This window comes from Dermacentor variabilis, chromosome 5, assembly GCF_050947875.1.
Source record: "Dermacentor variabilis isolate Ectoservices chromosome 5, ASM5094787v1, whole genome shotgun sequence".
NCBI lineage: Eukaryota > Metazoa > Arthropoda > Arachnida > Ixodida > Ixodidae > Dermacentor > Dermacentor variabilis.
Window position 1 is genome coordinate 133,683,548 of NC_134572.1, and position 72,089 is coordinate 133,755,636.

General features: G+C 49.2%; 1 long non-coding RNA gene across 1 annotated transcript; it reads right to left on the bottom strand.

Annotated features, from left to right (window-relative positions):
* Nucleotides 1-980: 980 nt before the first annotated feature.
* Nucleotides 981-45,634, bottom strand: LOC142583170 (uncharacterized). The gene is made up of 2 exons (XR_012828561.1): nucleotides 45,561-45,634; nucleotides 981-2,105 (listed from the first exon to the last, which is right to left on the bottom strand). It is a non-coding gene; the product is annotated as an uncharacterized LOC142583170 (long non-coding RNA).
* Nucleotides 45,635-72,089: the final 26,455 nt, after the last annotated feature.

Here is a 72,089-nt window from a genome sequence, read left to right on the forward strand (position 1 = left end):
TTTCGAATTGGGCTCTCCACGCAGGCGATGGGCGCACTGAGCTTAGGAGGCAGGCATTGTACGACCGGTTTTAGCGAAGCTCTTGGTATTTGCTTTCGCCTGATCAGAAAATCGGTGGCGCAGTTTTTTTTTTTTTTTTTTTGCACATACGAGTGCCCGCAAGTGCCACGCAAATTGGAATAATCGTGTTCATAATCCTTTATAGTAGCCAAACCAGTCTATGAAAATCGCTGATGCAGAGGCCTAAAACACCTTAAGGCAATCGTCATATAATGGAGTACTGGAATCTACCAAGTAAAACTATTTTCTTTTTTTCAGATAAACCAACTTTCCCAACTGTCAGTTCTACTTAACGTTACGAGTAGCGTTTACTGGATCGCTGTTAATTATTCGCAAATGCAACAATAACCACTGATACTAATAAGTTTATGCTGGTAAGCTATTCTTCAAGACACTATTTTCTTACATTTCGTTGAAAAAATATGTTGAATATTAGTTGATAAAATTAAAAGAGAAACTTCTTTTTTTCGCGTCGTAACCACGGAATTGAAACGTCACTGGGTCATTGATATCAAAGTATCGTTTCTGTTTGAGTGATATTGGTGAAGAAAACTTTCCCGAAATCTGCTACGTTGATTATTTAACTGCAAGTTTCTTTTACTGATGATTGGTTAACCAGACTCGAGCACACGATGCCAAATAAATGACAATACGGCGAGACGGTTCAAGAACTTCAGTGCGGCGTCACCATCTGTATATGCATTTTCTTCTGTTCTTTTTTTCTTTGTTTTTTTTTTGTATGATAGCGTATAATTTACCAATACAGTGTAACCTCATGATACTCTTTACTGTCTATTTAAGCAAGTGAGCATATAAACTGTCATTATCGTGATTACATCAAGCTCACCTGTTTGCTGCGCTATAACGAAGCGTACAAAAACCATTGCTCACGGGTAAGAACCTTTACGTGCACTTCAACAGCAGGCAAACACAGTTTCTTTATTTCCGCTGCTCGTTCCCCAGGGGGAAACGATGGAAGCAAGAAAGCAAGATGGAGAGAAAAAAAATATATTACAACTTTCTTTGTTTCTTTAACACCACCGAGACGCTTGCACTCATTAAAGGGTCTTCTCATAGAGAAAGGGACAAGGTCGGCAGCCGCATGCACACACACACACACACACACACACACACACACACACACACACACACACACACACACACACACACACACACACACACACACACACACACACACACACACACGTGCACACACGTGCACACACACGTGCACACACACGTGCACACACACATTGCCATGGTCGTCGAAGAACCGGAAAGTATGCTTCGCAGTGTGACGTTTCGTATGTACCACACAAACCTCTCTAGAACCGAATTTGTAGTCTAGTGGCAAACAAATTCGGATCTACAGGGTAGATGTAGAACACTAGAGCTCAACTTGCGCTGCTGCCGCTGCCTTGATGAGAGGCCGTCTCCCTGCAACCGCTTGTAGCAGCTGCGATGGTGGCGGCTGTCCTGTGGCGACGAATCCCTTCCTCTCCTCGACCATCCTCTCCCCTTGTGTTCCAACCTCACTCATCTCTCCTCTTACTACCACCATCCCATGTCGCCCGGTTTCGTGACTTTGATTCGATTTGATTAAGGGAGCAGAAGAAGCGTATTGAAAGGCACTGGAAAAGGGGGGAGGGGGAGTAGTACAGGGAAAGAGAGGGAGAGAGAGAGCAGCGTGTGTCTTCCCTACGAAGGCAGTCCAATCAGTAGCAGCGCGCCCCCCGCGCCTAGCCCGGCACAGGCAACGCCCTTTGTCACTCAGGGCGGACGAGCGGAGGCGAGCACAAGAGTCTGCTGGCTTTCTTGTCCGAGTCCGCCGCGGCAGTTTGTCTTCTCTAATTGGGCCCGCGGAGAAGCCGGCCGCGCTATTTTTTTTTTTTTTTTTTTTTGTCCTCCCCGGCGTGTTTCTCTCTGTCCACTTGATCAGCCGGGCCAACGACGCCGGTCCACTGCTCCTCGTCGCGGGTGTGCTCGCGCTCGAGCCCGGACCCCCGGCTTCTTGCTGCTTCCACGGGGGCGCCGCCGTGCACGGCCTGCAAAGATTGAACGCGCCAAAAGATCCTGTCAACCCATTGTTGCGTGCTTGCGAGAGTGGGAGGTGGGGGGAGGACACAATGACTTGCGAAAGTTCACTTTCGCCGAGTGAACCGCGCTTAGACTGTCTCTCTCAAGGCTCTCCTTTTCACTCTCTTTTCTTTTTTTTTTTTGTCAAGCTTGCGTGTTCGTTTTGATCAGCTGGAACCTGACGCTTTTTTGGCCCAATGAGTCCTTCTTTTCCCGCTTTCTCGTTCTCCGCGAGCCAATTCAGTTGCTTCTTTTTTTTTTTAAATGCTATATAAGCTACAGGTCCACAGCGCCTGTCGGCGGAACGTCACTTACTTAACTGGTAAAAGTGAATAACTTATAATCACGTTCTCAACAGCTGCCACAGTATATGGTTTCAAAACACGAACCTTAACCAGCAATCAGCCTCACATAACTCGCACATCTCACTATAGTGATTCCGTGCCGCTGCCAGTATACTGAAGTGTGTACCGTAACCACGTTGCGGAATCAACACAAAATTTTGTGAACAAGTAGAACTACCGAGGTGAGCAAGATCACAGTATTGACATCCCATTCTTGAAATGGTGGGCTGCGGAGTAGCGTCAATGCTAAACTTTGAAGCCTTCTTGCGAGAAAAGCAGATGAAATTTTAAACTCATGTTTTCAAAATATTTTCTTTTTGAACGAGCATCTCCGCCTGACTTCACTCGGAAATAGTACAGTGTATGCTGAAGAAAAAATTTTGCAATGCAAAGCACTTCAAAGGATACAGTCTAAAATAATTCACACCCTTAAAAGTGAAAAAGGGTGTAAATGTGTCTATAACTCACACCCTTAGGGTGTGATGTATATAGCTGACACCTTAAGGGTGTGAGTTATAGACACATTTACACCCTTTTTCACATTTAAGGGTGTAAATTACTTTACAGTGTAGTCGCTAGTATACCGCGTCGCTTTCAATGAACGGAAACAAAAAGATTAACTGATTGTCGCGCAACGATTGTGTTGTATACTTCGCATATGCTAATAATAAATAATGCTGGCGCTGCAACAACACTAACACTCTCGTAAACTTTCGGCGGCTTATACTGTTCTAAATGCAATGAAGAAGACGACGCTCACCTGCCATAACTTAGATAGCTATCTCTGACAGAAACAGACGTTTTTAAGGGAGGCTCATTTGTGAAGTAAAAGACGACAGACTTATTTATAACCTGCGCGAACAAAGCTCCCCTGTAAACAACATCCTTTCGCTTCGCTATGTTACGGCCCCCATATAAAGAAACTTGGAAACAACGAAAACGCCTCATCGCCCGTTTATAATAAATGAGCTGGCTGACGTGACCGCAGGTATCAGAGATGTCACGCGTGAGGCTCCCCTGCGCGGTTTCCTCTCCGAGCGGCAGAGCGTGACAGGCGTTTCCTAATCAGCGACGCTTATCTGATAACCAGACCACCAGCGCTGAATGCGTTTACCTCCTATACACTTCCGCAAGACTCCGGGTGAAGAAAAAAAAAAGTGGAGGAAAAAAAAAAAGAAGAGAAGTTACCAAACCGGAGCATGGAACGATATCTCATTACAACGCACATGGCGAGAGAAAGCTCCAACGAACGAAAGAAAAAAGATGGACGGGTGAGGGAACGGGACTTGTGTTTGGCCCCGTATCCTCCAGGAAATGTCAAGCAAGATTGCACCGGCAGGGATCCAGGAGCGCGCGACCCTCAAGGAAACGTGACTCGAATCCCCAGCGAGGCCAACGTGACACTGAACGACTTGTCGACAGCTCTAGATTGCCCGGACACGGCGTGCCAAACCAACTATCGTTTTTTTTTTTTCGAGAGGTTGTACCCCGTCCGGAAGGTTGCAGGCCTCCTACGTACAATCCCGTGAAGAACACAACAGCGCGTAAGTATATATACATACACAAGTCGGTGGTCAGTGCGCCATCTCTCATTCCCGATGGGAGCATGCGGTATACAGATTGGAATAAAAATAATCGAAGAAAACGCGTGTTCCTTTTTTTTTTTTTTGCGAAATGGGAATGTGATACGGTTGCCGCCTCACCCGCACGCACTGCGCACGTTTACCGACAAATGGATGAGCCGAAGAAAAAAAAAAAACGAAAGAGAGTGAATTGCTTGGGCCGCTGTATCTCGTGCCGGGACGCGAGTATATGCGAGCTCATGTGCTATGTATACCTAGCGGTAATGAGTTGGAACATATATACGCATACGCTGGCAATGATTTGTCAGGCTATTCTGCTCGAAACTTTCAGAATGAAATATTTCGCGGGTCATGTAAGTGAGCTTTCTGTCTGGGTGCGTATTTTGTAACGATCAATTCATGTTTCAGTTATTCGTCTCGTAACATCACTCGCGTCGTTTGGCTGATCTAAATGATAATGAAGGCGTCCCAGCTGAATGCTTACGACTCGGTTGCTGTTGAGATACAGTATATAATGTATAGCTAACGTTAGCCCGACTGTTATAAGAAAAAAGAAAGGAAAAACACATTGTGAGATATAAATATAGGACCTATACAGTGTTCGGTCGTCAGACCTGTGACGCTTTATAATTGTGTCTGGCACCGTGTTCTTTTCTTCACTCTAATATTTTTTCTAAAACTTGGCTAACATTAGCTGGGACGCAAGGTATACGCAAGAAGTACGACAGGCCGGTTTTCGCAAATATATTGGTCTGTCTGGTCGTGTACGCATGCACGAAAAGTGTTGCATCCGAGGGAAAGATGTTCTCCCGAAAGGATGTTTTCATTACTAAATATGTTTTGAGTTAAGAATGTAAAGGACACTGACGCAGGAAGACAGCAGAAAAGAAATGCAGGCGTTATGCGCCCATCGCACGGCGGCGACAATCGCTTCTCGATCGCGCCGAGGCCAACGAACAAATGCTTCGATTTTCCGAAACAAAGGAGCAGAGAAGAAATGACTTTGCGAATGATTATGGAAGGCAAAGTTAGGTTGAAGAAACAAGAGGGTAAGCTTTTCCCCTTTTATGGAAGAACAGAAGAGCAGAAAAAAATAAAAGAGAAAGAAATCCGGAACGCGCGCCTGCGCCGGGCGGGCCACGCACGAAGAAAAGGCGATGCCTGCCGTCGACGGGCGACTATCGGGAAAGCCGGAGCCGCCATGAATCATTTCGCTGACATGGGGCCGCCATCTTGGAAACCAGCCGAGCGACGGCTGAGGGGATGGGAGAGGAGAAAAACGCCCGAGGCTGAGGGAGAGAAGCACACAAACACAAAAGGAGGGGACGGAAACAGCGCTAGGGTGAAGCTTCGGCAGCAACACCAGAGAAGCGGTTGGGGAAAAAAAAACTAAAAGGAGAGAAAAGAAACAGGATCGACGTGGATGGAATGAAAGAAAGAGGAAGAAAACGCAGCGAATACGGCAGAATGGGGAAAGAAAGACAACGACGAAAAAGAAAAAAAAAGGGGGGGCCGAAGCGAAAAGTGGGCGGAAATAGAAGGGACAGGGGTGGAGGCAAAAAAAAGAGAGATGTACACTGTGGGAGCGCGGGGGGGGGGAAGGGGGCAGGCGAACGAAGGAGGAAGACGAGTCGCTCCGACGCGGCGCTTCTTTTTGTGAGCTCGAATCGGGCTCGCCGCGAGTCTGCCTAGCGTGCGTGCGTGAGCCACCGAGCGGGCGAGCTATATAGGAGGGCGGTGGAAGGGGGGGGGGGGAGACACTCCGTCGGAGCCCTCCCCTTTCGTGATCGCGAAACGAAACTTGCGCAGCCGAGTTCATGGAACATACGGGTGCGCCCGAGCTGACGCCGCCGCCGCCGCCAAAGAGCGCCAAAAATGCAGAGTGAAAACAAAGAGAAGCAAAGAACGGAGTTGGGGTGTAGTGAAGGGAGAGAGGGGGAAAGAAAGGGGGGGGGGCGACAGACAAAACCAGTCCGCCTTCGGTATATGCCGCCGCTCGCGAATACGCTGCGTCGCTTTTCTCTTTTTCGCCGTGTTTCGTTCGTGCTCTCTCGGAGTACTTGCTTTTCACGGATCCCACCGAGCCCGTCTCGATCTTTCTCTTATGTTTTTCTTCGCCGTTTGTGTTCGCTTTTGAGTTCGCCGCTATGCCGGTTGCTTTGGTTTTAGGATCTTCTCCGCTACACTTCCCCCACACCAACCAGACTGCGCTACCCCCTTCGAACTTTTCTCTTGCCGCTTTCATATTTGGTACACTTCTCGTAATTTCTTCCGATTATTTTCTCTTTTATTTGTTCTCTATTCTTCTCCGCTTTTCTAGAATTAGGATCGTACCCCGCAGAAAAAGCGAGAGGGAAGAAGGAGTGGTAGAAGGAGGGGTCGAAAGAGGGAGGACACCAGGCACAAGAGAGAGATAGACGGACGAAAAAAAAAAAAAAGAGTAAGAAAGGTGCCCCATCTCCAGCGCGTACACACTCACGCGCGCTCACCAGAGGAGGAACTGGTTTCTACGCGGCAGGCACTAGGACTCCGGTGGGCGGCAATAGACCGAGCAGCGGCAGAGGCGCGTTTTTCTGACTGGGCATCACGTTCAGCGCTGAAACGGCGGCGTGCCTGTCTGTTCGCCCGCCCCGTTTCTCCCGAAACGCTCTTGGGTGTGAGAGGAACGCGTGCGCGAAGCGCTGAGCCCTTATTCCGGCTGCGGGATTCCCATTTTCTTAAATATCTTTTTTTTTTATCATTTACTAACGCAACTAAATAATGCCGACACCACGAGGTGGTGCTCTGGCTCCTCCTTTGTCACGCGATAAGTGTGTAATTATATCGGAGAACATCGCAGAAGCAGAACTGCATCATTAAAGCGACACAAACGCAAGAAACGCTAGAAGCACGAGATATCACCGCTGAAAAAAATATATGTCTCAAAACGTCGCAATCTCTACAAGTTCTCATAACTCGGAATGACACAAAATGGAAAAATATGACGTATGTCTAGTTCGAAAAGGGGCATACAGAGAGTACAATGTCGCTATCGCCGAACGAAACAGTTACATTTAGCTATTTTCCTCCTTTCAACCATGCCTTATTGACGATAAGTGCATTCAAAGCGCGCAAGAAAATACCGCTGAATGGTAACAAAAATCGCGATCAATAGTTAATTAACGGACTGAATCGACTCGTGCTTAAGCGAGTGACTCGCACGGAGATTTGTAAACCAAAGTACATTTTCTCAGTAAGATTTGGCTTCGTTTAGGGCAAGGAATAGATGTCGCATATATGCACGGGGAAGGACATTGATGGCATATGATCGTCGCATCGCTTAGCTGCGGCGCGGGGCAATTGAACGCTGCGCTGCACTGAAGAACACAATGCTGGAACACTGTTCCAACTCTTACTCTTAAAAAGTCGATAAATAAAATATGTTCTCTCGCGCGTCGTGCACGAGCTTGTTTCGGCGATGGGGGATGCATTTTAGCAAAATGTCGCATCGTGAATGCCTACAACCCCGTCATTCCTGTATGCACGTGCAAACGACATGCGCGCCAGGGTGACTCACTAAGGGCAAACTGTCAGCTCCTCTGTAAGCTATATAGCGTAAATCACCGCGGAGCCAACTTTTTCTGCTATGTATACATATATGTTTGGGAACTATAGTGTTTCCCTATAGCATTTTATGTTCGGGGCCCAACGTGATCGTCGAATCACATGTGCCGTTCGAATACCTCAACTCAATCAATAACTGGTCGTGATACCAGCTGTCTAGCCTGGATGGACATACGAAATCGGTATGTACAACGCGTGCCTCGAGAAAAAAGCATACGAAATCGATATGTAGATCGCGTGCCTCGAGAAAAAAAGTTCCAGGATGTGATCTCGAGTTTCAAGCGGCGGTGCCGAAAGAGAGAGAGAGAGAGAGAGAGAAACGAAAAGCTAAAGGCAGGGAAGTTAACCAAGCACGCGCCCAGTTGGCTACCCTGCACTTGTGTAGGGGGAAAGGGAAAGAATAGATAAGGAGTGAAAAGAAAAATGATAGAGTAAATCATTCCCAGAGGCAGTCTCAGAGGAATCTCCGCTGTCACAAGCATTCGTACCATGCAGTGTCCTTCACTAAGTGCAGAAGGGCTTTTGTGGCATTTTGCATGCAAGAATGCATAGGCCATGGTCCAATGAACTTTTATTCAGAGAGCGCTGTATTATCGGGCAGGTTGAGTTTAGCTTGTTGAGTAGGTCGATGAGTGTCACAGGGTGGGCAGTGACACAGAAGGTGCGCTAGAGTCTCATCGCACCCGCACAAATTGCACGCCGCACTGTAGGCCATCCATATTTGGAATGAATAGGTATTGGTAAATGCGACACAGTAAGGTTATTTCGCGACCTAACTTAACGCGCAGATTTGGCCTGTTGCATGAGCGGCGCAGCTTTTGTTGTACACACGTTTGGCTTCGACGTCACTTGCGAGGTGACGATCGCTGTTTGGAGAGATGATTATTTTCGCGAACAGAGTGATATCGGCCTGACTGCAATAGCTTGGTAACAGGATATAATTCCCGCAACCCACCACAACGCGATGACTTAACCACTCTCCTTTCCCAGAGGAGAATTGAATGAGAAGAAGGAGAAGAAAAGAAATGAACACGCACATTCATGCGCATATCATACAGCAAGTTTCTGCACAACAAGCTACGAGTCCTAAACATCCGTACTACTGATTTCCTACGATACGTGCAAACATGCCGTCTGCCTTGTGTCAGAGTTCATGTGTCAAACGTCGACTATTTTTTTGCGCCGTTCTCTCAATGCTGAAACATTGAAATGGCGAACAGAAATCGTCCTTGTGTTCTAGGTTGAAGGTTCATGCATGTAGCACGCCGTATACACATTGCCACGCGAAGCGTCTCGGCTTAAAAATAAGGACACCGGACCACGCCTTCCTTCTCCGCACAAACAAGGTTGAGCAGGGAGCGGCGGCGGCGTCCCGATGTGAATACAGCGCTGAGCAATCCTTCAGTCAGTATACCGAATGTCGCGCTATACTCCAGTCGGAGAATCCGCGGAATGGAGCTTATAGGAGGGCGGCGGGGGAGACGAAAGCGAGAAATAAAGGGTTCGGAAGGGGGCAATCCGATTGCCTCGCTCGCGACACCAGTGGAAATTAAATGGTCTCTGGGTTCCGCTTTATACAACCCCGCCTATCTTTTTCTTTTTTTTTTTTCGGACTGGAAAACGAGCTGCGTGCAGCAGGGCACACAAAAATGCACCGACGAAGGGTGCGTGTTGCTCAGCTCAAAGCGAAACAAAAGGTAAGAAAGTAAAGAACTACATGCTTCAGCAGAAGGGGTGCCAAAATAAAAAAAAAGTAAATAAATCTCGTATACGGGAGGGGGGGGGGGGGGGTCCGCAGCAGCCCCGCCTTGCTCAACAATGCGTTCTCCTTTCTCGCTACATTTGTAAAGCGGGAGTCGGGGCTCGTTTGTCTTCATGAATTGCCTGATTTATCGCCGCATATACACACGCCGGAGACTCCAGACGCGGAAACCCTTTCCCATTCGCGCGCGCGCTCTCTCTCTTCGAAGCAGGACCGGTCGCTGGGAATGCTCAATCTGCAGTGCAAGCCCTCCGCAAGCCTCGTACACGTGTGTCTGTGTGTAGCACTGTTCTCTCCGCACATTCGGCGCAGACCGTTCGCACTTGAATTTGAAGGCAAGTGGAGGCTATACAAGGAAAAAAAAAAAAAAAAATCCAGCGACCGAGAGAGGCTGCGAGATGCGAATATAGCACAGAGTACACGCACTTCAGAGTTTGGAGCTGCGAACGGGGGAATAGAGCGAAGGCGAATACGGATTACACCGCCCTTTGCGACCCGTCATGGCAGGAGCATGCGTGCTTTAACCCTATGGAAGAACGGTTCCCCGAGAGTATATGTATAAACCTTTCTCGGTTCATGGTCCCGTTGCGGAAGAGAGCTTTTTAAGAGAACCCTCTGGGGAGCTCGTGTTGCGTGAGACATGCCTTGAGTGTATCGGATGTTTCTGGTTTATTCTTATTTCACTCGGTTTTGTATTTTATTTCTCTTGTCTTCCTTTTTTTTTCCTTTTTTTTTTCGTGGCTCAAATGTCATAAATTCCTGCTCAGACTATCTGATCTACTATGGTGTGGTTAGCCTTTTACGGGCATTCCGACATCGCTTATGAGAGAAGCTGTCAAGAAAGTTGGGCACTGCATGACCATCATATGGCACTTAGGGTTTGTGTTTTCATAAAACATTTTCTTTTAAAGCAGCGCGGAAATGGCGCGCATTATAAAACAGTTAGAGTGTCACCGCTGCACTCGAATATTACATATTACATATACATATACTACATATTACATATTACCAAATAGCGATTTAGTCGGAAAATTTGTCACTAGACCGAAAGCCATTATGTAAGATACAGAAGAAGTGACAAAAGGTGAAATAATTGGTTGTCGTTCGGCCTGCGTCGGGCAATATACCTATGCATAGTCGTAACGGCGAAGGTTCCTTTCCGAATGCTTTGTGGGAGTGCCTACACGCACTTCAGTTTATTCCAACATTGATAATGCAATGAATGCTATAAGCTACAGAAACTAAGAATTAAAGGGCCCCTGAAACGGTTCGGACAAATTTTGTAGACGCGTAGGGTTCAGCTTAAGTAGAACATTCGCACCACAATTTAAGTGAAGCGTTACGTATTAATGGAGCTACAAGCGATAAGAAGTTACCCTCGTCCCTAGCCATGCTTTTCCTCCTCAACTCGTTCGCCGAGCGAGCGGGGCTAAGCTCCGCCTTCACTGGTTCAGCGTCACGATGCGACGTCACATCGTCCACTTCCGGTGGTTTTGGAGCCCGCCCCCGCCCGTGCGAGACCTCTCCGCTAGCCGCTTGGCCGTCGACCCCAAGCGAGAGCTATCGAAGCAGCGTGCGTTGCGAGCATTCTGTCGTAGCGCCGAACATGTCTGGTATTCCGTTAACCACACACTAGCGGTAACCACAGGCAAGCTGGTCATTTCGGCAAATGACTGGAGGCATAAACTCAAGTTGATGAAGGAACTTTAGCGTAGACGTACGTGAGCGGCCTGATCGGTCTGCACGGTCCATACACTTGTTGGCGCAGCGCTTAACCAGCCAAACACAGCGCTAATATTGCTCTAACCAAGTGTAAAACATTTTTAACATTTATAAAAACAACGTGTGGATGATTACACTCCTGCGAAAAATACACACCAGCAACAAAGAAGAATACACTTCGTTGCTGCTACTATATGTGGTTGAGCTCTGTGCCACCAGGTGGCTGCACCGTGCAGACCATTCACATTTGCCCTTCTGCTCATCTCATGGGTCATCCCGTTACGGCACAGTCAAGCGGCCAAACTCTGTCCCCTTGGGCTTGCGTTTTCCCTAATACCGGACTCGGGAAACGCTATTGCGTTAGTAATCTTCCGGTGTAAAGTGGACGGCCACAAACGCGCAAATCCTGGCGCCGATCGGATAGCGGCAGTCCGATGCGCAGCAGCCAGTTCGCTCGTACGCTGCCTTGCAGAGGGACACGATGTCGCAGCTTGACACATTGCCACTCGCTACGTTTGCAGTCCACAAGGCAACAAAGTCGAATCATAGCGCTCGCGAAAAGACTGAGACCGATTCTGACCGCGGAGCTCTCGTCAAAATGGAGCACGTTGTAACACAAGCAGACGACACTTGCTGTGTGCCGGAAGTGCTCAAGTGTACTGAAAAATTATTCTTGTGCATTCTCTTTATGTTACTTTCTTTTCATAAAAACAAATGAGCTAACATTCCAACTGTTATGAAGATCATTTGTTTACCATAAAGTTGGAAAAATTATCGATCACGCGCCCTTGTCAGCCAATCGGATAGCTCGCCCCACTGACGTCGTATGGGTGATTTCGGTCATATGGTTAGGGGCGGCTTAAAATTCCGCCGAGCACTGTTCTGCGATCGGCAGCGATGTGCATTTTTAAAACCTTATAATAAATTACACGCTATACGCGGGGCACTTAGATGTGTCAATTAATGATCATAAGGACCTACTCTAACGACTCAGTACGTTTGTAGAAAATCGTCAAAAGCGTTTCAGGGTCCCTTTAACCAAATGCTTAGAGTTTACGCAACTAAAATGTGAAAATGGATCATGATGATATTGACGAAGTGCACGAAGCGTTCCGCAATTTAATGAAAAGCCCCAAATCTGTACTTTGCTCCGCAGCAGGCCAGATTGATAATTCATCGCTTGCATTCTTTTGCGTACGCAATGTACGGTATATATGGTCTAACAGACTATAGATGAAAATTTTTTTACCGAACTGGGTATTTCACTTGGATTTCTACACTTGGCAGAACTTCACCATGCACTTCATCTGAAATCCTATTCACACGGGAAAAAAAGATATTCTTCGAAACGACGGTAGATGTCAACGGAAAAAAAAAAAATTACACTAAATGGGGCAGCAAAGCGTAGAGGTAAGCAAATGGAAAACAGCAGTTACGAAGGAAAAGCTTTGGGAATTCAGCGGCTGATAGTCATAATAATTTAATCCCCATTTGATGACTAATCACTTCCTTATGCAACATTTAGACTGCCTTAAGTCAAACACGAGCATTAACGTTGGTTATGTGGTTGATCGTTGTTTATGTCCAGTATCGTTGTACGTGCCGTGCGGTTATACGTCGTTTGTACGGTATACGTGTGCTTTGAAGACAGTGAATGAAGTATTGATACTCTACAACGCGTTTAAAGAACACGAATGAGCCTTCATGAAGGCACTTTCTGTCGAGAGGCCCAAAAGGAGCTTCAACAAATGCGGCACTAGCCGCGCCGGAAACCGTTTCTCTTATCCCTTTCACTTCGCGCTCGCCAGAACACAAGCTTCTGTTTCAACTCCGCCACTCAAGCGCCGCGTCGTTTACACTGGCGACGGCGAACGCTGTGGCGAAAGCCAAGCCGCCATTCGCTGCCTCCTTTTCTTTTTATCTTCCCACCTCGGCTGTCAGGCGGAATCTTATTCCGGCATTTTTATGGCACAGAGTAACAATTACGAGCCCATAAATCGTCTGCGGCCGCCCGTGAGGACGTTTCACGCAAGCGCGTCCCGTCGTTAAACCGCGAACGCTCGTTGGCTCTAATTTATGGTCGCCGCCGCGACCCCGCCGCCACGCGAGAAGAACGCGCGCGCGCGCCGCCGACGCCGAGCTACGCGAAACACGGCGCAGCCGCGCTTCTCGCGCGCTCGTACGCACAACATATCCGCCGTCGGCGACAAACGCCGGTACGCGCGTATACTTGAAAGAAACGCTTCTGCGGAGACGTCTTCGCATGACGGGCGCCGCGGTATGTAATAAGCCTCCAAGCGGAGACCAACGTTGTTACGGTGACATCACGCTTAATGTGCTTGCTATTTAGGCCCGACCACACGGAGCACGGGATACGCGTCTCTGAGTCCCCACGCTTGTGAAGGGAATTGCGAGTGGCCACAGATACGCGCACAAGTAAGCGCTTCACTGGGCGTATAGCATAGTGCTGCTGGGGTCATCTTCGCGGGAAACGTTCGTTCTTTTTTTGTTTGTTTGAGGAATTTGAGAAGAAATTTATTCTTAAACTTTCGCAAAATAGGCCATCGCGATCGAGAAATCTGATGCCGATCGAGCCCGGTTACGGCCGAAACTACCTCGCGCATTACACCCGCATAAAATTTTGAGCGCTTGCCTGTTACGGCAGCGTTGGATATCGCATTTCTCGCCATCTCAGCCAACAAGCAAGTAGTCACGTGCTTTATTTTTATCGTGCTTGCGAATCGCAAGCGCAGAAGCAGAGAGAGAGCCTCGACGGAGGCGACCCGTGGTTCATTATTGATAGCGCCCATCGTCTTTGCGCGACGCGGAACAAGCGCGCTGACTTCCGGAGTCTCAGCGCGATCCCTAAACAATAACCTGTTTCCAAAGCCGCACCGGAAGTTTACGTGCCGGTCACGTGACGACGTCGCGCATACTGTCACTTCCGTCGCATACTCTCGCAATGACGCCCAAAGTTGAGCCTTGCCTGACGCTCGCGCGGGCTGCGTGCGCGTCTCCACGCTCAAGACGCGTATAGACGTCCAAGCGCGCACGGCCTCGCTGACGCGCGACGCGTATACAGCCATGCGCGTATGATTAGCCGCGTGTGGTTCGGTTTTAATCGGTTCGGATAACTAAAGTGTGTTTTTCATGATTATTTTGCTTATGTGCCTGTTCTGGGCTATCAGGCCATAATTAATGCCTAATTTACTGATACAGCTTTACCTAATATTGCCATTTAGTGCACGTCCCTTTCACGGCCAAACAAAAGCGGTGATAGCTTCACGTTCACATTCATGCCGGAAACTCTTTTCCTAACAACGAAAAATTCGCCGAATTCCTTCCTGCTGCAATATGTCGAAACTGTCCTAGTCTTTTGGCTCTGTTTATCCCAGTCGGTCTGGCACTATACGTGGGCTTTATTTACTTTCTTCCCAAACTACGCTCTAGATATTTCAGACCTGTGCTGTTATTTATTATTTTACGATGTTTTTCGTTACATAAAGATGAGCAGCCGTCGCTATTATGGGCCCATAACTCATATTCCTTTAATCTAAATTTAACATAAAATTGGCATGACAGTAGACGCATGTTTGCAATGATCCTCTTTCTGCTCTGTCGTATAGTCCGAGTTATACCGATGTACGGTTTTATTCCTCTACAGGGAGCCCACTCTAGTCCTCATGACGTCATTTTCTTTCAGCAAGAAGTACACACGAGAAAGCACTTGAGTGGGTGTCCAGACATAAACCAAACGCGTGACGGAGAGCGCCGGAGTCGCACGCATCGGCCTGCAATGCAAGAGTCGTAAGCCTACGAAAGACTTGGAGATTAAATCGAAAGTTTGGCGGCGCTTAGGGAAGGAAGTAAAGCATAAGCACTATTAAAGAAGGCAAAATGAAGGCTGCGGAAAAAGAGAGAAACCGCTCTCCTGGCTGTGATTTCTTTTCTTTCTTTCTCTCTCTTTCTCGAAATCATTCTCTCGGCACCCGCTGCGTTCCCCTGAAGCCGCAAAACTGCGTTCCGCTCGCTGCAGCAGCGAAGGGGAGCGGCGGGCAGAGCACCGCGGGGTCCTTATCGCGGTCAGGAGTAACGTAGTAAAAGAAATTAGTCGCGCTCTCTACATTTTTTTTTCCCCCCCGGAGAAGAATGATTTCACCATCGAGAAGGGGGTATATAAGAGAGAAGAGGATGAGGGGAGGGGGTATTGGGGAAGCCCGGCGACGGTACTCGCATAACACAGCCTGCGATAGCAGTGGCGGCGAACGCGGGGCGGAGAGGGCAGTTCTCACGGGCGAGAGAAATAAATCGCACCAGCGAGGAGAAAGTATGAGGCGAGGAGGGAAGCGACAAAACGACGGCGATTTTTCATACAAATGGCCCCCGCCGCTCCAGGAGTACGGAAGGGAGAACTGCGCTTGGAGCTTTCTCTCTACACAGCTTGGCAAAGCAAGTAAGCGAGCGGTCGCTCGGGGTCTCCGCGGTTGCCGCGGAACTGTTAACGCCGCGGAAGAGAGAGTCTCTCTCTCCGAGCGGTTGAGGCTCTCGAGAGTTATAAATAGTGGCCGTTTAAGCAGCCCGCGCCGCGTGGTTCGGTTTATTACGCCAGTGTTGTGGCGTGTGTGTGTGCGTGTGGTGCTCCCGCACCACGGCTCACTAACGCTTCTCCACCCTTCCCTCTATATGGATACACGCAGGCTATTACGCTTAGGCGATAGAGAGATGGAGGGGCCCTCTCTACTTCTTCTTCCGTGGTACGAATGTTTACACACGTTTACATAGGACACGCACAATATACACGCGCTCCGTCGCCCGCCGACGTAAGACCGGCGGCCCACGCGCGTGAAGCCGTCGCTTCAGCTGCGGTGGTGCGAGAAAGCGTGCAACGTGTTTATGGAAGGGACCGCGACGTAATATCCGCGCAACGAGTCCGGGAGCGGAGGGGGCTTCCCCCGTCGGCGAGGCTTATCCTGTGTACGCACGCACAGACGCGAGCCGAGACGACCTTGCCCCGTCATTCCAGCGGGCCCTTCGCACTTTCGCTCGGCCGGCGCGCACGGTCCTGATAATAGTGCCATTACATTTCCATTCGAGTGCAGTTAACCCGGTGGAGCGGCGAATAACTGCGCTACCGCAGACGAGTCTGTCGGCGGCGGACGAAGCGTGTCTACCGTGGGCGCGGCACGTCGGCGGAGGTCTTTTCCTCGACATTGTCGCTATATAGGCGGCTGGCCGGGCTTTAAATGAATACGTTTACAGTTCCTGCCGACTTTACACGGGGTAGCGGGAAACAGACTGCGAGCACTACGTGCACGTCGATTCTTCCGCTCATCGGTGACATTGTTGGCCCGAAGTATATTACATAAAGTGAGCCATTACATTTCCTATTGTCTCACGCTCATTCCACCGAATAAACGGCGTTTACCTCTCCCGCGGGTATTTCCTGCTAAAAGATGAAGTAAATATATTTGTATGTAAGTATGGTTGTACTTTTTAAATATTAGCACTATAGCGTTCCAACCGCTGAACGTCTTCTTCTACACACTTCAGTTGTACGCACTGATTGCCGTCATGAATAGTTACATACCAGTAAATCTTGCGAGCCTGATTTGTACGGTTCCTGAATCATCAGGCATTGTGCATTATAACTTCGAGCGCGTTAGATCCGGCTGAAGTTCGCCGCCTTTCGTTCATTCGATGAACACATATGCCCGGATACGCGACTCCATTCGCTATACTGTAAACCCTGCGCACCACAGCGCACACTACTATGTTCGCAAACGTACAGTGAGCGTACGTTGTTATGTTGCCAGCGTACAGCCCTCAAGTACAGACGGAAGGCCCATGTGTAAGGGCGACATCGTTCAGCGCCATCTCTTGGCAGCTGGCGCCCGTTGTTGCCTTCGCGGCGCGCACTTTCTTCGCCGCCGCGGGAGAAAGACCGAACGGGTGTCCCTGTCCGCGGCATCAGGCACGCGCCGACTGCTCGGGCCGCGACGGCGGCGGGCAGAAATGGGACCCAGCAGCGCATACCGCGGTACTATTATTAAAGCGCGCACCCAACGAAGAGAGAAGCGACCGGCGCGCGGCCCCTCGGCGCGGAGCATTTGTCTTTCTTGGCCGCGCGGCGGTGCTCCCGTGTGTAGCGCTGTGCAGCGCGGCAAAGCGCGCTAATTGGGGGTATTAATCATTGTTTCGCGCCTCGAGCGGGCTTATAAGCCTCCCCCATTCCCGACCGCTGTGCACTCCGAAGGCGGCCGGGGCGTCGCTTGGCCCCGTGTAGCGCCCGCAGAAAAGCGGTGCCGGGAGTTGCGATCGCCGCGTCTTCCCGGAGGGCGCGAATCCTAATTGTCCGGTCTTGGAGCGTGCTGAGCATATCGGCCCCGCCGTGTAACGGCACCTCAATCGGTTCGCCAGTGAACTTGAGTAATACTGCGCGTGACGACTATATAGTTGGTTATACGCCGCGAGCGCTGCTTTGATGGATGCGCCGCGTCGCGTTCGTAGCACGCGCACAGCCACGCGCATGTACTACATGTATATACACAGTATATGCGCCATCTCGGTGGCTGAATGATGTGTGTACGTTCCTTGACCGCTCAAGCGTTCTCACGTGGTACTGCGATCGTGTAGAAATTGCGCCGCAATGCGTCGCGTGCTGCTTCGTTTCACTGCTACCGTAATTCCGTTTTTACAATTATGCGTGCAATTTCATGTCACTTGTTATGCTGTTAACCATGGTCAAAGTGTTGCGGCAGTCGCAAATTTCAACACAGATGGAACCTGTACGTCTCTCACTAATTGCCTTTTTATTTTCAGTTCTTTTGCCCATGCAGTAGACGACGAAAGTGGAACACCTGCACATATATTTAACAGGTAACGTAGAAGCACAGCCAGATAGGTATCTTCGCCCCCCCCCACTTCCCCCCATTTCCGTTGTTGCGCTAATCCAGCAACACTAAACAATCCTGCGTTCTTGATTTATTCACTCGGAACTGAATACGCACTTCGGAAGTTATTACGACGAACAGTGATGCAACCGAGGTAACCATGCAAACATGCACATGGCCTGTCCGGGCCTTCAGCATCGCGCAGGCCACCAGAGTTTCCAGGAAAACATTACGTTTACATAAGCTGCAGTTGCCGGGAAGTGTGAGAAGCAGTAAGGGATCTTTGAATGCTATCGCGTTTCGCTCTTAAATGCGAAGCTTAAGAGTGTCCCAAAACTTTTTTTTTTGTATCATGAACACGCAATAAATACTTAACTCGTGGCATTTAATGACTAATATAAGATTGAGAAAACGCCGGCACGTGTAAGACAAACGGCCTGTCTGCAGTGTGGAGTATTAGAATACATGGTACTGCGTGCCAATTAAGTATATTATAAGAACGACAGTTGCTAAATGCAGTAAATATAAAGTAGCGGGGAATAAGCTCGATCTTAATTATCAGGGAACATGGTTACGAGACTTCTAATGCTCTAGCCGGGAAAGCAAGTAGACAATAAAAGGCCAACACGCCTCCAGTAAAAGTCAAACTTATATGTATATATGACGTAAATGTCGCCTGCTATATGTAACCTTCATGTAGCTCAAAAGCTCTCGTCGTGGACTCCTTTCAAAGAACGACAAACTTCAAACGTCGCTGTTACCGTGCACTGCAAAATAAGTTACACCTTTAGGATCTGGGTTATACACATTAGACAGATTTACACCCTTTCTCACTTTTAAGGGTGCAAATTATTTTAGTTTTATTACTTGACGATATAGCTGAATGCCTGTTGCGAGCAATCTTGTACCCAGGAAATACGTTCTAATTCTTCGACTGATGACGGCAGACCGCCAGCGGTCGCTTATGCCCGGCCCATTCTCACGCGTTTTGGAGGGCCTACGGATGCGAGGGGCCTGCCTTCCTTTATATATGTATATATATAAAAAAAAACATAGCATAGCAAAATGCGGTCGACAGTACATACGTGTATACCACTCCAATGCACTCGATACTCGCGGAGCGCGCGCGCATAGGGTGAAAACGCGCGCGAATGTGCAGCCTCGGCAAAGCAACGCAACGGCAGCGAGCGGCGCTCGGAGCCGCACGAGGCCCTCCCGCTGCGCGCGCGCAGTGCGGCCGCTGCTCCGTTTCTGAGTTCGTAGAGCGCGCCGCCGCTGCCACGAGGGCCTTCTTCCAGCAGCCCTCCCCCCCTCGCCTCTTTTTCGCAATGGGAGCGGTCCTCTACCCGCGAGGACGTTAATTAATGGCGCCGACCGCAGTTCCCCATTTGTCTCCCATCGGCAATTCGTCTTTGCGCGCAACGGTCTTTGGCGGCGGCCGCGGCAGGTCTCTGTTCGCCGCCGCCGCCTGTGCTTTGTGCAAGAGCCGGGCGAGCGAGCGCGCGTGAACGTGGCTGCTGCACGCACACTTCTGTGTCTCTTTGTGTATGTACCTGCCTCTGCGGTCTTGGGAGAGGTCGTCGTCCAGTCGACCTGATGGGGGCGCACCCCACCCAACTCTACCCTAGCCTGCAGCTCCTTCTCCGAGAGTCCCTGTGCCCCTGCTTCCCTGCGCGAAGTTCACAGGGTTGCCTATTAGGGCTACGGTAAAATCCCGAGGTTCATCGCCTGCATCACTGAGCACGCTAATGGGTGTGAAATAGAGTTTCGGCGCTTTATAGGATATAGAAATGTGCGTATTCTCTGGGTATGTTGTTAGCGTTATATGTGCATATAGCGCCGTATCGAAAAAATGGGGCGGTAGAGAGCACAAGGGGGATAAGAAGGGATGTTCGTTGCTGCAGGCGGACCTATAGCCTCGTAAATGTTGCCGTTAATTCCTCCGCCCAAGCGCCACTTATAGAGTGCGGTATATGGCCTCAGGCCTGTCTCATTTCACCTGGTAACACAACCACATCTGGTAACGCAAGGGAATTACTAATGGCGAGGATCAATTTGGACAGGCGCGAGCAACACTATTCTACGAGATACCAGAAGGCCCACTAAGAGAGGTTATACACGGTGAAATACATTGTCTCATTTTATGATAGATCTGTTTTCTAATTGTTTTATCCGAATACCGCAACAAATATCCTGCCTAACTAGTAACACGAAGAAGGAGAGGGATTGCTAAAGTTCTTCAGGTGACAAGGGACATGTCGATATATGACGATCACACACAGAGAAATCTTGAGCAAAATATCAGTCGATAAGGCGTGACTGTCGCAAAACGAGACTGTATTTTCTGTCGAATAGGGCGCGTATGTAAACAAGAACAGTAGCGCTAATGACGTAATCTTGGGGCACTATGCACAACACAAAGCTCACAGTTACTGGAACCGCCGAGGTGCATGGCTCAAATGGGGATGGCATTGTGCAGCTGCGGCGTAATCTTAATGCACGCTTCTGTTTCATACACAAAATAGCATTGAAACATTATGACTTGTGAAACATGTTCTTGTCAAATATAACCTCAACATTGTACGTAGAGCTTATACACTTCACACTGTAGCATCAAATACTCATTCCACGGGTTTTCGTCACGAGGTTGTTACTCGACATTTTTTGCAGTGGTAATGCTGTTCCAATATTCACATATTAAACAGGTTCAGGTTGCTCACAGAAGAGCAGTTCTATATAACCGCCTGCTTTTGCTTCATGAAGTTATGTTTTGATCATCATAGGAAATTCATGTTTTGGTTGCGACGCGTAAGAGTAGACATTAGTGGACATGTCTCCCATCGTGTATACCATCTATATACACAAGTCGACAATGGGAAATTTGCTTAAATGAGCGCGAGGTTCGGCAATCTTCACTACAAATTCGGAACGATGAAAAAGTGATAATACAATTGCTATTTGGCATGCAGACACAAAACCACAGCGACAAATTTTATTATTATTATTATTATTTTGCTTGTTCGAACGTTAAGCATCGGTTGCCCCTGGTGAACGGTTCATTAGGAGGTTCATTAGCATACAGCACTGACCATATAATTTTCTGACCATGCATATCAGGGAATTTCGACCGCTTTTCATCTACAGTATATACGCCGACGAGTTAATGTGAAAGTATCTACTATTTAATGGAGAATTGATTTATTTTCTTTTCGGTATAAAAAAACTTGATGAGGAGAACTACCAACTGCAACGGCCAATCGCTGGTTGTGACCTCGTCTAACGCGCTAAGATAATTCATTATGGGAGCTGACCCGTACCTAACTTGGTCATCGCTCATGTTCTTCCAACATGCAATGCTGTTACACAGAGAACACCCCGGCGAGACTGGTAACGTTAGCGATAGGAGTACAAGGAAACACGCTTATACTGAAGCACGCTCGCAATGTATAAGACGTCGCTGCGGGCTAGGATACAGCAAGCTCCCGGCTAACTCTCTTGTTTTCCGCCGCACAGTAATAAAATTAGCGACCCAACTAATCAGCAGCGCATCTCTTCTCACGAAGTAAAGCATCTTATAGCGCAACCGGGCCAAAAAAAAAAAAAAAAAAAGAACACCAGGAGAAGGGGGGAATCGCGAGGCGCCCGAGAGAAGAAGGCGTGTAGAACCCACCTCGAAGCTTCTGCGAATATGGGAAAGGAGGGGAGACGATAGTATTAGGACGTAATGGTTGCCCCCCTTTTGCGCGGCCGACGATTTATCACCCTACAAACTGCGCGCGTGTGTGCGCGCTTGTGCACGCGCTCGCGCGAACGGAGGCGTTTGCTCGCGTTTTCTGCACGTACACTGTACACGCGCGGAGAGGCTGCACGGCGTGAATCAAGGGGGCGGGGACTGCAGGCCGCGGCTCGCCTGTATATATATATATATATATATATATATATATATATATATATATATATATATATATATATATATGTATGCACGCGTAGCTCGCGGGCATACGCTGCTTCCTCGGCGCGTCTCTCTTTATAACGCCGCGGCGCTTCCATGTGTGCCCCGCTGTATACGCGCCTGGTTCTGAGAGCAAAGAACAAAACGCGCCACAGGCGTACGACATGAAGAGCACGAACAATAGAAAACAAAGAAATATGGGCACACGCGAGGAGGCCCTCGCCACCGCCGGCGGCGGCGGAGGCTTATCTGGGAGGCGCATCGTCGCTGGTGTAGTCTCCGCCGTCGGGTCTACGCACATACGTGCGTATACCCCCGCGAGTGCAGCTTCTCCGCCGAGCTGCTTCGGAAATGAGCACGCTCGAGCTCCAGGTATGCGCGTCGGCCCGGGCGCGCGAGTGTCTTCGCGTCCCTTCCTCGTTGCTATCTTGGATGCTGAGGAGCGCGGAAGGCCGAGCGAGGGAGGAGGATGGAGAGGGCGAGGAGGGGAAAGGATGATGGGAGCAAAAGTTGAAAAAACAAGTCCTCGCGGTAGCTCCTGCTCGGCGCGTCGGACGCTTCTTTTTTTTTTTTTCTATAACGAGATAAACAAATAGGTAAAACAGCATACGGGCGATCGGGCAGTGGCGTTGGAGGCGGATGTTACTTAACGAAAGGCAGCAACTAAATTGCGGACGATGACGAGGACGCGATTAAATGAAATATAGGGGAACGCTCGGGCTCAGGGCCAGCTAGGTCGCACGCACGATTGTCTGTCGGCGGTATACATAGCGGCTCGTCAAGGTGTGAATTCGCGTTGGAGAAAGATAAATATGATAGGCGAAGCGCCGGGTCTGACACGTCTCGACGAACTGCAGGATAAGAGAAGATGCACGTATAGGACGAACGTATTGCCGCTGGGCGCGGTGCGTTTGAAGTGTGAGATCACGCCGGAGCTTTGATTAAGTGAGCTGTCAACGATTGTTTTTGCAGCGACGTCTGTGCAGACTGGGCATGACGATCCACGTGCTGTTATTCTTTGTTTCCTCGAATGATTGCCTAGAGCACATTTTGCTCTATTTCAAGTCGTGTACTCTCTCAAACTCACGGTAGTATAGCGCCTCCCCCCCCCCCCCCCGCCCCTTAACGATATCTGGTTGGGGTGACGAATGTGCTAGCTTAACCTGCCTCCTTTCGAAACCATTCGATGTTGGCACCTCGCTGTATATGTTTGTTAATGAAGCCGCTATAAATCTGTCTTGGCTGTTAAGGTTACGTCTTGTGCCGTCGTATACGATGGCTGTTCATTTTCCAGGCATGTATGTTTTCGCATGCCAAAATGATGTGGACAAAAGTTGCCGAAGCCGGGCGGAGGGCGTTTGACTGTTTCGGTTCTCGATATACATCGGCGACAGCTGGTCACGTAAATTTTGATCACGCTAAAGCTCCACGCTACAAGTTCATCACCGACGGTTACGTTTTGCTGCGCGCTTGAAGCTGACGTAGCCTTCTCAATTTTCGTCAATTTTTATGCTGTTTCTTGATGGTCCGCAGTTGAACTTGAATTCGTGAGTCCGTGTAACGCATTTTCACGCATTCACGAATGAATGTAGGGTAAACATCACACGTGCACCTCCGTCAGCCAATGAACGAAGCTTTGGCAGAACGAAGCGAATCGCGCGTCCACACGGGAACCGCGACACTTCAGCGTTTTCTTCATCGCAAAGCGATCGTCATTTTCGCTTTCGGGCAAGCGAAGCGTTGCCTGATGCATTCTTGGCTCCCGGCCACTATGGCATGCGCAAAGAGCACCAGCGACATTCGACACAGCTGGCTGTTGCCTATAATTATAGCGATAAGAAGCGTGTAGGTACATGTAATTAACCTGTGATACATAGCCACGGCCCCTCTGACGCACCCGACGTCATCGCGTCCAATTAAAGGACAGAGTTCTTCAAAGGGCTGTCCAACAAGGTGGAGCTCCGCACCCTCCCGCTGTCCCGGAAACGCGATTGGGGAAGACGCGTCCGCAGTTATAGTCTATGTACAGATTGTTCCTTTAGGCATGATTTAAGTTGTTAGAACTCCTGCACTTCCGCGAGTTCAGGGAGATAGAAAGAAGCAAAGCGTATAGAAAACAGAACGCGACCATTGGAATCGCTACAAAGAAATGCTATTTATCATAAGGTATTCGCGGCTAAATATTTTATGAAAAACGATGCCTATAGGGGGCGTCCTCCTCGCGGCGTGCCTCGGCGAGATTTCGCGTGACCACAGAGCTTCCTGATAAAATTTATCTACGGGCGTGTGGCCCTCAAGAGGTCGCACCATTGAATCTCATGTTGGAAAATATAAATAACTGTGCGATCTTCTCTTGCGGCTAACGAAAGCGAAGCGCGTGCAGTGGTTATTCGTTTAGCCAAGCAAGAGTTAGACGAAGAAGCCTCGCTCTCGCATCTGGCCCTTTCGCCTGTACAATCCTACTGTGCTCGCTTTTGTTTTTTCCTCGTAATACGTTTTGAATTTACAGAAACTTTTCTCCATCTCGCTCATCTTGTAGTTATGTTTCAGCTTTGTATGTAGTCAGGAAGCTGCAAGGCCGAATTCACAAAGCTTTTCGCATCTTATAAGCGCTGCATGTTTCTCATTATAGCCTGCCGCCTTCGCTAATATCATGACCAGCATCATGATTGGCTTGCATTTGCTTTCACGAACATAGCGTAGGAAGCTTTTCTTTGTATGTGAATACTCTGTTTATATGACACGTCTGTATGCGTACGGTAGCGAAAAGTTAAAAATAAACAAAGATACTTGCTCATGACGAAATCTTTCAAAAAAAAAAAAAAAAAAAAACTCGTGTGGTTCTAAAATCTATCTCGGAAGATAACGGCGTGACAAGGTACGAATAATTATACCCTATATTGTCAATTTGATATCGCGATATTGTAAGACGGATATCGTGACCCACTACCACATACATTTTTGTCCTTGCTTCCCGGGGACGGGGGCGAGGATTTGTCTGAACTTTCCAAATACTGTCATTGTCAAGGATTGACTTCTGGTGCGACATGATTGAGATGGCGTTTATGTGCAAATGCTTTTTCACACGGACACAGGAAGGGACACGCAGAAGCGCTTGTGTGTGTTTCTTCCTGTGTCCGTGTGAAAAAGTATTCGCACTAAAACATCATATCAATGACATTGTCTGTTAAGTGTGCTGTATTATCCTTATTATCATTTACTTTTATACTCTTGTAGCTTTTGTTGGGTTATCATGTGTACGTAATATCGTGCCTCCAGTATGCATGTATATATCCGACTTCAGGTTGAATGAAATCGCGTCTCTACGTTACTGAGTTTGCGTGGTTTGTTCTCTTACGGGGACCTAGAAAATAAGAATAGAAAGGTGCGCCCAGAAGCTTTAGCGTTTGACAGACAAACAGTCTATAAGAGATTGACGAGAAGTATTTGAGTGCCAGTTGGTGTTCGCTGCGTAAGACTAGGGAGACATTGTCAATCACCCATATGGATCATTTCCCTGCACGAAAAGCTTGCATGCATCTATAGTGTTCGCCGTCACTCTCTGCGCCGTGTTCGAGGTGAGTATTTTCAACTTTGTTCGTTTCATGAAAAGAACGCGCTAGCGGTGACGTTTGCGGAACAAACGGCGACCGTGCGACACTTCGAGAATGACTCATCTAATGGAACCCACAGCAGAACGGCGGCTGTCATTGTGCACCTCGAATTGATCGCGCAAAAGGCTTCAGTAACCTCGCACTGCTTGTTCATTGTGAGAAACAAACATTGTGAGCCATTGTTCATTGTGAGAAACAGGCCAGCCGCTCCGCCACTCGCACCGACGAGATCACGCTGCCTGTCCGCACGAGTCTGAACTATCTCCGAGGAAACAGCAAAACAACAACAAAATTCTCGATTTTATGCAATCACATAGAAATTCACAAAATGCTCGGCCACTAGCTCGACGCTATATACGACAACGTGGTTCCGAAAAGCGCGTCCGTGAGAATAGTTATTGAAACATCGTTGTGCAGGCATGTGAGCGTCTATACATATGCGTGGAAAACACGGGGAAGGCGGGAGATGGAAACTTAAGACGATAAGCAAGAGGATGAGCAATACGAGAACAACGTGAAAGCAGGAGCCACCGTTTCAACATGTGGACTTGTCTTCTTCTAGACGACATATGCGTATACATCTACGTGAGAGAGAGAGAGAGAGAGAGAGAGAGAGAGAGAGAGAGAGAGAGAGAGAGAGAGAGAGAGAGAGAGAGAGAGAGAGAGAGCAAAAGGCAGGGAGGTCAACCCGACGAGTCCGGTTTGCTACCCTACACTGGGGGTGAGGGTATATATATACCCTCGCCACAAATATATTAGCAGACGCCAAAGAGCGCTCGCTGCATAGCCTCCTTTGAGTGGCGTCCTTCTCCAAAATTGACCGACAGAAATGGCCAGTTAGTTCCACTGATCCAACAGGAACCAGCGTGTTCGCCATGGCGGCGCCGATGGACGGGTTCCATAGGCTTTTTCAAGGCGCAGCCGGCATTCGTCCGCTCAACCGGTTCGCAACATATAGGAACCGCGAGAATGCACGTGCGATTTCTCACGGTCGAGCATCGATGTCGCGTGTGAAGGCTTCTAGCGCTCAGACGAGTCGAGGGCACGACTTCCGCGTCCCAAATTGCGCGCCAGCGGACGCCCGGTTCACGCTAACGGGTGCCGTCGTGCAGGGAAGCGAGTCCCGCAGGGGAACAGCCGGGAAGGTCGCCACACACATACGATGGCCGATGATACGCGCCGTCGCCCAGCGCCTCTGAAGAGGGGGGGGGGGGGCGCCGAAACATTGGCGACCTACGCACGAACTGGGCCCCGGAGGGCACCGCGCTTTAAAGCCAACCTTGCGTCACACGGGCTTCCAGAGCTCGCGCGCGACGGCCCGACATAGCGGCGGACGCGCGCACACGCTTTGGGCGAAACGCCGCAACACGGCGTGATTAATCGATTCCATTACGCCTCACGTCCGTGCGCTCCTCGCACGAGATTGCATAATGAAGCGGGCCGCGCCGCCGGCTGCCCTAGAGGCAAGAATGCCGCGCCGGCCTGTAGCTGCTCCGCGCGTCCCGATGCGGCCTCGACGTCTCGCCGCGGCTCCGCAAGTGCTATAGCGAACTTCGGTGACGCTGTGTGCGTGCGAGAGAGAGCGTGCGCGTGTGCGTGTGTCTCCTGGGGACGCTGGTCGAGGACGCAATTCCTCTCGACGCCCTGGCTTGCACAGCTGTCCGTGAACCGAACGGCGAGGCCTCGCTCCACCCCTTTCTCCTCATTTCTTTCCTTCTTTCCGATCGGCTAAGTAAGCATCTGCGGCAGAAACTATACGGGATGCCGTTAAGGACAGGAAAAGAAAACAACAAAAACAAATTGTGGATTTAAAACAACAACAAAGAGGTGACTTCGCCATCTTTCGCGCATTTCTTACAGTGAGAACAAAGGTTAACAGTTAACAACATATGCGTGGCACTTTTCGCCTACACGAGGCGTATAAGGCGAGGTCAGCGGTATGCGGTAACTGCTGTCCACAAGCCGGGTGTGGGACTCTTTGAATATAACACGCGGTATTAGAAGAGCATCATGGTGCACTACGAGCTAATCGCCAGTGAAAGTGTACGAGTGTATGACCATTTCGCTTGCTCTCTAAGGAAGCAGTATCGAACCAACTATTGCTAACGAAGCAGCTGTTTGGAAAAGCAGTTGTCATAGTTTGACTCAGCACAGCGGGATCGCGGCTTACACGGTTCAAAACCTTTCCCACACCCACACACAAACCACCACCGCCATCGCCCCCACCTTTATTCACGGGTAGCCCGTTGACGCCCGCATGCAGTGGCTATGACTGCAAGCTAAAATAACTATAGTTGGCGTAGACTTTGACACTTCCCTTCTTCGCGCTCTCGATCTCCCTCTCTCTACACCTCCGCGAAGCGCATGCGCAAACAGCGCTTTGAAGTCGACATTCGATTTGGCGGCGACTCACGCTGTCGCCAGTTCCGCCAATCAGCAACAGGCTCTTCAGAAACGTTAATATCTAGGGAACAGTGTTCTGGTCCCGACGAATTAAATATGTGGTATACCTTACTTACTATTTTAATTCGTTTTAAAGAGAAAATTAAAAAGGAGACATACTTGACTTGAAATGAAGGCGTAACCTTTCCGTAACGCACACAAAACGCGAAAAAACTCTCGGTTCACAGAAAAAAGCGTCTCACGGAAGGTATCAGCGGCAGGAACGGCGCGCAAGATATCCGCGACGTCAAACTGCGACAAAGCAAGAGACGCACAGTCTGAGAGGCCGGGGAAAGGGTGCAGTGGTTAAATGGGAAAGGGGTCGGTGGTCAAGGATCGTTTAAAACGCACAGACGGGGGAGGCAGGAAGTCAACCGTGGCCTCCCCGCTCTACGGGGCAGCAAATAATCGAAGGAGGCGCGGCCGCATCGAGGAGACGGCGCCCGCGGCTTGTAGCGCTGCTATAAGTACACATTTGAAGATCGATTTTTCCGTATCGACTTGTTTCTATATGAGTGGGTCGTCATAACGACGTCGCCTGCGGAAGTCAAACACAGACGGCCACCCTCCCAGAGGCGGCGGCCAAACGAAGCATCAAAAGACAACACGAAGGAACTGTATGCGCCCCATGGGTTATAAACTTGCGTGCTTCGCGCTATCTGCTTTGTTGTCTCTTTCTTAATCTCCTATACAGCGATTGGATTAAGCAGCCACAACATGGGGCTGATGGCGAAGAACAAGAAGAAAAGTAACTGAATCAATAAGAGACCGGCCAGATAACTTGCCGGATGTACTCGAATCTTACATGTGGCGCATGACACACGTTTCCAGTGTGCAATTCTGCCTGTGCACTGATTGGCATAATAAAGAGATAATTATGTCATGTTCAGTTCGTACGGCAGTCACGGTTTGCATTGCTGGCAATCGTAAAGGTTGTTCGCTGATACAGAGAAAGAAATGATAAATGAAAGACAGGGAGGTGATAACTAGGACTCTGAACGCCTGGTTGGCTACCCTGCACGGGGGAGCGGGAGAAGAAAAGGTAAAGAGAAATATATATGGTCAAGCGTTAATGTGCACTGAAATTCTTGGTGAGCTTACTTTACCTGCGATGGTTTCTGCGCGATAATTAACATAAGTGATCCAGCAAAACCTTCCGAGCTTTGCTATACAGCCGATAAACCAGTCCGTTATTGAGAAAAGATGGGCTGCACGTAATGGTTTACACATGCAATAAAATCACTCCAGCCTTGCTTTCAACATTTCGAAACACAAAAGATTTATGCTTGCAGACAGCAATGGAAAATATTTGGTGTAATATGCCCTAGGTAGGTAGGTAGATTAAGATGAGCGAGCGTTGCCGGCAGCTGAACCGTCACAAAGCTTTTAATTCGTAGGTGCTCCTCGCCACAGGTCGGCCATCTTAGCTAATAACTCGTCCAGCACTTGGATTGGCTAAAATTTTCTCTTACGAACAGTTCTAGCGTCAGAATATTTAGGAACAGCAGGTATCAAAGTGGTAATAATCTAAATATTCCCTCTTGATAACGCGCCCGAATGCTGCCAAGCGGAATTAAAGTTGTTGTTTGTTTACTTATATATATTCGTAATGTTCGGTATATAGGCTTATAACTGCGAACGGGTGGACTGCGCCGAAAGAACATCCTTCCGGAAGGTATACATACACCGTGAAGCGCTCCCCCAACTATGTTCAATCTTCAGCTACGCTTGGAGAAAGCGATGTTCCAATGCAAAAATAGACTTACCACCAACATATCCGCCGCTGCTTCACTCCTCACTTACAAAGTGAAACTGCCTAAGTAAACTGACGCCGTCAAACTCTGAGTACGTTTGGGCCAAAATAGAAAGGGCGGTGCCTCTTGGTGGGGCTCAGCAAAAAGGGCGTGTGCATAAGACACAATCAAAACAAACTTAAAAAGAAAAAACGAGAAAGCGTACACAAAAGGCGACAGTCGGCGGTGCAAGGGAACAGCAGTGCATACGACGACACGTGCCACTTAGTTATGCATGTATACGTACACGGGCGCTGAGCGGCGATTCCAGCGGCTCGGCCGAGGTCAGACTCACCGCGCCAAACGGGGCGCCCACCGCTCCTCCGGCTCTCACCACAGGACCCTCAAAACGGAGCGCCTAGCCGGTCGCCGTGTGCCCGTCCGTCTCTCTTGGAGACCGCTCGGAGGGTTCGGACACTGGGATTGCCCGTCCCCCGCGGTGTCCGGCTTTCCGACGGCGACTGAGCTCGCCGCCCCCCCACTCCCCCCTCTCCCGAAGCCCCCCACTATGCGCAAAACAATGGCGAGCGCGACTCGTCGAAACCTCTAGACCCCATAAACATAATAAGAACGGAGCAGGAAGGGGAGGGGTGGGTGAGGAGTGGGCGGAAGGGCGACCGACCGCACTGGCCGAGATCGAGCGCTGCCCCTGGTCGGCTATACGGATGCACACTGACGCACGCACATACACGTGCGCTCGTCGTATACACACAAACCCGGAGGCACACACACAGGGACGTGTAGCAAGCGGCGCACGCATTTGCGGTAGCCAAAACGAGCCTCTCCTGGCAGCAGAAGCGACCCGGTGCGTCCCGTCAGCGACGGATCGATGTGGCCTAAAGCAGATCGTGGGGACCCGATAAGTTTGCCTAAAGCAGAGCTCCCTTCTTCTTCCTCTCGGGAGAAATGGACAACCGCCTGTCCTTGCGCGGTCATCGTGCGTGCGTGCGTGCGTGCGTGCGTGCGTGTGTGTATGCGCGTTTGTGCGCGAGTCGTGGCCTGTCCCAATACCTGGTGGTGTACAGGTCCAGTCGATAGACACCACCCTTTTTTACGAGCCCCTTAACCGAAGGAAAAAGAAGTAGGGAGGGGGCCCGGGGTATAGGGTGAATATATATACAACGGCTTGGCCTGCTCGGCTTCCTTCTCGCGCACAGCCCACCTAACGGTTTCTTCCTTTTTGTTGCTGTTTGGAATGAGACACACACTCAGGCCGCAAAAATGGTCAGTCGTTGACAAGGCGGTATCCAGGACGCTCGAGCTTGCAGTAAAATGAAAAAAAAAAGAACAAAGAATAAATCTGGCGCAACGATATGCATAATTTGGCGCAAGTCAGCCGTTATGATTGGTAGCGCTCGGACACACTGTGCACAAAATAAAAGAACGGCGAGGAAAGGCCGAAGCACGCTGCATTGGCAACGTTGACACCGTGGCTCCTTGTTCTCCAATTAGTCGTGCGAGTACCGCCAAGATTTCGCCGGCTCGTCGATATACCCCAGTAGCGTCGTGCACATCGCGGAAGAAGGAAAAAAAAAAGAAAAGCTACTATAGAAGCGTGTCCGGTGCAAACAAATCTATACAGGTTCAAGGAGTAACGCTTGTTCGTAACGCTTAGCGGTATGTTTGTGTAAACTACTTCAAAATCCGCACTGACGCTCTTTATTACACGACCATTTAGAACTACTGATTCGATTGTGTTCGCGACTAAGCATAGTATGTACAATGTGCTTTCGCCGGAAAGAAAAATATAGGGAAAAGAGTAAACGCGAATATACAGAAAGCAGGCATGTCGGTGATAACGACAACCCGTATCGTCAATAATAACTTTAAAAATTTGTCGACATTTCGTGTTGTCAACCACAAAATTTTAGTAAACGCGAAATCTGAGAGAGAGAGAGAGAGAGAGAGAGAGAGAGAGAGAGAGAGAGAGAGAGAGAGAGAGAGAGAGACCAACCAGACGAGCGTCCGGTTTGCTACTTTACATTGGGGGTAAGGAAAAGGGGGACGTGAGCTCTGAGAAGAAGCTGAATGTCTGTGCAGTCTCGCAACGCAGCCTAGTATTCGCATTTACAGCCTGCACCCGTATATGTGAACAACATTGTGATGTTCGGTTTTAATGACTTCTGCTAAAGGCTGCTCGGAAATTGAACGTTTTTTGAGATCCCGTGGTCCGCTAACTTTCGTGGTTGATTGTACGTTCTATGCGCAGGTTACATTGCGAACTATCCTCTATAAAACAAACTTGGTAAACGCGTATATAGAAAAATGAAAAGTTCTAACACTTCAACAGTTTGTAGCAGGAGATGCCGGTCAATGCGTTGCAAATTAGGCCTCTATCTAAACTTGTTTACGTGAATAATTACTTTACATGAACGGTTAAAGTAATACCGCACAGCTTTACAGAGTTGTCAAGTGCGAAAACCCGCTTGGCAGCCTGTTGATACAACAAATGCAGTAACCAGTTAACTTTGTGGTAACGAGCATACTCATCGATGAAGCGATGGCTGCAGCGTCATATTTGCGCTGGAAGACCGGCAGCTAATCCACCCAAGTGAGCATTGACCGTTATGCATTTAATCGATAGCACGGTGTAAAAGCGGAGATATCATGCAATCGGGGAACGTGGGCTGCACTTCGAACAATGGCTGAGAAGATATGGCATAAACAACCGCCGCACAGTTAAGTTAACGAAAGTGATATCAGTTGACAGTACGTATCGAGCGGCTAGGCGAGTCCACATGACACCAGTTTCCCGCGCGCACGTCACTGAAGGGGCCGCTCTGATTGGTCTCTGCCATTCACTGCTCGCGTCTTTCCTATATCCCGCTCCGGGTTCGCTCTTTCATCTTTCGCTGTGCTCGTTCGCTCGGTTATGCCGCCGACGCTCGCCGCAAGAACGGGCGCCTATATGAGCCGCGCTCTGAAAGCAAACTATTTCGAAAGAATTGCCTATAAGTTTAACAGCATTTCGCAAGCCGTAACGTGAGCGGAATTCATTTTTGAGAAGTTTCCGCGAAAAGCGAGGCGGCTACGTGCATATATACACCTGCCGTATAGTTGAGGAACGCACGTGAGGAGCTCGCGCGTGAAACGTTCTCGCAACGTGCAATTTGCTGCGCGCTCTTCAGCGACAGGCTCGCCTCGTTCATATTCCTCGAACCGCTCAGCACCGTCCACTTTCGCTCTCCTAAAGGGCAGCTGCGATTACACCCTCCGAGATTCGCGACAGCTTCACTTCTTTCCGGCGTTTAGTTACGCGCGGTTGAAACGATCACGAGCCTCTCCACAGCGGAGGCGCCTTCCACAGTCGCGATATTTTCTGCTACGCGCGCTTAATATTCTATTCTCAGGCCACGTGACTCGGGTCTTTACGCGGCTCCCTTGGCAAGGGGGAGACTCTCTGCGCACTTTTCTTTTTCTCCCGTCTTCGCGTCCTCATCCCGCGCACCTTCGCACTCCCCCCCTCTCTCTTTTCGACTCTTTGTCGCTGAATGAATAATGAATGACTTCGCGGAGACGACGTCCGATGAAACCGAACGTTATGCGACACGACGGCCAGACAGCGGGCCATAAATTTATTGATCGTGGGCGTGTATCCGCCTTTCTACCTCCCTCCCTCTCTCGCTCTCTTTCGAACGGTACTGGGGAGGGGAGCGAGCGAGTAAGAAGGCAATAAAGAAGGCGGAGAATAACGAAGGAACAGGAAGCGAGATTAGAGCGCGCGAGGCTCTGACTCTGAACCGAATACGAAGAAGCCCGATCACAACGGTTGCTCCTGCAGGCGCACATGGCGGAGAACCCCACGATACAAGCTGCAGACTTCTCTATTTACTTGCCTCGACAGTTCGAGCCGACCGCAGGTTATAGTAACTTTTCCTTACGTTTGTTTATTTATTCATTAGATGAATCTGCTAGCTTAGTAGTAGATTCTGTAGTACTAGTTCAACATGTTTGTATAGGTGAGTAGAATCTGTTCGTTTATTAAACTGTTGCTCCTGTGTTACTGCCTGCATTAGGCGTTGCGATTTGCTGGCGTACAGTCAGCTTTCCTTGCAGGAAACCTTCGGATTTGTGTAACTAGCATCCTTCAATTTGAATGATATATATATATATATAACAAAACCTATAACAAGAGATCTTGTCATCCGAGTAGCAAGCAAGTGCGGAAAATCATATTAAAGATACAATGTCGTCGTTCGGGTAGGGTATAGCCCGACAGAAACAGCGAATATGTGGCCTGCAGGCCAAAAAGTGTGCTTTGCCTCGTTGCACTATTGTAATGTGGCAAATCTGATTTCACAATAGCGATACGAAGGGTTTCGTGCGAAGCCCGGATTTCTGTACATTTACAGAAACTGTGCGAAAGTTTCAGCAGTACAGCGGAAGGGCAGGCAGATGGAAAGCGAAGCTATCGTTGTCGTCATCTCTTTGTCGCTTCTTTTGTAATGGGTGTACTTCAAGCCTAATTGCTTCTTTTTTTTTTTTTACCTTGATCCATACGTGTTCACTGTCCGACCGCTGAATAACGTGCGAGATTGCACATTATCACGCAATAACCGTCCGAATGTACCTAACTCGTAAAACTCGGCGTGCCCCATCGGCAATAAAATCTGCGCCTTCTGGCCAAGTAGACACGAAGGAGCGCAGTGAATAATCCGCACCGCAATAAATGCATCACGGTCGTTGTTCCACCGAAGTTGAGCTTATAAAGCGCGCCGTTCCGCACACGCGAAACACACCTGGCGCTTAACTACCGTAGCTTGCGCAAGGCGCCAACGATTTAAAGAAAAAAAGAAAAGGGCGAGAGGGCGACTGTTGTTTTAAGGGAGGCGGGTGTGGACGGTGGCTGCGGAGGCGCCGTCCCGTCATGAAGAGCAAGCAGGAAGCAGCGCCAGAGAACACGAAAGAGCGGGCAACAACAAAATTGAACTTGGTGATGCAAAAGTTGAGGGAGGAAATGAATAAAGGGCGGCAGAGGAGCTAGAAAGCAGAAAAAGATAGGGGAGGTCAACCAGGCGTGCGTCCGGTTTGCTACTTTACGCTGCGGAAAGTTGGTTAAGGGATGAAAAGAAAAAGAAAAGTAGCAGTTTCACCCGAAAGGCGAAGCATCGAATGCAATAACAGATTAGCGGACAGTTAGCTATGCGGACTAAGGATAGTAGTTTTATCAGCCGTATAAATTTGCAAACATAGGCGTACTAACTAAATTAACAAGCGTGGTGTCACGAGCGCACACGCAAATGTGAACACATCTCACTCGATGATCTCGTAAACTAGCTGTCAAACCGCTGGAGCGAGGAAGCGCGGCAGCAGCCCCGATCGAATTGACTTTCGTGCTGCATCTCGCATCCCAACGCGAACTAAGCCGCGAAAACAAAGCGCGGCCTTGTGATAATATATGGTACGCAAGAGTTGGAAGCATAAACATATGATGAGAGTGCGCCGTGCGGTGGCGAAGAGAGCAATCATCATCGTCGACACCGCTTTAGAGCGTCGGCAGTGGCGCCTCAAAAAGCGTGGCGCGAGAGTGTGGCCCGTGGCCCCGTGGAGTGAGCAGCGCGCGAGGTTCGGGTTCGACCGAAAACAGCTTCCTCGCTGGGCGTCTGACCCATAGGAGCTATCGCCGCCCGCGCCACTACGCCGTACCCGAGTCAGCGCTGTCGCCCGCTGGGAGGTTACCTCGCCCCGCTCTTCCGCTGGGCAACTGGTCCAGGAGGGCTGGCGGTCCTGAACCGGGGCGATCGAGCGTTCGGGTGAGCGGCAACAGGGCATCCCGCCAGCTGTGGACGCGACCCGGTGACTGCGGCCGTGGGCTCCCGAGCGCATACCCCGCCGGAGGGAAACCGGGCACGCCGAGGCTCCCGGCTATCGACTGTTGCGCAGGGCCACCTGAGCCCCGCGAGGCGGTCCGACCCGGCCGGCCGATATCGGTTCGACAAGGTCTCCGACACGGCGACACGCGCTTCCGCCGGAACTGTATGCCAATTATAATCCACCGATCCATAGATATAGCTGCATGTCGTCTATGAGGCATATTGGGGAACGATCACGTGTGTGTGCCGTTATCTGTGTTATGTGCGTCAATGCAAGTCTGATGTGTGTTTGTGCTTCCGCGTGCTGCTTCTCCCTTTTTCTGGAGTGATCCGGCCCCAATAACATCACAGGCCGGACTCTGTCCCTGTCGCAGGTGGCTTTCAAGATACAGCCGCCTGCAGAGTAGAACGCATCCCCCCCCCCTTCGCTCCCATCCCCCGGGATCATTGCGCGCGACGGATGACGGCGCGCTTCCTCCTCACTTGCGGGCGTGAGAGTGAGCCGCGATCGCTAAAGCGATCGCCGGCTCAGCCTCGCACGCCTTCGCTCACACATATATACAGCACATGACGCGCGGCGACGATTTTATCACCCTTGGACTTTATAGGGAACATCACGGCGACGGCGATGCGCAGAAATGCTCATGGAGTGTCCATATGATTTCTATCGCAACAAAAAGAGGGAGGGAGGGGAACATCAGGAGTGCGAACACCTGGGTGCCCACCGGCTTACCCCGCCTACAATCGGTCGCTGAGGCCGGTCGATTTTATAAGTTGTAATAATACTCGTGTCGCTTAGCACACCTATGACGCATAAAGTCATATATGGTCCATGATATTTTTCGTCTTTGTAAATAGTCTATATATGATAGAAAATATTCAACACACTTTGACGAACGTCGTATACCCCCTCACACACGTCGCGTGAGGGGGTATACATATATTTAAATGCAGGGAAGTTAACCAGAGGTATTTCTGCGTAGCTACTCGGCACGGGGGAATAGGCAAGTAGATCGGAAGAGGAACAGAGAGGAGCACGAAACAAAATAAAACACACACATAATCCGGAGGCGGTAGCGGGCGGCGTTCCAACTATAGGGCCTGTAGACCTTAGGAATTTGTCGAGCGCAAATGAAGCTTTCTGCGCGGAGTTATACCTTGGGAGCACTGATCTAGAATGTTCTGATGGTGGACTATTTCTCCAGTCTATCAAAGGCTGATCGCATCACTAACCTAATACAACATTTCAGGGAGGATTAAACTCCGGAGCATTCATTTAGGTCTTGTCCCAAACGAGAAGGCTGATCTAAAAATGATTGTCATCGTTACAGTCACCGCAAGGTAGCTCTGTAATTAATGATTACGCCCTCCTTCATTTTTGTTTGTGTCTGTGGTCCCTTCTCAACGATTTCGGGAACGTCAACCGCGCCAGACAAGTGTGAATACAATGTACAAAATGGATTTTCAATTCAAATATGCCTTATTTCTGAGTAGATTCCCGGGTTGAAATATTTGACTCGTTTATTAGGCTATTCTTCGGCAAGCAACGCCGCTTATTTGTGTCTATTTCACGAGAGCTATATTCACTTGCCAGCCCGAATATATATATGATCCCCTGGCAGAGCTACGTTCCGAAGTGTCACTATGTGTCGGTTTATTGCATTGCACACTAAATTCGACCATTTATAACGCATCTTCCTCCCGTTGACACCGATCACCACATTTAAACGTCGCCTATATGCACAAACAACTCTTTTACACAGAGTGCACTTGATGAGAGCAGCACTGCATAGTGTATGGAATGTACACGGGGCGACTTGCATCATGTTTCGTGCGTCTGCACGCGCCTTGCAGCCAGCAGAACTCAAGTCTGCTTTAAATTTACGTGGCGGACTCTTCGGAGCTGCAACATGTTCTCGAACCTTGAAGCGGAGCTGCTATATACTGCTTTGCGCGCAGCGAAGGCACCGTTAGTCTACCTCCGAGATACTTACCAGAAGCAAATTCTCTATAGATGCTTGTTACCGTGTGCTTGCGCTTACTACTTACTACTAGTGCATGTTGTGTACCTGCGTACTGTGGAACAGGATGCTAGGCGTATGCTTAGCCAGGCAACCATCTCCAGCACCCAATGAAGAACGTCTATTTCTCCTCCGCGCTCAATTGCCCGCGAGGGAGAGAAGAGGAGAGAGATATATATAGAAAAACAAAACAAAACAAAAAAACACGGAGGTTCGCCAGGACTGGGCCTGGTTGGATATTCTGTACCGGGAGATGGCGAAAGTGGCGAAAAGAATAACAAGCGCGACATAGGGACAGATGTTGGAGCTCACTGGGGAAATGCGGACGTTCTGGAATGTTAGCGTTCAGCACCGCCTAAGAGATCACGTTTTGCTCCGATGTGCAAGCTCATGGTCTCAAAAGCTTTGCTATCAGACAGATTTTGTTCCTGCTATTTACTAACTTCCGGAATATTGGAAGTTTGGCTACTCAAAAGCGACCTCACATCCAGAAAGCGTAGCAAAACACAGAACGCCTACAAACACCAAGCAAACAAGAGAAGACACACTGCAATAAATGGAATAAATCGGAACCTCTCACAATCTAGCACGGCTATACTGCAGCCTCCCGAGCGCTGCCGCACAACCCCTATGAGGCTTTGGCAGCCTTAACCATAAATTATTTACGAGAAGCGCTAAGTAAAATTATTATTATTATTATTATTATTATTATTATTATTATTATTATTATTATTATTATTATTATTGTTGTTATTATTATTTATTTAATTGTCGAGATGGCAGGGGCCTTTCGGACAGGATACAACAAGCTTGTATAGTGAAACGCGGACGTAAGAAAATGAGAGAGAGAGAGAGAGAGAGAGAGAGAGAGAGAGCGCAGGAAGCAATGAACACTCTTTAAAGGAATCTCAAACAGAACATCTGCGCATCCACAAGTGAACCAAGCGTTCGCCAGGTTACAGCAGAGAGAGAGAGAGAGAGAGAGAGAGACCACACAAGCGCGAACAAAGGGCACCGCTGCGGGCGAAACACAAGGCGCGAATTGCCAACTTCCTCTCCTGGCGTGGCGACGGCTGGTGCGCGGGGTGCGCTGGCGCTCAACCCTGAAGCGCATCGAAGCAGCAAGGCCGCCGCCGCCGGTCGCAGCGGCTTCCTGCCGGCGGGAGACTGCCGGTTTCGAAGGAGGAGGCGCTTTTCCTCACCGCACCTTGGTCGCCGGCGAAGCCCGTTTTTCACCCGGGCGGATTCTCTACGCACGTTTCAAGTCCTCCGCCTTCTTTAATGCGCGCTTGGGTATAGATGCTCAGCCCGCCCCGGCTCGGTTGCAGGGGGCCGCAGGGAATACCTTGCACTTCGCGAGCGAATCATCTCTTTCGATACGTTGCTAAAGACGCGATCCAAAGGGCCAGTGCAGACGATAGTGCAGACTGCGAAAGGTACAAAATGATAATGAAGTTCATCTTATTTTTTGCTCTTAGCTGATCCTCGCGGCCACCCGCTGGCGACGAATGTGACTTGCTGCAGATGTTGCAGTGCATCTGACATATTCGGTTACGTGAACGACGGTACACGTGTAAAAATAAGTAAATAATAATAACTTCCTTAGCTTTCACGAAGCCTTTCACTGCAGCATTGCGTCGTATTGCTCATTGCGTTGTCGCAGTCTTCGCACGGAGAGCTAAGATGCATACGGCAATGCCGGTACACCGGAGATACAAAACGTGAAGAAGTAATAAAAGAAAAACGACAAAGCATAGCTCTTCACAATCGCCGGATATTCGGAGTGGCTTAAGTTGACACGAGGCGCACTACAAATCCGTCCGGTACAGTTGCATCTTCGAGCGGAGTAGCCTGTAATCTCGCGATACTAACGGTAAGCGCTAAAGATCTTTCACGTGAGATGTGCCTCGACGGGCAGTCCGGCAGAAAAAGAGGGAAACGTCATCGGCAAGACAATGCATGCAGAGATGGAAGGCCCGAAGTACATATTTTATAGGCACCTACTTCGGCGGAAGGAGGGAAGAAATCGGCCAATGATGGGCGACGACGACGACAGAAGGAAGAGGCTAAGCACATGACGGACACGTCTGTAATACTCAAAGCCGATCGAGAGTCCATAACTCGTGCTCTTATTAAAATCAAGTGACAGGCTTTAGCATACATGCCCAGCATACTCCGAACAAGCGATCACGCGCGCAGCATGCATGATCACCGATCTCCGCGGGCGCTTCCGCGGAACGTATGCACTGGCGCATGAAGCGAATTAATTACAAAGCGGTCGCGCAATATTCAAGCACAATTCTAATTCACAGGACGATGAACAAGACCTGGCATAAAAAAGAAAGAAATGCTCAAACCCGCGTTCTTCGTTCGGCGTGTCTTGCACCACCTACAATTATGCGTCCAAACCTACTCGCACAGTTTTCTGTATACATTATTGCAGCTTGTAACCGACAGCACACAGCCGGACGAATTCCTTCGTCCCGTCGCAACGCTTCGCCGATATGCTATAGCGCTCGCCGGCGACAAGAATCAGTTTTTTTTTTTTCTATCTGTCCTCTTTCGTTCTCAGAAAGCACTAAGTCGACGGGCGCCGATACCGCCTCGTGACACTGTCCTTCGCGAAAACGCAGCGGGCGAGCGAGCGTGAGCTGCGCCATCCTGCCGCGCCGCCCGCCGTCGCGCGGCATTTTCCAAAGCGCGCGAGCGCGCGTTCGTGCCTGCCTGCGTGCGTGCGTCTGGCTTGCAAGCAGCGTGGCAGCCGCCGTCGCCGCCGCTCCTCCCACCGACGTCCTTGGCGAGCGTTCTCTCGGGCTGGGAAACCAAAGCCAAGAAACAAAAGCTACATGCACCAGGCCGGGGAGTCAGCGGCGGGCCAGGTTGGCTCAAGGGGACGACGCTCAGGTGCACGGGGAGGCTGGCACGACCGCCGCGCGCTGACTTCGCCGCCGCAGCCGCAGCCATGAGCGAGGTTACGAACGCCAAGGTGCTGCTCACCCCCCTCACCTCACCCCCAGCTTCACGTTCTTACTCAGTTTACCTTCCACCGCGGTGTCGACGTTTTTTTTTTTTTCTTCCGCACACTATAGGTTCCTGCTCACCCTCGAGTTCGCTAAGAGTGCACAGTGCAGCCTATATACGTACCTGTTTCCTGTTGGCCAAAAAGGTGACCGAAAAGTAAATACATGCAGTCGAGAGGCACGGCGAAAGGCGAGCTTTCCCTCTCGACGGCGGAGGAGCTGCAGGGCAGAAAATTCGAGGAATAATTTGCGGTTGCTCGGCCACCGGCAGGCCGACCACTCTTTTGAGCGGGAACGGCGCAAAATTGAGATTTCGAACGAGTCCGCGTGCAGCGGCAAATTGCGAAGGCGGACGCGCCCGCCATGTGGTGTTTAGCAGGCGGCATGCGTGAGACCGAAAGGGAAGGGCAAGGAAAGGGAGAGGCATTCGTGCTGTCTCGTATATATAGACAAGCTGTTCATTTCGTTGCACTATATCCGTCCTGTCGCTTACGCCCAGGCACATGTGAACAAACTGCGCACGAAATTTGTTCACACGTGCCTCGACATGCACAGAACCGCTGCTTAGTTGGAATAAGACATTCAATGTGTAACGTCACCTCGCCTTGCATCAACATCTTCCACGTTCTGTGCCCAGTGAGAGAGCATTATCTCTCGGACAGCAAGCCACTCCTCGCTTCTATAGCACTGCAGGACAGTCGCGCAGGTATCTGACGCTCTGTGCACATATAAATTGTCCGGCTTTCCTTCTAAGCGATATGCCGGCGCACCCGACCCTTAGCTATCATTCATTCCCCTATAACGAGAGCAGCGACGTTGAAACATGCGCTGGGCGCGCACTTTAATAAGATGAACGCAATCAATCGGGCTTCCTAGCACGATGCGTAAAAAAAAAAAAGAAAAACGCACAAGACAATACAACTATACACCGCATGCACCAAAAACCGTCCATTCGCAGTTTCAACCCGGCAAGCGCGTTTTACACAAGCACTGCACAAACCCGCGAACTTCTGGAAAGCGAGTCGAACAGCAACCGACGGGTGAGCGAGCGAGGGTTCCTCTCGGACTGCCGACGCCGCAGAAGTGCGAAGAGGCGGCCGGTGCGTATATGTAGAGTGCACAACACCCACGCAGACGTTTCCTCTCCGAGAGACTATACAGTCTATAGAGTGCGGCGCTCTGAAACAGCGGCCTCTTTCCAATGGGTCCAACACTCCCCCGAATTCAGCGCCACCCCGTGCACAAAAAGAAAAAAAACTTCTAAAGTAAACAAGAAAAAGACAGGCGTAAGCAAAACGGCTGCCGCGAACGAAGAAGCGCCGCTCTGCCGCGTTCTTCCATTTTTCTTCCTGAACAACGCGGCGAGCGTCATATTTTATTCCGACTCCTGGCTGTTGTGCACGGCTTTTTTTCTCTCGCATCCCATCCCTCTTCCCGGCCTGCCTGCCTGCACTGCCTGCGTGTGTTGTAGCGAGAGAGCGAGACCCGTTGCCACCGCCACCCTCTTCGTCCAACACCCGACGGCACTCCCCAACGCCCGCTGATGCTTTGTTCCGAGCGCGCAGTGCCGACCGAAAACAGAGCGCGGTCCCTGTTGTCTTGTTTTCGCTCTCGCGTCGTCGTCGGCGGCGGCGCCTCCGCCACTTGGCTCCGTCGAAACGCGGGAGCGAGTGGCGCCCTCGGAGCGCTCGCGTTTTTCATTGTCACAGTCGCCCGAGTAAGAGAGATTGGGGAAGAGGACGAGGAGGCGGCTGAAGGTGTGTGTGTGTGTGTGAGCCGTGTCAGTTAGGGAAGCTACGCATTCGTCTTCATTCCGTTTCGCGCTTCTCCGCATTACGTCGGCACCGGCTGGCGACCCGCGCGGAGCCGTGAAACGCAAGTATAAGGTCGTGCGAGCGCGCGACTGTGTGTACATTATATGCAGGCAACAATGGCGACGCGAGAATGTGAACGGGAGAGACGTGACACACGGGATAACGAGACCAGCTGCAGGCATGTCGTCGCAGCGTTTTACTTTCTCGAATTTCGTCGCTAATCAGTTTGAGGAGAGAAGGATTTGGGGGATGCAGACCGCGCTATAACTTCCGGTTTATCCTCTGATGCAGTTCTTTCCCAAAATGTTCCAGTGATGGCGTAGGTATAAAATTATTTAATTATGAATTTATCTTGAGGAATGGTGACATGAATTGTGGATGAAAAAAAAAAAAGAAACACTTTTTAGGCGACGCGGACTTTCCGTATCCCTTCATTTTTTACAATGCTTAGGTCAAACGGAATGAGTTTGTAAGTGTTGGCGCCGAGGAAATTAGTGCATTAGAATTTTCGGCGCAGGAAACAAAATATATAGGCCCGTTCGAAGGTATATAGTTATGTGGTTTTTTGAATAAACGTAAGAACCAAGCAGTTCTTTTTTTTTTTTTCGCATTCGTAGATGTAACCGACACAAAGTTAGGGTTGGTATTTTCTTCGCAACGGCTTCACGTTTAAAAAAAGTTTTAGCCGCAGTCTGTACACGCACGAAAATTCACAGTACAACGAGTTATATACCGGAGACGCAAACGTGAGCAGCAGCGCTGGTTCGCCATTCTGAGATGCTGAGGTCAACCACAGCCGCAAAACTATATATAAAGAGATATGAGCCTGTACCTATAATAGCTGGTCGCGCAAGGCTTCGGTAGCAACAATAATAACTGTATCCACAAAATTTATTTCTTTTTCGGCAATAACCAATGAGAAAGAAACAACGTTTCTATCTCGTTGTGGTTGAAACGTCGAACAGCACATTTTTTTTTCTGTATGCCTCTCACGATTCGTTATTTCGCACACACATACAGGTTGAAGTTCCCTAATTGAACTTATACAGCCGCCAAGACGTCTCCCTATACTTCCAGTCCTGCGAGATTTCGCTAAAAACAGCGGCCCATTTGCTCACAAAAAGGGCCAGCGGGAGCTCAAACGACCGCGCTCAAAAGGGCGTGCGTCCACACGAGTCAGCGGTAAACAGTACAACAACAGTAAAAGGCAGCCCCGCGTGGAAGGCTTGCGGCGTGCCCCCGAGCTGTGTGTAGTGTACATGCCACGCAGCTGTCCAGCGCAGCGGACGCCACGGTCCTTCGGAAGTCCAGCGCGCGGGAGAGAGCATCCAAGGAAACCGGCTTCACGCTCTGAAGAGCACGGGCCTCGCGGACGAATCGTCCTGGAACTCGTAATCAAGCGCGGACCAGACTTTCTCCTGACCCCCACCAGCCTCGCGCGCCAGTTTCTGACCCAACACGGTGTGTCCTCGCCACGCGACGCTGATCCAGGGAGGGAGCACTCCGCCGCTATACAGCTACACGCGGCAGTAGTACCATACAGCGAAGAGCTATGCGCAGGAAGGGGCGCCGGGTCCGAGTCGACCAAACGCGCCGGGAGCGCGCGCGTGTGGTTGGCGCGGAGGAGCTAAAGACGAGGAGAGATAGAGCGGGAGCAAACTGCAGAAAGCTCGCCCATCCCCGACGCGGCTATATGGACCGCCGCCGACGCGCGCGCGCGCTACATCGAAGCCCGAGGTCGAAGCCACGCCCGGCCCCGCAATCTCTCTCTCCTCCCGGCCAACGAACGAAGGAAGCGAAGCGCAGCTCCCCGAAGGGCGCGGATTTGCGGCCTGTCAGGGCCTTAACCGCCGCTAAAGGCTCCGCAATCCACGGGCTTACGGACTTACTTCATAAGGCTAAAACTTCCACCCGCCCCGCTATCTTTGCCTCCCCCACCTCGCCGCTTCTATACTGCCTCCGCCGCTCTACCTCCGGCACCGCGTTCGGGCGTCGGCGGCAGCGCTGCATGCAGTTGTGGCTCACGAACGAGGGAACTGCGCCTCGGGCTGTTATGTAGGAAGGGAGCGTGCTCGTCTCTGCGTGCGTGTGGCGTTTGCCGCCGGAGCGATTCCTATCGGAGCCTAACGCGCGGAGTTGAGCCTCTCGCGGAAGGGAGCGCCGGGCGAGTTCGGCGTATAAACGCGGCGCGGCGCTCCGAATACACACGCACGCACGCGCGTGAGTTAATTGGAACGGCTCGCCGTATGCGCGGGGTAACCCCACCGCGGGCGCATGTGGAAACCTTGCCTGCCGAGCCAGCGAGATTGGAAGAGTCGAGGCAAGGCTTGACGGCCGGTGAAACGGGACGCCGCTGGCCTGGCGCCGGAACCCCCCGCTTTTCTCTGTGCCGAAGCGATCGCGCGCCCATGAGCCACCCCGAATGGAAGGACGACTGGTACTGCGTGGCGAATCGGTTCGTGTTGTCGCTACGCTTTTCAAACGCTTCGCGGTTTGGTGCCGGAAGAACAGTTTACTGAACTCTGGCTTTGTATAGTATATATGCTATATACACGGTGTATTTACGACTCCTCACGTGAAGTGCGCCTTCATAGTCGCTACGAGTGAGGAGTACGGTGCTGGGAACTACTGCTGATGAGTTGTTACACGACGCATTCGTCGTTTCGAATGAACATAAATGCCGTGGATTGTTAGCAAAGCATATATAGTGAAGAAAAAGAATTAAAAAAGACTAGTGCTTCTCACAACGCTCACTTTTCCTGTTTCGTAGCTTTATCAAGCAACAAGCTGTCCCTTGTAGACTACCAAACAACAGTGACGTCCGCCAAACATTGTCAATCAAAATATTGGGCCGAATCTTCGGAAGAATACACTCAATATATGCAGCATCAGAGTATAATCAAGACGCGTGTGCGCACTTAGAATGCTCATGTATCTACAACCACCGTTAAGCATGTCCTCGCTGATAAGCGATATCCTGCGAAGTTTATTACCACAGTGATAACAGGAAGCCAAGAGACAACAGAACACCACTCATTTATAAGTACTCACCGGAACTTGTCAGCTTTTTCTTGCCGATTCTAGTAAGCTCCTGCTTGAGCGATGGTTCCTTAGTCGTCGGCCTGCGAAGTAAGAACGAAAAATAATCACATCAGTTATTGGTCCACATGTAAATAACTTGCCAGACTAATAACTGTGTCGATATCAAATTTGATTACTTTAAACCATAAATGTCGCTCTCAGTTCACGTCCCATGCTAACGATGTACGATAAAACCGTTGCTTGTCTCATAGTGTTTGCTTGCGCAGTGCATAAAGCATCTGCTGTGTTCGTATAGCCCAGAAGAACCTAGATAATTTTAACTGCTAGTTCTGGAATTCGGTATGGCCCACCACTATTAGGCTGTTTAGCACAGTCTTCTATCAACTTCTGAAAATTTTTGTTGGTAAATAATATTGAGTTTGTTCTTCCTTGCTATCTGACGCAGACGAATACATGAAATCTTCACGCATTTTTATAAGTGACGCAGTGTTGTATCCGTAATAAAGAAATTCTGATTCTCAAGACAGTCCAACGGAAAGTTTGCTTTCGTCATCACGTACAAACACAGCATGAGCTCTTTAATTGCATCTGCAACCTGAGTATCAGTATAACGACGAGGAACTGTTCAAATAGGGAGCGATGTTCCTTTACTATGCGGCTTAACAGAATAAAGCGAAGAAATGAAAATAACAACATAGAAAGTACAAGCTTAGAATACACATATGATCAAGAGCACAGAAGTAAGAGCACAAAGTTGTTGGTGCTCAACTTTGACAATCAAACCAAACCATCCGATAACCATACGTACATGAAACGTAATACTACACCAATGATTTTATTACCTTGCTTTCATACTGCGTCAACGTAAGACGATAATTCAGGCATCCGCCGCGTTTTATTCGGGTTTTGTACAGCTGATCGCGTTCCAAAGTACGAGGAAACAGGAACGACATGTGCGTGTCCATCAGTGACGAAGCAGTTAGCGCAACAGCGAGCCGCTCTACCAAACCATTAAAGGTGTTTTTCATGTTATAAATGTTTTTGTGTGCCGCAATATTTGCGGGAATGTCAACTACACAATTACTGGATCAATCAAGTAGTAATAACTGGGTCAGTCTATATCGCCTATTAAGATGCTTGAGTAATGAAGCCTCGGGAAGAGAGGCCACAACGGTCGATATTTCCTTTGTCTTTTCGTTTTTCAGTGATTTCGGCCATAGCCATCAGCTCGCATGCCGCCGCGTCAATGTTATCGCTTCGATTGGTCACTCGGCGGGAAAGATAATAGTTATGTAATATATAGTCAAGGACCAAAATTAATAAACATGGCCCTTCAATTATAACTTTCAATAAAGTACGGGGCGAAGACTAATATATATATATATATATATATATATATATATATATATATATATATATATATATATATATATATATATATATATATATATATATATATATCCTCGCGCAAGATGGCCTTTACTTTAGCTAGGCTGTTCTCACACAGGCGTCAACAGCCACTCGAATAACAGGTAGGCGAACGGATCGCCGGCAAAGTGATATCGTCACTGGCCCTGCATAAGCAGTGCGTACAGAGCTATCACAAGAAAGCCAGGAAAATAACAAGCTTTCAGCGCTAAATACGCAATGAGGTAATTGACATTCGCATAAACTTGCCATTGGATTGACTAGTACAGAGTTCCACTATATTTATCTGGCGAGAAGGGACGCTTACTTAGACGACTGCTAGACCTGAGCGCACTTTGTCGTTTCTTCCGTTTCCGTGTTTAAGTCAGTCCTCCTTTCCCTCTACCACTGTAGGATAGCAAACCGGGTACAACGCTTGGCAACCTCACTTTGCGTGTCCCTCTTTGTTCCGTATAAGCGTTGAGCATAATAGTACTTGCTACGCAATAAAAAACGCGCTGGCAACGCGGCCTCTCGTGTTGCACTTATGTGTCGATCCTTCGTAGTTGTAATTATGCGCCAGCGTCTTTCGCCTAATCAACGCAACTCTCCCTCTTTTTAAATAAATAGAGGTATTTTCTTCCCCCTCCCCTTTCTGATTCCGCGCGTTAACAGACGAACTCTAGGCGCAGGTGTACACACACCGCATGTTCTTTGCGCACACAACAACATTGCTCCTCCCACAGCCGTACACGCACCCAAGACAACCACAGACAGCGCCTTCAGGAAAAAGGAAATAAAGAAAGAAGCCTCTTTTCTAGTGAGTGACCCCTTGGAAAGCCGCACCTCAGAAAAGGCAGGGGAAGAATAGCCCCGACACGTCGAGCCGCTCGCGGCTCGGAGACAAGGGAAGCCCGGTTTTTGAAAGATGGCCGGCCAATCAGCTACGCCCCGCAGGGGTGTTGGTCGCGTTCCACGGCGAACCGATCGCAGACGAGGAAGGGAAGAGCGGCTCCTCTCGGCTGACTGTGTATACGCCTACTTACCAATATATATACTTTTTTTTTTGCGATTCGCTTTTCATTTTTTCTCGTGCCCCCCCCCCCCCCCCCCTCAGCGTGGGTCGCACCCCCTGCGCGGAATCTTCGCTGCTGAGCGCGCCGCGACGCTCGCACCCTGCGGTACGCGCGGACCGCGTCCAATGGGACCTCCGAGCCGCGCTGTGGTGCCGCACTGAACGCCGGGATTAGCACTGGTCCGTGGGTGGGGGTGCACTGCGCCGTCGGGGCTATTGATGAGGGCACACACATGCGCCCACCCCTCCCGTCCCCGCGCATTCGCTTCGGTCAGCGGAGGATGACAAGGCGGCGCCCGCCTTCGTATATATATGCACGGTCTCGGCGAAGGACGCATACTGCGGATGCAGGGCCGGCGGCGATTTCACTTTGCCGGCGATCCGATCGATCGCCTGCCCGCTATTCGCGTCGCTGTTCACGCCTCTGTGTGAACAGCTTGGCCAAAGGCCATTTTTTTACGCGAACAAGCGCGCTTCCAATGAAATTCGCATTACAAAACCGATGAGAAGGTTCTGGAGCACGAGTGCTCGTGACGATGTACCCCGACTTTCAACGTGCGCTCTCGGGCCGACCCGCTTCTCCGCTTGCTGCGTATGCATACCGATCTTAAATAATGTCGCGCGACCGTGAGATTGTGCGACCGTCACGTACGAAGAGCGGCGCTCTGGCAGACCAAGTACAGGCGACCTGTGAACGATGTATACGTCTACTTTCAAACAATAACGAATACGCTCCCGCAACGTAAGAGCCATCAATTATGCTCCGAACTTTTGAGTGTATACGACTGACATTTTTTAGATGTAACTCACTTGTAGCATGAGGCGCGTACTTTGTCGCACTTCATGGCGGACGCATATTAAGGTGCTGTGGCTATATACGAACGATCGATTGTCAAACGGAAATGATTATCTCATCGGGCCTTCTTGACCTTTTGAACGATTAGACAATTTTGGAAGCTGTTGGAACTCCCTTCAATGGGCCTCTTCGTTCGTCGACCGGGCTGTGCAGTAGAAGACAAGAAATAATCCAATTGAAAGAATGATAAGAAGACGTGTATGTACACGTACGAGATTTCCAATTGTAATATGGTCCCCTTTCGGACGGTGATTGACAGCCGAGTCGGACGTCGAAAAACCGTCTTAAGTTCTGTGAGTGGATGGTGCAAACACTACCGACTTGTTATCACGGTCAATCCATGGCTCGCGCATATATAATCGACTGGCCGCTGGATCGAAACACCGTTGTTGCGATCGAGCCCCAATTTCATTCAAACGATATTTATTTCGCGGGCAAATGCGAATGTACTCGTGCCCGCCTTACTCATGACTTATTCAGCAGCCCTGGAGGATGCAGAGGCAAGGAGATAGAGGGAGAGTCACTTGTTATTGATTAAAAAAAAAAAAAAGGGTGGGCCGCAGACAGTTTTCCCACGGAAGAAGACGCAATAGGCCGCGGACGATTCCTGCCGCGTATGCACGGGTTGTAACGCTCCTCTTATAACGAGATTTCCGCTACCGAACACCTTCGCGGCGTGCGTGCGTGTGTGTGCGCGCGCGCGGAGACAGAGGGGAAGCGAGGTGGAAAGGAAGAAGGGTCTGGGTGTAGGTGAACGTGCGGCCGTGCGTGCTGCAAGATCGGTCACGATCGCCAATGTGATTCGTGTCGCCGCTCAGTCACGCAGCCAACGTCTGCGGGGTTTTGGCTGCGCGTGCGTTTTCTTTCCGCTTTCCTCGCCACGATGCCCCCGCCGCGTTGCCGAGCGCCCACGGAGACCGCGCGCGAAGCGGCGGTCGCTCGTGTGGAGAACAGCCGTTTTTCTGGGGCCGCTTGCACCGCACGCCTTCTCGGCCGACCAACGAACGAACGATGGACGTTGGGTGACGATGATCGCCGGCAACCCGAACGGCTCGGTCGGTGGGCCAACGGATGATGGGACGCCGGCGGCCAGGCGTGACCGAAGGCCCGCGCAGATGACCTGCAGCTATGTAGACTTTGCGCGCGGCCGTTGCGCTCGACGCGGAAACGAACAGACGACGCAAAAAAATAAAATACAATAAATACACAAACAAAAAGAAGTGTACACTGTCGGCGATGTCCGCGCGGGGGAGTATAGAGAGAAACTGGAATATTCGGATGTCGTGCAGTTATCGTCCGCCGTAATACTCCGAGCCAAGCGAGTCCCCTGCTTTCCGCATGTGTAAAGCACCCACTCCGTTAAAACTCTCGTTGTCACCGTCTCCCGGCCCCCGCTTCCCTATGGGGGTGGATAACACTGCACAAACTCAACTTTACTTGACAGATAACACGAATTAACAAAAATTCGACAGTAAACCTTCTTCAAGCTCAGGATATATAGTGTCAGCCTTTATTTGTATCAATGCTGCTACCAGTAATCGACCCCAAAATAATTCGTTATCTGTGTGAACCGAATAAATATCACGCTTAAGTGAATATGTGGCAGGCATATGAGCTTATTCCGAATTTGAAGCTGAACATAGCGTGAAATATCGCTTGTATGCGTGTGTTTATCAGGCATCCAGGAAACAGCATCGAAGCTTCACACCTGTTATCGATTTCTCACGGCGACCACCTGAGGGGAAAAGTAGCAGGGCCGATAAAGTCACGTTTCGTGCCGCTCGTGTGCCGTTTGTGGACTAACAATGTCGGAGGCATTAAGTCGATACTTGACAGCGTGGACAGCGTGCGTCAAGACTTCCGCATTCATACCACCGCCCGGTCTGGGTTGCCACTTAAGCCCGAGTCAAAGCGTTTAGCGACGGGACAGCACCTTGCGTTACAGTGAAAAGTTTCCTTACATTACTTATGATAGGAGTCGTAGTCAGACGCAATGGTGTACCACATAACTTGTTTGGACGATGACACCTTTTGAGCAAAGCCCGAGTCTCGCGATTTAAACTGCACCCGTCGACAAGTGTTGTCGGTAACTACCTCCACGGGCGATACCAAGTTCACAGGTTAGCGGCAAATGTTTGAAACATACCTCCAGTTACCGCTGATGGCAGTAAACACTCTGCGCGCTCAACGCCACATAATGTCGCGCGGTGTTATCAACGAGCCCGAGAAGCGGAACGGTTCCGGAGGGCAACTACGGACGCAAAGACGGAGATAAAAACCAACCGCCTCGTCGAAGAGCTCGGTCTCAACAGGGTCTTTTCCACTTATCCTCATCGTGCATAGCGCGCGTCAGCCGATTCAAAAAACTATGGCGCGCACCACGTCATGCCCTTCCCGCAGCAGCAGCAGTAATCCGCACGAGGCTGTCCCCTTCGCGCGGCTTGTCAAGAGGAGAGAGACCGGAGAACCCCTGGAGCAAAAAGGGCCGCCTGCTTCTCAGCGCCCAGAGGCGGCACCTGTCGCCATTTTTCTCCCGGCTGAGAGACGCCGCCGCCGCGTCCTCTACTCTTGCTTTGTTTCGTTGTCTCGCTCGCCGGATCGTCCCCTCCCTCATTTCTTCCTGGAAGGAAGAAGTGGGGGAGGTTCGCGGAGGGGGGGGGGGGGGAGGCTTTAATGCGTTTTAAATCGACCTGCGTGGACCAAGCGAGCCGGCGCGCGCGAGCGCCTTCGATGCCGTCTCCCGAAGCGTGAGCTGCCGACAATCGCGGCGCGACTTGGAAGGGAGGGAACGCGAGGGGGGGGGGGAGATAAAGGGGGGGGGGGTCGGGCGGTGTAGTATCCACTTCCTCCCACCCAGCGCAGCGTACTACGCGTCACAGCGACGGCAGCAATGGCCGCCCGAGGCCACTCGTCCCGAAGCCGGCTTCAGTGCTCCGCGCTCAGAGTGAACGCCTTTTCGGGTCTTTCTCCCGACGTCGTATGCACAGACTCGACGCGAAGCCACACGGCAGGGATCGAAACGAAGCGAGCAGATCGACGGGATGCAGGCGAGCTCATCGCCGGCGCGATGATTACGCGCGACGAGTGCGTATACACAAACTGCGAGACGAGGGAACAGAAATTAGGGCTCCTGGGTGAGGTTGCTCCGCAAACAATGAATGATGATCCCAAACGCAGTCGTTTATCGTGTTATACAGTGTGAGAGCTGCCTCCTGTGCTTCGCCACAAATAAGGCACTCCTCTGCTCTAGCCTACACAAAAAATAAAATTTATTATAGGAAAACAAAAGAACTAAGACATATACAAGAGAAGGAAGAGGAACCGTGATGGTGCTTTGGAATTCAAGGGTTAACCAAAACATTAAATTGTCATATAGTTGTGTGGAAATTTACACGGAGCATTATGCCCCGTCAATACAAAAATTGTAACTTGTTTTCCTTTTGAGTTTTGGTCTTCAATAAAGCAACCTTGACGAACATTAAAGCGTTATAGGAACACATAGCAAAGAAATGAAATTGAAGCACGTAGTCGACAAGTGTTGTTGGTAATGATCGTATCTGTTTGACGAAGTTGGAAGCCTAAATACTACGAAGAGAGCAAGAACCGAAAAAAGTAACAGGGGAAATGTAGCAATGACAGACCAAAAAAAAAGAAAGGAAGCGATTCAGTCACAGCACCCTGATGATGCTCATGTAGGAGATTCTCGTGTATCTTATCTCACCAAAAAAGTTGCTGTTGGTCCTTTGTACTTAACATGTACTTCAATGACGTCAGTTAGAATTTTATAACATTATTTTCCTTGGAATATACCGGATAAAGCGCTAGCTGTTGACACGTACATTGCGCTGACAGTCCTCTTATCCTATAGTGTCATCTGGGATTCATTAATTATATATTTCTTTTTGCCTATTCATCACCCTTTTTTTTCGTGATTGCGACGTCTATAGATATGTCACCCACCCCCAGAAAATTTAGTCACGTGGAATACCGTGAGAAAGCACAAACGTCTAAGGAATTGGCGCTCTTTAAAAGATCGGTGTGAGCACAATAATTTGGCAAGAATAAAGATCGACACGTCCTGTTCTTCTGTAGAATTTCTAACCGGTAAATTTGCATCCGTAGTCGGTGACCAATGAAAAGCACAGCAGGGCCTTCAGAACGGTCCGTAATGATGTGCGTAGAGGATTTTAATAAAGAAAACATTGTCAGAATCTCAATGTCACCTTAATCATCGCCCGTCAATTTTATGTCTACCGAAAGACGTCATAAAGTGCCCAGCGACCTCAAGTTTCCTTGTGTCAATTGCATGATTCCATCCGACAGGCCTGCGAATTTCCTTGTCTCATGACACCGGCTAATCTTCTGCTGTCCTCGACTGTGTATGTTTCCCTGCCCTTGACACCAATTTTAGTGCTGCAATGCACCGTCGGATATATGCTCTGCCAGTTACATCACCAATACAATTCCACTGTGCCCATTTCATCTCGTCTCAGATATACAAAACACCAGCGACACCCAATTTGGTCTCTTTTTCTGCCTCCTAACGTAACGCCTACAGTTTTCTCTTCAGTCGCTTGCTGGATGGTCCGAATTTCTTTCTCAATCTTCTTTATTAGTATGCAAGCTTCAATGGCGTAGGTAAGTCCTAGGAGAATACACTGCATGGTTGTGTACTTAAAAAAAAAGGGGGGGGGGATGTGGGCCAGCTGGCGGTGATGACTTAAGCGTGCCTTTAGTATGCGGTTCCCAACCCATTTTTATTTCTCTGTAACCCAATGACTATATACCCTCTCATCAACGAATATATATATATCGGCAACTGCAGCCGCTTGCCGTACATAGTACTCTCTGCGCTGATCACGCGTATTCATAGGCGGCCTGAACGGCTAATAACTGACAAGTCAACTTAAGGCTGCTGCTCGTCGCACCATCCTTCACGCGCTTCCTGCCAGCACTGGGACCCTTTGACAAGTTAAGACGGTGTGCGCAGAATGAACCTGCCGCGACGGCGGGCCCGGGGGGCTGACACGTTTTACAGTGCTCCCTGCCAACGCTTTGCCGTGTTTTCGAGTCACTCCCCCGCAACCGACCAAAATATATCGCCCGCGCGGAGCGCTCAAGCGTAACCGGCGGTAAATCCTGGGCCGTCGCCTGGTGCCGGAACTCAAAAATGCATGAGCGCGACCAGATTAGAAGCGCCGTGTTGCTTGGTGCGCCTCCTGTCTCTCGTTCGCTATACCACGGACAACCCGAAGGGTGCGTCAGATGCTCTTCGAGTGCATTTAGAAAAAAAAGGGTGAGGGATCCGAACGTATACAAGGGTCACCCAGAACGGGGTTGAATTAAGGTTCCTTCTCTCTTCACGAACTTGAAAAATATTGTCTACCTGTTTCCACGATTTAAGAACCGTTTGTGTTACACTAATTTTTTTAAAGCCTCACGGCGAACTCTGTTTTCGCGTCCTGAGCCCACATAGGCATCGTGCCAGGAAGGGCCCGCACGTTTTGTCTCGGAGGGAAAGAAGAAGAACGACTGCGCGTCGTTCGTTCCCTCCGCGAGACTTTCAACGAGACAACTTGTCTCCGTCCGCGCCAAGGAGGGGAAGAAAAGAAGAAGCAGGAAGAGTAGCGAGCTGTTTCTGGTACTATAGCAGGCATAGTATTCGTGCAGACATAGGTCACTGATTGATTTCTGCGAGGAGTGCTATACACCTATACACAGGCCAGTGCACAAGCGCTGCAAAAGCAATTTGGTTCGGCCGTAACTATTTATTGCCAGGCAACGTGCTCCGTAATACATCATGCAGCACGTGCTGTTCGGGAAGGTTGGCTCACGTTTTGGAACATGTTACGGTCCAGCGAAACACTGCGTAATCTGTGCCACGGGATCTCACCTGATAGCATCGTCTCATTACTGCAGGAGGCAAAGATTACGGCCGTACTTCCTTAGATGAAGAATGCGTAAATGGCAACGGTCGTCCGCGTGAATGTTTTGAAAACATTGATCTTGTCGAGCAATAACAAGATAAGCCAAACACAGGCCCCTTTCACTTGCGACCGTCACGATGTTTTTATAAAAAAAAAAAAATAACAGTTGCACCACCGCTGCTCCGGAGTTCTTGGTTTGAATATCGTGTTTATGATCGCCACCATATCGTCTCCTCGAACGTTGCGCTTCGGCCTTGAGATCGCTTCCGCTTTCCCTTCAGCTCGAATTTCTTGACGAACACGCAGGCACGAGACATTCACACATTTAGTAGCTATAGGGACGGCGGCAGGCGAAGCGCACGTTTCCGGCACAGGGGGGAGCTGCAAAGGGTGCCCGCAAATGCGTCATCACTAATTGCTCGCTCTTGTCCTCGCGTTTCCGTCCGTCGAAACTTTCTTTTTTTTTTCTTTCCCGAGACGAAGAAGAAATGGTCGCAGCAACGATATCAACCGCAGGCACGTCGCGTTTAACAGAATCACGCGAGCGTGCAGCTAAAACTCCCAGATGCCGGCGAACTCAGCTCGGTGCCGAAGGATGCGCGCCGCGCGCAAGAAAGTGTTCGGCCCCGCGAACGCGCGCGCCCAGCGGGAGAAGCCCGGAGAGCGCGCGGAGAGAGACCGATGTTTCTTGGTCGGGGAGGGCCGCGTGATAAATGGCGCGCCTGCGTCACTCATGAGGCGGCCATCTTGCTCGCTACGGACGCGCGCTTGCCCGCTCGCGCGAGAGCGAGCGAGGGTTCCTACCGGCGTGCCCAGGCTGGGCTAGCCCTGCTCACAAAGGATTCGCTGGCAGAAAACCGCGCGTCGGGCAAGAACCAAGCGCCTCCGCCTTTCCTCTGCCGCTGCTATATACCTTGCTCGAGTTTTTTTCTTTCTTTCTTTCGCTCCCTCGCCAGGGGCGTCTCTCTGGGCGCATTCTTCGTGCGGGGCACGGCTTGCCTTGCTCTCATGCATGGATGCATGCATTGCATGCGTGCGTGCATGCATGCATGCGTGCTTGCTTGCTTTGCTTACCACCTTGCCAAGCGATGGGCGAACGGCGGTGGTTGTGGGCCGGGCCACTACGGCGGCGTGATCCGCGCTGCCTTTCTTTACACGTTTCTCGGATGCGCCGCCGCCGTAAACTTGCCTTCCCATCCTTCTCTACATACCTGTAACCCTACTTCGCTTCTTTTTTTCTCTAAAAAAAAAGTACCGCAGAACATAAATGGCTGAAGTACGAAGCCGACGTTTACAGGTTGCATGCTGTCCTGCATCGCCTTCGCATAAATCACTGTCGACATTCTATCGAGTCTGCCATTCAGTAAGCTATATCAGCAATTGCTTTTACAGTGAGCTGAACTTAAATGCACACTTTTGTCATTGGTCCGCTTCCCACATTGCTTATTCTTTACTCGGACGACGTCAGTCATCGATACTGACACCGGCTCCTATGCAACCAAAATCTTTCTATGCTTCTTCCTCTCCAATCCTGTGATTGCCTTGCATAAAACGATTCTTGTTTTTGCTTTCTTTATAGATACGTTACGATTTACATGTATGTTTGATGGTTAAGCAATCAAAAACTCATGAGACAGCGAGTTCCGCCAGAGCATGCAAATGGCCTATCTGCAGCGAGACGCTCACGCGCTGTGTGCTGCATCATAAGTTGGTGGCACGAGGTGCGAAGCAATGAAATGAAAAAGTGATAAAAAAATAACGGCGCGCCGGGGAGTGTAGGAAAGGCAATGCGTGCTAAGTGAAAATTACCTCTGGACATAAAAATGTACGCGCTTGTCCACCAAGCTATCGCGATTTGTTCATTAGAGAGATAACAATCCCTCCCCTCCCCGTATAGGCGCCGCAGGCAGCGGTCCATTCTCGCGCGCTCGCATTAATAAAAATGAGAAGCGATGAACTCTTCGCCCCGTGGAGACTGTGATGAATGCTTGGGGCATCAGATAACGGACGGTATAAGCAGCGAGGACACGACCGTTACAAAGGTTACGTGAGCAACGGTGGTACTTCACTTGCTTTTCCCGAGGCATTCTCAGTCCCATCGGAACGTGTAGCTTCACCCCTACGCACAAGTCCGATTGCGGGGTGCGATGACACAATGCGAGATGAAACAGCAGTTCTCTTGTGGCGCGCTTTATAATTTACGCGGACACAGATGCAATACTTTCCCAAATACAAACAAACGAATACAAGCAAGCAAACAAGCACAGGCAACCTACATGATGGGTTGCACTTCCTTGAAGGAAAGGGAAGATTTCGCACATTTTGTAAACAAAGAATCCATTTCGCGTGTAACCCTTGCATCACCATGAGTAACGTTTACTAGAACGGGACAGCTAGCTGTAGTAATGATGAGCCGTGAAGCAGAACGTTTTGTAAAGATGATTGTTGCTCACAATGGGGAGGAAGTATAGCGACGAAAATAATACGAAGGGTACTCTGAACCTCATATAGCTTGGAACGCCTGTCATTTTCGAAAACCTACTTGCTTTCCAACCTCCGCTCTAAATACAAACTGTGGTTAATTACTTAGTCGGTGACACCCATATGCGTCGTCCGGAACTGCAAGTGCAACGTTCCTGTGCGGTGTCAATTTTTCAAAAGGTCAGTATTTCTACAGTCTAATACAATCTAATAATGTTTCGCGTTAACGAGTTCGTTATGTGCGAGAGAGCGATTCGCGCCGTCGAGAGGTACAGCCCAATAAATGGGCATTATATATGCCAAGTGCAGGTGCATACCCATATAGGCAGTGCGCGTGATAGCAGAGACTTACAAGTGCTTGCCGTAGTGATGAATGCCCCGCAATTTGGCGTGTCTCTGAGATTAACTACTTGGCGGAAGCGACAACAGTGGCCGTCCCGGAAAATTAAGCGTAGCGTTGCTCTGGCTCATTGATAAATCGTAAGCCATACGCTTAACGCAGCAAGATGACGGTCACGTTCCTTTCTTTTGTCGTTTCAATTTTTCAAATTATACACACGCGTATATAGATAACGTAGATGTATAAAAAGAAGTTAAATGTAATGAAACGCCGCGAAAAAAATATTTAAAAATAAACCAATTAGCTGTCCGTGTACTTTTTGCCATAGTCCACCGGAAGTATAGGGTAACGGTAATGTGTAACACCTTTCCCCTATTATATATACACACGCAGTAACAAGTGTTTGAAACGACTGGCGCACTATTAAAAGAGACAGTGAAGAGAGACAAAAGAACCTGAGCTGTATTACAGTATCACGCGCTTTCTACAGTACACTAATAGAAACCATGGCTATGCCACCGTGCACTGTAAAAATAACTTACACCCGTGAAATAGAAAAATGGTTTAAATGTGTCTATAGCTCACATCCTTGTAACCAAACCAAAACGGGTGTAATTAGGGTGTGAGACTTACACTATTTTCACTCTTAGGGGTGTAAATTATTTTACAGACTGGTATGGATGCTCTACGTGTCAGTAAAGACTCAAAGTGGCAAGACGGCTGGAGACGCCGCACGCCGTGATGTCATGGATTGTGACGTCATCTAGGCGGGCGTAGTTTATATTTTAGTAAAGATGGGCTGTACGTTGTATAAGCTCAAAAAAAAAAAAAAAAACGGACAGACATTTAACATAGCATGTTCTGAAAAGTTTTACTGCTCCACAATTAACGGCCCCAGTGCACGAGAAAAAATAACATGTAATCCGCGCCTTCGGGGTGCCGTACACGGAAGCTGCGCTTTCGGTGTGAGATAAACAAAAAATTAACACTAACAATGATTGAGTTTTCTCCTTCGCTTCCTCTTTCGGTAACCTTCCCTCTTACTTCGAAATTAAGAAATACGGGTGCTTTCAAAGAATACTGCATCAGTATAAACTGATTTAGCGTCTCTCTTTAGCTCGACGCACGCCCGCATTATACTTACACGAATATTACGCGACTTTGAGATCAACTCTCAAAGGTCGAGACCCTGAGAGGCCACGGATGCTCGTCGGCCGTACGCGTTCCGGGGTTTATTTACAGCGCCCCTGGCAACCCTCGGTACCTATACAGGGCCTGCCACAGTAGCTTGCGCACGCGGCCTGCACCGGAGGGCGGAAGCCAGCCAAAGGAGAGGCTGGCACGGCTGTGCCGCCGAGCTACGTCAGCAGACACCGCGGCTTTCGCGAAACAAACATCTCGCGCAAGAGATGGGGGTGGTGGGGGGAGCCCCCGGCTCTACAGAGGCGCCGCCGGCACATGTGAAGTCGGCTCGCGCGAGGGGTGGAATTAGACGAGCTGGCACAGCGGCGCTTGATGCGGTTCTCCTCGACACAGACTCGCGAGCGCGCGCGCGGTCTTGGAAAGTCGTCGAGAGAGCGGAGGAGACAGCGGGAGGTTTGGAAGTGCGGGGAAGTTGCGCGGAAGGTTCGGAATTGGCGAGGCGCGGGGGATGAGGGGTGATGCCGCGGCCCTACGCGGCACCTCGCCTATAAGAGGAAGGAACGTCAGCAGTATACAGGCGGGAGCCGGCGCGCGCCAAAGCTACGTACACCACTGCGCCTTCGCCACGGGGCGCGCTGGCTGCAGCTTTCTTTGTATTAATTTCCGACATCCCGCGCCCCGCGAACAACACCTGGCTCTCTGCGCAAACTACGCCCCGTTATCATTATTATGTTCTTTTTTTTTCTCTCTCCTCGTCTCGCTTCTGCTGTCACGCACTTTGGAACAGAAGGCGCGCGCTCCCTGCCGCGTAAAGAGAACGCGTGCTCCAGCCTGTGTGTGCGTGCGTGCGTGCCGGGAGTGCACACACATACACATGGGCGCACGAACTTCCTGCTACGCTCTGTACGTGCGTGTATGTGTGATCAGGAGCTCGACTGCAGCTGGGGAAGAAGTGTCACGAACTTCGAGAGACTGCGCCTGTGCTACCGAGCCTGCTGGCGCGGCCAGCGAGGCAGTGGCGGCGTGGCCCGTTCCGAGTTGATCTAACCTAGTTTGCACGAGACGACTGGAGTCGGCTACGCGGGTAGAGGGGCATGAAAAATATAAAAGAAAAGCGGGCAAAGCCAAAGATGGCAGGCCTTTCGCTCAGGTATAGCTGTTCCGGCGTTAAGCGCGCGCAAACACACACACATACATACACGCACAATGTTCTCATCGCTAGAACTGTTAGTAAGTACATGATGTGAGTCAATCGTGGTGTCAGACAGATCATTAGCGAAGGCGGCAAGCCCACGGCGGGAAGCATCGCACGAAAGAAAATAATTGCGAATCCGGTTCCAGTTTGTTTGTCCTCCTTTTATGTTTTAGCCACGCAACACATTTTCATTGCACACGTGGCCGACGTTGGATAAACTTGTTGACGACAGCTCTCTACCGCAGTTTCTCCAGCGCTGTGTGACACGCGCATCTGCTTTCATAGGAGGCTAAAGCGAGAAAGGCTCGCTTATATGTCACATTTTCTCTGGTTATAAAGTGAAGCCGAGAACAGGTGAAGAGGGAGGGGGGCGGGGGGTATGCTTGCCATTAATCGTTCTGGCGATGACAACGTTTGCTCAGGGCATCAGTTTCCCCACGTGCGAATAACTGAGTACCGCAGCAGCCGTGACATATAGTCGTAAAGATAAATGCGAAGCAGGCACCACCTGCAGCGCACAAGCGACACTTCCCGCGCCGTGTACGGACGAACATAATTTGCCGAGAACGCGCGGAAATCCTGCAAGTCAACGAGCTTACGCAGGCAGTATCAAGGGCTGCGAGGTCTCTATGCTCAGTGTAAATTGTAGTAAATTATGCGTGGAGTTGTTTGCGCCATTTTTTTTTTCTATAGCAAAATCGAATTCACGCGTAATGACATTTGTTTCTTCCATATGAACCTTCAAAATGAAATGACCCGTAAGCACGTTGCCTTCAACATTTCAATCTCGTTCTCCAGATAAGCCAGCCTTCCTGCCTAGCGCGAAATAATGTAACAAATAGTTCGGCGTAAACAAACAAGGTGGTACACGGCGTCGGGATGTAGTGAAAACACCGGATTTATCTGAATTCGCAAGTTTGCTCCAGAGCGATCTTCTCATGGCGACCGGCGGGCTGGCTCCACGTGTGATCCAAAAGCACAAGCGATCATGGGAACTGCATGGGCATATTACTGCATGGGGTATATCGGCGTTGCCTTGTTCCTTATCTCACATAATTTAACACCCGTGCCGAATGCGATGAGCAGCTACGTAGGTTCGCCAGTCAGGGGTATATCATCACCCAGCGTATACACCTCCTTGTAGCAAGGACACGCCCTTGGAATTACTATGCAGGCTTGTCTTGCAGCAGAGGCTGCACGTAACTTGGTATGCGGACGCATAAATAATCAACACAGAGCAGCACCGGTGTGGCCCGTCAGATCTCGTTATTATCCATCCCTGTGGTCGATATACATGTGATTATCTCTTGGGAAGCACTTCTTTTGCGAGTGTCATAGAAATATCGAGGCACATTTGTGCACTTTCTAATAAGCAGGGTCCACTGACGTTTCGTCCAAGCACGAAACCGTCGAAATGCTACGTGGATACCTATATCTCGATGCATGAAAGTAAGCAAGACAGCTCCTGGTCAAGCTTGCAGATATAGCGGGAAGGTAGGAAAGAACAAGTAGACAATCGCGATACAATGCACATGTCGTATGCAGCGGCAGAACCTAGAGCTGATAACCTGACTTATTTTCTATTTAAGAAGCACGCAACAGAACGTTTTCTGAATTAAAGGTGAAAATGCTGTTATATCGCCTCGTCTGCAGGATAAAACAAAATTGTTTCCTGGGGAAAACATCTAATTACTCTGCAGTTCGAAGGCATGCGGACAACGCCCTAATTACCGAGCACATTGTGGCGGAACAGAACAGCTGAGGAAACCTCGAGCTGGTTGAACGGCCGAATACGACCTTGAGCTCGCGCGGCTGCAATAAAGTTTTCCAATGAGTAATAAAAAATAAATAAACAGTGTAAAGTTACGGATGGCTGCACCGCTAGCTTCATCAACAAGCTCGGTATCAAAACGTACTCAAATGTTACACGCGTGTCACTGAATCTGAAAAGCTATATGGTATGTGTGCGTATGTGTGTGTTCAGGACGTTTAACACTGGCGTTCAGCACCGTCGTCTAACAACGGCGTTTAACAGTGCGTCACCACAAGCGTGACAAAGGGATAGGCCGAGTAAAGCAAGAAGACGGGGTTGACGGTGTAGGCCCCTGCTATACAACAAAAAATGAAATGAAACTAAGGAAAATGAAGAAAAATCGGTTGGCTGGGCTCGAGTTAGTAAGTGTAAGAATCACTATCCTGCAACACTGAGGACGCTAATATTTATGACACCCTATTTTAGCGCTAGTCCCGCATGCAAATTTCATTTGGAAAGGTGGTGTACGCCTTCGAGAAATATCACCGGGAATACCCAAATTGAATTTCAAGAGGTGTTAGTGGCTAAAGGCACGTGTCCCGCATAAAAGTGTATATAAATGACACTCGATGTTAAAGCAAGCTACTCGCTGTAGATATTAATGTGGTAGATTCAAATCTAAGCATCACATCTTTTTCTTTGTTGTCTGTTCTTTTAACAATACTTTTACCTCCAAAAGAGATGTTGGACCGCCCAGCGTTGCACTCTTCTGCGCCACGATTCACGAGTATCGTTGTTTCAAAGTGAACTTAATGTTCCCTCGCATATTGATCAAAGCAGTAGAAACTGTAGCGAGCACTCTATATGGCGAATATTATACCAAATGATGTAAATATTGTAGCCTAGTCAGGCGCTTACGCAAAATAAAAGCGAAACACGGCAAGAAATTGGCTGGCGCCGTTCGACGCGACGATGCTCACGCGGCAGCATTCGCGGAAACGTCTCGCGCCGTACTGCTGGCGCCACCTAGCGCTCGCCGCATAAAGCTGCAGTTCAGGCGGCCACCGCTAGGCGGAGAGGGGGCGTTCGCGTCGGAGGCGGAGCCTGCGTGCGGAGGCCACATAGCGATCGCTTGACGCGGGCCAATCGGAAGCGTATCCATCAATGTCGCCGCATAGACGGCCTCCTACAATCCATCTCCTTCGGCCCCTCGGCGTCCGCGTTTCGTGGCGTCTGCGGGTTTGTCTCGTTTGTATTATTTATTATTTTATTTGTGCTTTCTCTCGCCTCCTCGCGAGGTTGTCTCCAACGTGGAACACGGCTGAGAACACGGATCTACTGTTAACCTTGGTTGGTAGCTAAGAGGAAAGTAAGATCGGGGACAAAAAAGGTGAAAGCTCGCCGAGAAAAAAAATAATCATTGAAGTATACCATCGGTGTTGCTAAGGAAACTGGACCTCCTCACTTCCTTCCCTCCCTTTCACTCCTCTGTGTAAAACAAAAAATATAAGCGCACGGAAAGCGAACCTTAGATGATTCTGCAAGATGTTTCTCGATCCCACGGACATGGCAAATAACGACTCAAGCGTATGTTTCACACTGAAAAGCACGAAATTGTGTAGTGGCTATATCACCATGCATAGATTTAATGTTTGCCTAGCTCAGATAGCACTGCTAGTTTAGATTATGAAAAACGTTTTCCAGCAAAGATGAAGACTCAGCACGTCCAAGAAGCTGAACGCGCGTTATAAGTAATTTGATAAACTCAACTTTACAAGCGGTCGTTATAGTCTAAATACTTTTTAAGCTTGGTAACATATCGCGGATTTTCAGGGAACTGACAACAGTACAGTAAGGACGCGCTGTTGTTGCTGGGAGAACATATATGGGCAAATTAAATTGGCAGGACATACCTGCTTTCAAGTAATAGCACTGATCTGTAGTTTAAGTAACGTTTAAACGGCTAAGGACAGGCTGTCAGTGTTTGGGAATTCAGGGTTGAAAAATGAAAGCTTATCAAAAGAATAGCTGTTGATTTCCTGCATAGTGTTCCCATAATAGTACTTATATATAGGAGTTCTTTTGCGTAATATATGCTATTGCTACTGAAGTCTCTGTAGTAGACATAGCGATTGTTGGCATAATATATGTATACGTATATATGAATACAAGAACACTTTGACGTAACTATTGGGCACAACGGCAATGACATACAACGACAAATTATGTGAAAGTCATCCTGCGCTGTCCGTTTGATCTGACAACAATGCACAGCCTTAGAGTACAGAGCCAATTCACGAACCAATAAAACTGCACAAAATGATGTCTTTGGCATGAGATATTCATTAAGAATCTGTCCCTCTTTACGGAATGTGAGAAAACTGCAAGCTTGGCGGAGAAAAAGAAAGTCGGGCACTTAAAAACACATTTTTTTGCATAGTGATATACCAATAATTTAGAAGGGAGAATATAAATATGCTAATATTAAATAATGTTCAAGACATTTTTATAGCATTCTGTCACAAAAATAAGGCACATTATGATTTTTGGGGCGCTTCAAACGAATTGCTTAAAATTCTGTGCTTCTAAAAGCAGTATGAAATTCTGTCTTGAAAGTGTCATGATCATGAATACGTGTCATTCGTGCATGCTGCGTGGCACTAACACACTAAATATTTATGCAACAAACCTTCCTACGAAGTTTCACATGCACTGCAGGGTTAAAAGTAAATGCTGTTTGTAGAAATGTTTTGAGAGCTAACCGTGTAGATAACGTTCAAGCATTACTGCCCTTAAGTGACAAAACAATAGAAGGAATAAATATCAGCAAAACCTCACTCCAAATTTTATTTCTATTGCCTCTTTGATACTAATTCTTTCGGAACGTAAAAAACAAGAGAGCTTTCGATAACTTTAAAACCTGAGCTGCTTTAATTACGTCACAAAACATCGATCAGTTCCTAAAATGGACATAAATTATGTTCCTAAAACATTTTTTATTGTCTTTCGGTTAAGCATAATACTTTCCGACTAAGAAACGAGATCCCGCATGTTTTTCTCGAAACCCTCAATGCTGAAATGACATGATAGAATGATCACTTGATTTATCAGGAGTTATGATCGCGTATATTGCTAAAGAAAGTACACACGTGCGCTTTCGTAGACCGTAGCACCCTTGCTGTGATCATTGCTGCCTTCACTGCAATAGAGCTATTTATGCGCAAGGAACATTTTTATGCGGTCAAATAAACAACCTGAACTCAACGCTGTTCATTTTATTCGAAGCTAGTATTTAAATTGAAGTCCGGACGCCGCACTGGCCAGACGATTAGACTAACGGATAAATAGGAAGAAAGAATGAGTACCGTCTATTTCGGGATGATTAATTAGACAGATGTGTAGCCGCCGCTCGTTTGTTCCATTACATGTACATACACGTGGATAGAGATAGTAGAGAGAAGACAAAGGAAAGGAGGTTAAAAGAACAAAAATAAACTGTTTCTTACCCTGCACTGGGTGTACGGAGGAGGTAGAAAAATAAGAAAGAATCAGAGAGATACAGAGAGAAAAGTGAAAAAGTGTGCAATCGTGTCTAACTCACGTACCCCCCTGAGGTGTGAGTTATACACCCTAAGGGTGCGAGTTATAGACACATTTACACCTTTTTCACTTCTAAGGGTATAAATAATTTTACAGTGCATTCACACGATCACAGTCGTTTATAGGGTAGTATATAAAAACCAACACCATGCTAGAGTCGTTTACGCAGGTTGATTGTCCTTCTGAATATGTGGCAATGCTTTCGTAGCCCTCTCCATGCTACAACTTACGAGCATTATACAAGATGATTCGTTTGGACAACGCGAGCTTAGCGCAGTCGCCAGCGATCGTTCCTGCACGTTGCACGTATCGATGGCATTGTACGCAAAACATGCTTAAACATACACACAAGTTTAGAACGTAACAGGGACGTATTTACGTTGTTATAATAGGCTGCATCAGCCTATAGACTTGTTTTAAGCCACTGTAGCGATGGTGCACGCCTCATTAATAGCTTCATTTTTATGCCGGGTGAATGGTGCTGATGTAGACGCAATCTGTTGCTAGTATAGTAAGATGGCAGCAAGGACAACAACGAAAACGAGCATAAGTGTTGCAAGACAGACGCTGTTTCCCGTAGAACGTTCCACTGAAGTGGACACTATAGCTAACCTATCGGTTTATGTAGACCGGTATATTCCACTTGCTGTACAACATCTATGGGTGGCATTTACCTAGCCGTAGATTTAGATTTCTACGAAATTAACAGAAGCGAAGGGCACGTAGTGAAACCAATTTGATGTTGCCGCGTCATGGCGTCATAAGAGTGTGGCAATGCAGTGCGCAGTGACAAAGAAATGGAATCTTATATTTACGGATATGGCTAGAAGCTCGGTATATATCAAAGTGTACTATATGTACATATATATCAGGTATTTTTCTTTTTAGATCATAGAGAAATATTAAAAAAGCGGCTGTGGCAGATGGCATAATTTTGATCATTGAGCTGGAATACTCAATGAGGCGGACATAACTTGCAAGCGAAATCCCAAGGCGTAATCGACGAATTATCAGAAATTCACTAATAAACTTATGAATCAATTACTTTGACAAATTGCAATTTACGAATTGTAGCCAGTCAGTTCGCAAGGGATATCCCCTTGGAAAGATTCAGGATGACAGCTGTTTCGAGGTATTAATTCTCGAAGTCGGCGACGAAATACATTGCTGTTTCAGTTGCTTTTCAGCTTCAACGTATAAACTACGTTTTCGTAAAGAATTAAGTGGAACAACAGTGCATATTTACTGCAAGTTTGACAGCGCACATCTCAAACCCAGTGCCATCCTGAGTACTCTGAATATATACAGGGAAAAAAAAATCTTAGTATCTCCAAGCGACGGGAAATAACATTACTTTGGTTCTGTCCAGCTACGTGGCATTTGCATAATTTGAACGTTTGGCTCAAGTTACGTGGGACACCCTGTATATATACTGTATACTGATAGGTTAATTTGATGCTTCGATGTGTCGTGTAGTGCCGGGTGTATTTTTTTATATGTTCTATGTAACGCGCTTGTCTATACCTGTATGATCTGCTACAACCGCACTGTATCACTCGACTCTTTCATACTCACTGAAAACTGATATCATCAGGGAGGTAGATGTTACTCGCAAACGGAGAGTGAACTTCATCGTGAAACAAGTTTTCTTTCTGTAACATCACAAGAAAAGCTATCGACAACGTGTTAAGTAAAACTACAGAAAAGGGGATAAAGGAAAAAAACAAATTTTATGTCGCCAATATTCGCATAACTTCCTTCTTTCTCTCCCAATAGAATTTTCACAGTTTATCCCGAACACGACATCTCTGGATATAGGGGTGGAGCTGATATTCTATGCAAGGCTATGTCGACAAAGGAAAACAAAACAAAACAGCGCAGCGCATTAGAATATACGAGAAAATGCGACCTGAACATTTTCATACCTTTTCTTTCATACACACACTCTCTGTTTACTTCTTCTTTTTCGTACTGAAAGGATTCGATACACCCATAAATTTTGCGTTTTCAAAGCGTGTGCTCATTGATTCCGCAGCTCCATACATTGTTCCATACATTGCGTGTTACTTGTGGCGAGCATTGAGAATCAAGTGGGGACGCCTAAGGATATGAGAAGCGACAAGGACGGTCTTTTCTGCGTACACATTTCAATCACGCGTACGTGAAAACACACACACACACACACACACACACACACACACACACACACACACACACACACACACACACACACACACACACACACACACGCACGCACACACACACACACACACACACACACACACACACACACACACACACACACACACACACACACACACACACACACACACACACACGCACACATACACACACACGCACGCACGCACACACGCACGCACGCACGCACGCACATTATCATAGTTCCAGCCTGTCGTACAGCTAGCCCTTAGCAACTTGTAGCAGGAAGCATCAATCATCCCATGGAGTGCCTAACTGTAGGTCAGTTTTCTTCTACAGCGGAGCTGTATATGGCTAAGGTACCGTAGAATTTTCGTGTCCGCACACAACTATCATCATCAGTTGCTCATACCCTCGCAATAAAGTAAAAATGGCAATGGCTCATAGCCCCGAAACGCAGAGGATATACAAGCATTCAGCAAATGAAGCGAACAGTTTAAATTCCTTCGAATCACGCATACCACATATAGAACAGCATGTCGAAATCTTTCACCCTCAATGGCTCATATCCCCGTAAGCAAGCAAAAAATGCAATGGCTCATAGCGCCGTAAGGCTCATGGCTACTGACTTTGCGTGGGTAAGTTGCGATGACACTACCTCTGTGGTTGTTGTCGGCGATTTCAATGTGAATATGTCGGGACCGCAGAGGGCGTGGTTTACGCGTTTCGTGTTGGAGACGTTTCGCTTGCGATGCTACACCGATCCGGCCCAACTGACCACCCAGCGGCGTACGTGCATCGATTTGACATTCATAAAGAATGTGTCTGCAGTTGCGAGCATGCCGATCAATGTATATCGCAACGACCACAAAGCCATTGTGACTCCCGTTACTAACTGACAATGACTGATGGAATAAAGTGTTTACCACAAGCTTTCTTACCACGACGTTTATACAGCTCCGCTGGTCATACACTTTCGCAAGGCGCAATTGCCTTGTTTCTTTCCCTTTTTTATTTGATTGTGTCCTCAAAATGGTAACCAACTTGTGGTCGACTTCTGTATAGTGGTAACATAAAGTTGGGTGGCCTTGTGGGGCGAAATTTCCAATATGCACTACCTGTATTCTGTTAAAAAAAAAGAACGAAAAAAATAAGAAATAAAAATAAGCAAAATAAAGAAAGAGATACGCGTTCAAGATATCGCTATCGCGACTGAACCTAACTTTTATAACATTGTGCTTGCTGGGCAACCTTTCAACTACACTGCCGATGTTTATTTTATTATTACGGTTATTTTTCTTTTCATTAAACGGTGCACTATATTCGTCACTGCACTAAGCACGGAATAACAAACATACAAGCGTAGTAACGAAGTAACGAAGCTGCACTGAACCCCAAATACCAGCAGTGCGAAAACGTGAAAGATGGAGGATGTTCGTTAACGTGAATACATTCGCCTCGTACTCGTTGGATATTGCAGGAAGGTGCTTTGACATCGCCACGGCTGTGCTATAGTTATACCTGAATAGTCTTCGAAAATAAATATTGTTGCAACTCCCCTTCAGTCTTTACAGGCATGCGACACTTTTGAACACATCATAAATACGGTAGAATGTCAAATTCACAATGGAATTTTCGAAATCCGGCAACACCCATGCCAGATGCCAAGCAATTTTTTGTCTTATCCTTCATTGTATTACCGCGTAGAAACGATAAATAGCCAATAGCGAACCACATGTACCGGGGCCTTAGTGAAATAATGCAGTCTAAGCGCCACCAATACTCACGACACTTATGGCGACCGTCACTAACCACTCCTTCATTTAAACCTGTCGTTCCAGCCCGTGTTCCGGAAGGAGAAACTCTCGGGAGCAGGTTGATTCATTTGGACGGAATTGTAAGCGTTGGCTTAACATGCATCCGATTACGCAAAGACAGATTTATGGATGCGTAAATTATCATAGCAGGTGGTTCAATGAAAGGGTAAATACATGTGGCAGTTTGTTGCAACGTGTGTGAGCGGTATATTGCGCAAAGATGAAAATACACAGGCAAGAACAAAAGGCAGTGGAAAATTTGTCGAAGCACTTTGTCGCGGGTACGAACTCCTATAATGAATAGTAATGTAACAACGTTCATGGGGTGGCATTGGGATTATAAGACGCAGTTTTCTTAAACAAATTCACAGTGGCGCATTTGCGAAAGGGACATTCATCAGTCATTAATCCACCTATGGTGTCCGTCTTAGAAGAGGTCACGTGAAAAACTAAAAAAAAAAAAAATGTGACAGCACAGCGAATCTACTATCACAGGGGCGGCCGCATTGTATGCAACAGCTGGCGCCGCATCTCCACGTATGTATACGCTAAGCACTTACATATTGTACGACTGACACCCGGATGTTTACGCATTTCCTAACAGCAGCGGTCCCAGCATGGCAACTGAAGTTCCACTAAGACAAATATACTTAATGAGATAAACTCATTTCGGCTTCATTTCTTCATCACCGGTGCATAAATCGCATCGCGTGGATACTTTCTCTGTTTGCAAGTTCGATATAGAGAAACCCAAAACGACTGGTTTCGTACGATGTCATCCACGAGGACGCTGCAGCACGCCTTTCTATCGAGTTGAATGAGCGCACAATCGAGCCGCACGAAAACCGCCCACGGACGGAGGGGCAATCATAAAAGACCAGTAGAGACCTCCACATCTCCAAGGCGCCCCCCTCCTTCGAAAGGAGTTCCCTCAAAATTCCACAGTCGCTCGCTTTGCCTTTGTGTCAGCGGTCCAGAAACGAAACGCTCCACACATGCCCGCAGCCGCCATCGTCGTCTCTACGGGACTACGGGCGACCAGTAGATAAGGCAACGGAAAGGCACAGAGCGCGCGACGTCTATAATTACATAATCTTCGTGCACGCTTGGAGTGGTTTCCGACCGGCGCACAATGAACGCCGCCAGGGGGCCAAAAAAGCGCGCGCGCGCGCTCGCGCGCTCACGAACAGCAACGCCCTCTTTGATGCCCGCTTCGGTCGCCTTTCGCTCTCGCTGTTCCCGCTCTCCTGCAGCCCGCACCGCCCTCAAACTTCCCAAGCGCTCCCCTCGCGCTAAAAGAGGGGTGCGCGGCGCGGGCAACAAAAGAGGAGGTCGCACGCAATGAAACGTACCCCGCCGGCCGAAGACTCCGTGCAAGGAAAGGCATCCACCAAACAACACGGGACCAAAGAAGACAGTAATGTATATAAAAAAAAGTAAGGAATATGAAAAACGAACCTTGAAGGGAAAGCGCAGAAAAAAATAAAAAAAATAAAGAAAAAGCGAGACGAACGAAGTTTCAATACAAAGGCTTCGGAGAGGAGCAGCCAAGAACGGGGGGACGAGTTCTCTACCATATAATCAAATACATCTCCGACAGGGCTAGCAGCGGCGGGGCACTACGGTGCGGGAAAGGCGGCTAGACCAGGACGGGCCAGGCCAAGCTCGAAGCCAGGCGGTCGAGCCGAGGGCACGAAGGAAAACTTCAGAAGGGGGGGTTGACTCTGAACCCCGCAATCCAATCGCGCGAGCTGGGAAGTTCCCCTCCCCCTTCTTTCCTTACCAACTCTCTCTCTCTCCCCCCTCCCGACCCGCTCGTTCGGAACGGCGCCGCTGCGGACAGCACTGGTGGCTTCGAGCCCGCTTGCTTGCGTGCGCGATGCGCCGGCGACCGACCGACGCGGCGCCGCTGCCGCCGCCGGCGATAGACCGACCACTCTCCCCCCCCCCCCCCCCCCCTTAACTATCTATCTGCACACAGGGTCCGGCGCGTTGTGCGCGCGCACGCATGGGCGTCTGGCCGGCGGCTGGATGCAGCGGTGGCGACGGCGTGTCATTGTTCTCCACTCTCCTCGTGGCATTGTTCTTGCCCACCCCCTCCTGTCCCTCTACCGCCTCTCTTCTCGTTCGTGCAGCCGCTCCACGTCGCAATTGACAAAAGCCGGCTCGTCGGTCTTTTCCGCTCGTCTAGTCATCGTCCAGCCAGCTCCACAAAACTTTCGCGGGCGGGCTTTCCTCGTCTGCGATGTAGCTGGTTGCGCGCCCGCGTATCGTGGGGCGGCGTGAAAGAGACACCCCTCTCGGACGGCTCTATAACGTGACACACGATAGCCAACCAAACCTGCCGGTAAAGAAAGACTGAGTGTAATAGGGAAGTTGTAACTAAATTTGCTGGACCATTCTGCGGCGAGAACGTGCGCATTGACGCTTAAAAACTACAGTAGCCCAAGCGAAATCGCCTAGCTGATGAAAGCAGCTCTTGGAGGGTGGGAGTGAGTGGAAGGAGGGCTGAACTTACAATTCCTGCGAGGGAAGTCAGCAAATTTAGTGACGTTTCTACTGTTAAAATTAAATTATGGGGTTTTACGTGCCAGAACCACTTTCTGATTATGAGGCACGCCGTAGTGGAGGTCTCCGGAAATTTCGACCACCTGGGTGTTTTTTAACGTGCACCTAAATCTAAGTACACGGGTGTTTTCGCATTTCGCCCCCATCGAAATGCGGCCGCCGTGGCCGGGATTCGATCCCGCGACCTCATGCTCAGCAGCCCAACACCATAGCCAC